The sequence below is a fragment of the Adiantum capillus-veneris genome, chromosome 7, assembly GCF_014529385.1.
Source record: "Adiantum capillus-veneris isolate H3 chromosome 7, ASM1452938v2, whole genome shotgun sequence".
In the NCBI taxonomy this organism is placed as follows: Eukaryota; Viridiplantae; Streptophyta; class Polypodiopsida; order Polypodiales; family Pteridaceae; genus Adiantum; species Adiantum capillus-veneris.
In genome coordinates, this window is record NC_140937.1 from 43,848,734 (window position 1) to 43,920,822 (window position 72,089).

Consider the following 72,089-nt stretch of genomic DNA (forward strand, 5'->3'; position numbering starts at 1 on the left):
CACTCCACATCCACTCTTGGTCTTTACAATTGTAATTTGGATCCTTGCATGGATGTTCTTTGTAGTGTCTTATGTCACTTCATGTGTACTCAGTAGCATTGATGTTCTTTGTTCTTTGCTTATCATGCTTCAAGTGTGGTCAATAGCATTGGCATTAATACTATCAAACATCTCCCCCATGTGTATCCACCTGGACTCCTCACATTGGTGCCCATGTGAAATGTGGTAAGCATATGGAGGGGTTGTTGAGAGTAGCTAATTGCTGGATTACCTAACAATTTTAGCTTGTTGCATTAGGGTGTTAGTAACGGGTTTGGCAAGGCACATTGGATACTACTTGGTATTTTGTTATATTGTTGCCAAAACTTTACTATCCAATTCATAGTATGGGTGAGATTGATGATGTTAGTTAAAAAACAGAATTAATAGCAACCAACAATTGAGATATATGAGTTTTTTTTGTTTTAATATGAGTTGAGATATAGGTTGTATCTTGACTAAAATTGGCGTTATTGTACTTTTTCTTATGTGAGTTTTGCTTTTTTTGACTTGTTTGGATCTTTTGGTGTAGTAGTTGGTGATGGAAAATTGATAAGACAAGCTGATAGATTTTGGTTTGAAGAGGATATAAAACCTTTATTGCATAAAATATCCTCTATCCAAACTAGGTTGTAACTTTAAAGGCTTTCACCATGTGACACCCTCTGATCCCGATTCATCCATGCATCGGTAAAAACAAGACAATTAATGAGATTGTAGATGCCAGAGGTGATGAAATTATTGCTCGCAAGTTTTGTATGTCCTTTTCCTTAGGGGTTGGCACTTGGTAGATGCGATATGTCAAACTTGTCTATATATTCTCTTAGGTATTTTACGGTGTGATTGAAGTGATTGCTTAATTTTCACTTTTATCATCCTGTGCTTGGAGATTTCCAATGGATGAGCTTGTGTCAACTTGGTTTTCGAGGTAAGACAAAGGTGGCATAACTAGCTTCTTTGTCCTCCCTATTCCATAATTGCTTCCACAATTCATCAACCATTTGTTTGGCTAGCTTTGGACTTTTTTTTTTTTTTTTTTTGTCTATAAGGCTTCTCTCCCTTTTGTATTTAATCACTATTTGGACTTGTAGGGGGGAAATTTCCAAGAGATTGTTGTAAATTTGTCCTTAGGTAAGTTCCTCAGGTATTGGCTCTAATTATGTATAATATTGGGCATCCTTGGCACCAATGGATATTGTTGCTTCTTTAACCTTTTTGGAGCTATGAGTCTTGGCTAACTTTGAATCTTGAGTGGGCGTTGAGCTTGTGCGTTTGCCCATTTGTTCATAGAACCTTACTCATTCACATGTAATTTTGGGAGTAGTTGTGTTTGCCCTTTTTGGGTTAGAGAGGAGAATTTTATACTCTCTGCATCCCTTGCATGTAGCAAGTAGCAAGTTTGCTTTGCAAAAGGTTATCTACTTTGTCTATTGTGGCTAAACCTCTCATGATAGGGCCTGATCTACGTGTGTTTTCATCACAATCTATTACACATCATTTTGTTTTTGAGGATTTGTGGCTTTACTACAGATAATACGGCCATGCAGTCTAGCCTTATAGCTGAGCATAGCCTTTTGTAGTAATTCTTACCTTAAAGCAATCGACACTACCATTTGTTGGATGCAAATGGCATAAAGACAGCGTACCATTCTTCATAGTAGCATCATACTCAAATTAAAGTGTAGCCAACCAATCGTTTGAAATTTTGCTTCATCAAATGACAGAGTCCCTTTCTCTCATGTATATTAGACATAGCCAAAGCTACATAGTTTGATGCATATGAGGCATGCTATGAATTTGAACAAGTACAGCTAGACAAAGGTACATTCGGTTATTAAGTAAATTCTACACCATCCTTTTTGCCTTATCTCTAGTCTGCTCATTTTTAGCCCTATGCTACGATCAACTACATTTCGTACATTTGCATCCGTAATAGGGCAATCCATAATATCATTTGAGATACATTGTACATGTGCCTCAATAAGATGCACATTTGTACTCCGACCATTAGATAGAGACAACAATATACCATACACATTTTATGAGCTCACCTCTGCCTCCTTGGTACATGCAAACAAAGGCAAACTGCATCTTTCACAAAAACTACATCTCGATAAATCAAGGTATGCTTGGTTTGAAGATGTACAACTTGCACGCTTTGCTTTCTATGTGGTAATCAGCAAGAAAAAAATTCATCCTTATCATTATTTTTTTGCAGTGCTGCTCAAGCACTGGAGCATATGCCAAGCAACCAAAGACATTGAAGTGACTAATAAATTGATTCTTATGTGAAGATTCATTGAGTGGACACATGTTTAGTACATATAAAAATCTCAAACTAGAATGTATGTGGCAAAGCTTGGCTTTGAGCATACATTGTACCACGTTTTCATCTTAGCTACACAATTTCGCTAAAGGGTATACAATGCTATAGTCTGGTGTTTTATCCCGCAACTCACCAGAAATACATTGTAGACATATACTCCTCTCCTCAATCAAAAGAGAGTATGCCCATAATACAACCAAATACATTCTCATACATAGGTATAAATTGCTTGAAGTACATAGAAACTTTGGACTTTGCTTTTAGCATAGACCCCTATGCATGCATGGAGTAATCATCAATAAAAAGTCACAAAGTAGAAATGGTTTCCAAAAGATGAAGTACAAAAGTTATTATGAACATGATACAATGTACAAGTAGCCTACACTTAACTATCCTATTACGATCTTGTCCGCCATCCTTTCGTGTTGAGCAAAAGCTAGGATTTCTAACGGTTAATGAGTCTGTTATTGACTTGTTTTATTAGTAGCTAACTAATGTGAAATTGATGTCTATGTAGGTTGGGATTCTGAAAAATGAGAAAGCGGTTGTAGAGTGAAGATTTTTAGTTTATTTGTTAGCATTCGTTAACATTTTATGTTTTGTTCAATAAAGCCACCAGTGGTTCATTTTTGTGGTCAAGTTAGAGAATTTTGCATTAAGGTGGAAACCAACCCTTAAGGTTCCGTGTGAACTTTTTTATAGACTCAATTTTTGGCATTAGTATTACATTTTAAATAGAATATCAAATACCCAAGGTGTGTAGTGTGCAATGGACTTAAGGGTTAAAAGGCCAATTGTTGTGTGATCCTTCGATCTCCTTCTCTAACCTATTATATATGTGCAATTGCAAAACCTAGTCACCATCTCCACATCTTTTATCTCTTATAAATTTAGACGTTCTTATAGCTTTATGTCTACATCTAGGTGTTTATAGCAAGAAAGTGTTTTAATCTTGACTATGTGTGTGTGTGCACGTGTGTGTGTGTGTGCGCGCTCGCGCACGTGAGTGAGAGAGAGAGAGAGAGAGAGAGAGAGAGAGAGAGAGAGACTATTGGAATTAGGGTTGCAAGAAAACACACACAGCTTGGAGAAGACGAAAGAAGCTTAAGGCACACAACAGAGAGTGTTTTACTTAGTGTGCAATAGAAAGATGGATAGCCCTAGAATGATGGGCGTATATACAATGCACGGGGGGAAAAACTAGTCGTCAGCATCCGCTTGCTCACTTTCTTCGATTTGGGTGAGCTTTGGTGAGCGTCGATAGGTCAACAAATACTTCGGGCCAACTCAAGGAGCTCAGTCTGCTCAGAATTTTGATTTGGGCTCATTTCGGCCTCCGTTTCCACTATAGGCAGTACTGCGCACGCAATTTTGTCCTTTTGTGCAATTTTTTTTGCAGAAAGGATCCTTTACAATCTTCTTTTACCTCTTTCCGGGAAATTTTCACATCAAGTGTAGTCACTCATCATGGCTGACAACAATACATATGTGTTCAAGATGTTTTTTGCTGAGGATAAATTGGGTGGGGATAATTACCCAATGTGGGCTTACATGATGCAACACGTTCTTGTGTCAAAGGGCATTTGGAATGTTGTGCAAGGCATTCATGTACGTATGGATTCTGTGGATACAGGCACTGTTGAGGATGTTGCAGGTTTTGGTGGCAGGATTGTTGCTGCTAGAGTTGTTTTGCCTACGGCTGAAAAGTCTTGTTGGGATGTTAGAGATGCACAAACTTATGCATTAATTGCATTATCTGTGAAGCGCACTATTAATCCTCACATTCACGCGACTAAATCAACTAAACAGACTTGGGATATTCTGTCTGGTCTTTATGCAATTTGTAATGAGGCTAAAATTGCATTGCTACGTAAAGAGCTGGAGTCGAAGATTATGCATAAGGAAGATGACATGGAAAATTTCCTTGCTAGTGTCAAGGATACTAATGAGAAACTCATTTCTTCAGGCGAAGGCATTTTTGACACTTCACTTGTGCAAACTATTCTTGATGCATGGACAGATTCTTATCAGACTTTTGCTAGTACTTGGAGACTTATGACCCAAGGAAATCTTGATGTTGTCAAGTTTGATGCATTATGCTCATTGTTGTTGCATAAGTCACTTTCAAGAAAGAACAAGGCTAAACAACGTGCAATTGAACAGGATTTTATTGGTGCTCAAAGAAAAGGCGGTAACATCAATGTAGCCACTTCTCATGGTTCTTCAACAAGTGGCAAATCACCTATTCCTAATACTTTTGTTGGCGCACCTCGTCTAGGAATTATGGTGAGGGCAAGAATAAGATGCATTGCCATTATTGCAAAGCTAATGATCACTTGATCAAGCAGTGTCCTAGATTGAAGGCAATAGAGGCCAAGAAGAAAGAGGCTGGTTCCACTACAAGTGCATCCATTGTAGAATATTTTGTGAAAGGAGATTGTGATGCTGATGTAGATGCAGAGTGGGCATTTAGTGCAGAATGCACTTATTTTCCTTTTGTCCATGATGCATGTATGTCAGTTGTTGCAGACTCACATGTGTGGTACTTTGATAGTGGTACAAAGCACATTACCTCACATCGTGACTTGTTTACCTTTCTCGATTATGTCCCTCATAGGAATACCGTCACTTGTGCCAAAAATGTCTCTTATCCAGTCCAAGGAGTTGGAAAGATTGTGCTGATTGTGCTGCAAATGGCAGTTCTTTCACACTTGTTGATGCACTTTATGTACCTGGGATAAAAATAACCTTTTGTCTATATCTGCACTTGCTAGACTTGGCCTTGTTGTGAAATTTGTGTTCATGATCTCAATTTTGGTGATGAAATTGTTGCATCTTGCATTTTGTGTCGTGGGTTGTATAAGCTTGTTTTTGTAAGACAAGTGTGGGCAATTTTTTCCAAATGAAGTTGTGGATTCAAAGGCTATTTTAGATGCAAAACTTTGGCATTCATTGGACATCTGCATTTTGCCAATAAGCTGCATTTGTAGAAATCCGATATGGTTGCTTCTTTACCACCTCTTGAAGAACCTATGAAGCATGTTTGTGAAGGCTGTATTTTGGGTAAGATGCAACGTTCAAAGTTTCCAAAGGATGGTTCAGTTAGGGCTACATGAAGATTGCAACTTGTGCATAATGATGTTTGTGGGCCTATGCAAACTTAATCCTTATGCAATTACCTATAAATCAAGAATTTCATTGATGATTACTCCAGCCACGCATGGGTGTATCCATTTAAATATAAGTCCAAAGTGTTTATCTGCAGCAAGAAATTTCTAGCTATGGTTGAAAATGTCTCTAAATATACTATGGGCACCCTCTGTTCAGATCGAGGGGGGGAGTATATGTCTCATGAGTTTAATGCATTTCTGGCTAGTCATGGGAAAAAGCACCAATGTAGAGTACCGTATACACCTCAGCAAAATGATGTTGCTAAAAGAAAAAATGGGTAGGCTTATGGAGATGGCACGATGTATGGTCAAGAGACATGCTTTGCCACATTTGTTTTGGCTTGAGGCCATCATGTGTGCTACTTATGTACTCAACAAGTGTCCTACAAAAAGCTTTGCAGCCTATGACTCCTTATGAGGCATGGCATGATAAGAAACCATCTATTGATTACATGCACATTTTTGGTTGTTTAGCTTATGCTTTGGTGCCACAAACACAATGAAAAAAATTGGACGATAAGGCTGTTAAATGCATTTTTGTTGGTCATAGTACTGAAAGAAAACGTTACAGGTTGTACCATCCGCAAACTAAATGTATCTTGGTTTCACGAGATGTTGTGTTTGTGGAAGATTTTGTTTAGCCTTAGTTGCCATGTACTATAGTAATGTAAGCTTACAAGACATTTATGACAGTTTGTTGCCTCTTTTTAATGGTGAAAACTGGAATGTAAAATCTAATGAGGCAAATGCATAGGCTATGGGGGACTGATGTAGATGTACATCGTGTACTTGATGTGGAAAGGCTTGATACTGAGGAGGCTATTTGACACTCTAGTGGCTTTAGCTATGCTTAATGACAGTAAATTGGATGCACCTATGTTGAGCACAACAATATGTGCCAGCTCTCATTCACCACATCTCTCCTAGGGGGGATTTGTTACCATACATATGTAGTAGTGATGTGTGTGAACACACTTAGGACCACCGGGGCATTTGTTCCCTCACCAGGAGGTTTTTTCCCCTCTGCATTGTATATATGCCCATCATTCTAGGGCTAATGTATCTTTCATTTGTGCACTAAGAAATATACTCTTTGTTGCGTGCCTTAAGCTTCTTGGTCTTCTCCAGGTTGTGTGTGTTTCCTTGCAATCCTATTTTCAACAGGAAATGCTGGTGGAAGAGGCTGGTGGGATCTTCTATCGGCTTATGGATCGTATCTTGAAAAGTTGTAGTTGCAGTGTTTCTTGTGAATATGCCTACTCTTTTCTTCTCTTTGGATCTCATGGATTCCCCTTTGGTTGGAAACTTCAATGCCTCTACCACTATGTCTTTAGTGATGCTAACATGTTACCGTACATATGAGGTAGTGACGTGTGTGAACACACTTAGGATCGTTGGGGCATGTTTTTTCCTCACTAGGAGATTTTTGTCCCCCGTGCATTGTATATATGCCCATCACTCTAGGGCTATCTTATCTTTCCATTGCACACTAAGTAATACTACTTTCTGTTGTGTGCCTCAGCTTCTTTGTCTTCTCCAAGCTGTGTGTGTTTCCCTGCAACCCTATTTCTAACAAGTGGTATCAGAGCAGGTTGCGTCCTCCTAGGCTTATTTGCCAGCATCACCACCTCACGCATGTTTACTTTCTCAGATTTTAGCGAGCTTTGGTGAGCGTCAATGGGTCGACAAATACTTGAGGTGTACTTGGAGAGCTTAGTCTGCTCAAATTTTCCATTCGGGTTCATTTCGGCCTCTGTTTCCACTACATGCAATATTGTGCAGGTTATTTCATCATTTGGTACAGAATTTTTGTCAGTGCCATTTTTTGCATAACAAATCCCTTACAGTCTTCTTTGGGTTGTGCTATATAGCACATGTTAGTCCCGCTTCATTTCTCCTCTTTTGGGAAATTTTCACATGAGGTGCAAGCATTCACCATGGCTAACAACAACACAGATGTGTTCAAGATGTTTGCTGCTAAGGATAAATTGGATGGGGACAATTACCCAATGTGGGCTTACATGATGCAACATGTTCTTGTGTCAAAGGGCATTTGAAATGTTGTGCAGGGCATTGATGTATGCTTTGGTTCTGAGGATACAGGCGATGTAGAGGATGTTGCAGATTTTGGTGGCATGGTTGCTGCTGTCAGAGTTGTTTTGCCTACGACTAAGCAGGCTCGTTGGGATTTTAGAGATACTCAAGCTCATACATTGATTGCGTTGTCTATGAAGTGCACTATTACTCCTCACATTCGTTAAGCTAAATTTGCAAAACAGGCTTGGGATATTGTGGTTGGTCTTTATGTAAGTCGCAATGAGGCTAAAATTGCATTGTTGTGTAAAGAGTTGGAGTCAAAGATTATGCATGAGAAAGATGATATGGACACTTTCCTTGCTAGTATCAAAGGTATTAATGCGCAACTTATTTTTGTAGGCGAAGTCATTTCTAACAGTTCCCTTGTGCAAACTATTCTTGATGCTTTGTCAGATTCTTACCAAACTTTTGCTAGTACTTGGAGCCTTATGACCCAAGGAAATCCAGAAGTTGTCACGTTTGATGCATTTGGCACATTGTTGTTGCAAGAGTCACTTTCAAGATAAAATATGGGACCCGAATGGTGGAATTAAGGCAAACAGGGTGCCTTTCCTAAGTCTGCCCATGCTGTCTCAAAATCATGTCAAGGTAATCACCCCTTGAGCAAGGTCAACACACAATGAATAGAGTAATTCTTCCCTTGCCAAGTGGTCGAGAACCCTTGAGGTTCTAGAGGGGGCAAATCAAACATCAATATTCCTCATTTAGACTAGATTAACAGACACACATACGTGCACACACACACACATCTCTAATGACAGTAAAAATAGTTAGAGGTGTTAGTGGTGGCCAAATGAAAGCGAACGATAGTGGCTTTTCACTCTCTCCAATAGTAAATCAAGATAACATGTTAGTATACAGTCAATGCCAACCTCTCATCATGTATCTCACTTTATTGTATGTTGCACATTTGTGAAGCCCCCATTATGAGGAGAAGCCATTAGAGCACCTTTTGGTGACAACTTAAATGTCGAAGCGATCAATGTTGTAATCATGATAGTCATGAGCTAATTCATTGCAATTTGTGCGTGTACACTATGCTCTACAAAAGCTTTTAAACAAGCCTACAAGCATTGATATTGATTGTTGGGGATGTGGGCTTCATCATATGATACCAACATCTATGTGAGAACTAAACGTACTTCGAAGATACATTTTGAATCATCATAATCAAGTTACGCTAGTTCGATTTCTATTGTGTACACGTAATTATGAATGTCGCATTGCCCTTTCCACCTTAACTAGCATGTGGCACCAAAGCCTATAACGTGATTTGTATCTCCTAATCGTCATAGTTCAAGCGAATAGTCTAGTTTTGATTAGCACTATCTCTATAATCGCCACTAGTTAAGCTTGGGCATGCTCTTGGCAAAGCCAATGAGTCACTAACCGTTATGATTAGGTAGTTTGTGATTAGTGGAGGTTCGGCTTGCATTAGTGCATGTAGAATCTGTTTACCCCTATCCTAATCTCCCCCTAGTGTAATCAATAAACTTTTTGGCATGCTCTCCTAATCCCACCTTGAATCAAGTCGTTAGTATTCATATTGATCCTCAATGTTCAATTAAAGAAAATATATATGTGGACTAACCAATTAAGCATCTATTTATGCCATTTTAAAAATGATTTGTATGCATTCTTCTCTAGATTTTGCATTACCCATTAATCCCATCCTTGTGCTCTAAAAGATTAAAAAAATGTGAAGGAAAGTAGAGAAATACTACAAATTAAGCAATGGAGAGAATAAACTAGAGTGCATCGTTAGCTGCGTTCGTATCGAATTAAGATTAAGTAGAATATCGAAAACTATATATGCCATTTCAGCACTTCTCAATGAGAAAAATTTTTGTTTATTTGATGCTATTAATTTGTCTAAGATATTTATTAAATGGGAGAGAGAGAGAGAGAGAGAGAGAGAGAGAGAGAGAGAGAGTTCATCAAAGGTTGTTTGATTTTTTTATCCGAGAGGAAATGAAGCACGGAGAGAGATTTCATCAAAGCATGTTAGATTTTTTTACCTGAGAGTTTCTGGGATACCAGTTGTCGTGGTTCAGAGGCGTTCTTTGCAAAAATGGGATATCGCTCGTAGTGCTTCAAAGGGGTACCTCGCAAAAAACCACAAGGAGGGTTATTGTTTGTTGTTCCATTTTCATGTTTCAAAAAAAAAAAACATGCAAGTCTCCTTACATGGGGGAGTTTGCACAATCCTCCCCAATTTTTATAATACGAGGGAACGTGCCATTCCCATGGCAGCGTGCAATTTTCAGTGCATTCATTAACTGCGTTCTTAGTGTCAAAAATCAAAAAATGATAATGCTTACTCGTCGTGGGATTGAATGTCTCTCGTTGATGCACTTCCTTGCATCAATGATGTTGGGCATCCTGCGAAGAGCCACGTGCCTTCAAGATGCATGCATAGGTACTTACATCTGGAGAGAGGCCCTCGCTTCGCATCGTTGAAAACAAATTAGAGCTTTCTGGCCCTGCCCCCATGGGACAAATCTTACAATTAATGCATTCCAAGAGTCCACACTCTAGATCACAGGAAGCATGATAATTTTTTGCAACAGCCCGTGACTAGTAATCTCATCATTAATTCTCTCACCCATGTCAACGTCTTTCATAAGACTACACACCTTCAATGTGCAAGCATAAGTGATTGCATTGGGACAATTGGAAAGAGGCCTCCTCATGCTTTTGTGAGTCTGATTGATGTTTTTCACGAGTATTGCTTCTTCCCTAGAGTTGTTAGTGGATTTGTTGCCTTTCCGTGGACATTGTAAGTGCACCACATTTGCCATACATATAAAGAAAAGCCCTGCTAAGAACAACCTGTTTCTGAACAGCTTGTGGCTGACTAGCACTCTCATCATAAATTCTCACCCATGTCAGCATATTACGAAGTCTTTCAAGGTGCTAGCATAGGTGCTTGCTTCCATAGATGATTGCATTGGAGAAAGGCCTTCTGCTTGCATATGCTTAGAACAGCCTTGACGAGCTTCCTTGCCAACATCCTGCATCGATTTGAAGTGATTACCCATCTTGTAGTTTTTTTGTGAAGGTACCAAGAAAGAACAAAGGAAGCCGATCTCCTGTTTTCACTGAAAGGCTATAATTTTGACGATTTCTCAGTTTGCGATGGGAAAGACGTCAGAGGGCCGAAACTATAGTTTAGAGCAGGAATAGCTGAATAGCTGCACGTCTTGACAAGTCGACTGATGAAGGTCATAAAAAAAGCGAGCAAGCACTTGTTGTTGGATGGTCGATGCCACGTGGATGAAGGATCCGTGCTTTGCATCCACTGGAAACAACCTAGGGCTTTCTGGCCTGCTCTTGTTGTGCACATCTCGAATCAACGTGTTCCAAGAGATGACATTCCAGATAGGAAGCTCCTCAGCCACATTTTATACATATTGACCAAGACAATACTGCCAAGCACAACATCTTTCTTCAATAGCCTCCCACTCACAATATGCTTCTGAGTTTTTGTGCCCATATGAGCATCTTGTGTAGAGCCACATGCCTTCAAGGTACGTGCAAAGGTAATTGCATATGGAGAGAGGCCTTCGATTCGCAATTGCTGACTTTCCAAACAAAACATTAGACACCACAACATTGTGGTGAAGAGAGAGGAGAGAGAATGTGGGGATGAGCCGCCACTCGTAATAAGCACTAGATTTTATCCTTACATAGCAGCGAGGTCTCTTTATGACTGCTAATGTAGCTTAGCTAAGAAAACCATGCAAATTTTTTGTACAAAGGAAGCATGCAACAAGCCGGGCGCAATGCAAGGAAGCCAAGAAACTTGCAATTGGCCATTACCCTGCAGGTATTGACGAGAATAATGAAGATGCTGCAAACGACGTGGGCAGGCCATGGACTGCCAAGCACTGCCTGCGATTAAAAAAACGCGTTCATTCAGGCTGTCGAGTGTTGCTTGCGATTAAAAAAGCATGCGTTGGTTTGATATGTCTGCGATTAATAAAGCGAGCATGAGCCGTTAGAAAAGCTCTTCCACGTGGGTTAATGGGATTACCCTGCAGGTATTGACGAGAATAATGAAGATGCTGCAAGCGACATGGGCAGGCCATGGACTGCCAAGCGCTGCCTGCGATTAAAAAAGCCTGAACGAGTGTTGCTTGCAATTAAAAAAAAGCACGCGCTGGTTTTGATCTGTCTGCGATTAATAAAGCCAGCATGAGCCATTAGAAAAGCTCTTCCGCGTGGTTTAACCAGAGGCCACGGATTTGAAATAGGCTCCTATGCTAACGAAGTGAAAAATTTGATTGCCAACTTGATACAACGTGATGGCATTCTCCACCCATGCACTCTCAAGGTAGAGCTTAGATGGTGACTCAGACGACAAAGCTAATAGAGTGTAGTAGCAAGGGCTACATAGTACATATCACAACAATGAACGCTTTGCTCATGGCAATGAGCTCTACATAGTGTTACCCGAGGGTGGTAGGTTACTGTACGTAGCTTGGACAACCTTGACTACGCAACCACCAACTAGGACCATTGTTCACCATCCACACCTACCACAACCAAAGATGGGAGTAGAAGCCACTAGAGGGAAACCGTTATGCAAAATGAGAGGTTAAGCAATCAATAGATAGTGCAAAGGATGACCACATCGAGCGAACATAACCTCAATCAAAGGCTACTCAATGAATGCAATGTGCACACTGGTGGAAGCTTGCAATTGCATGAATGTGGAGCAATTAATGTTGTAACCCTAATCAAAACTGACTCACCTAGGCAGGTAGTGGATCATTGGATAATCCCAAAAACATGCTCACATGGTTCAAGCACTTGGATGTGAGAGAGAGAGTGAGAGAGAGAGAGAGAGAGAGAGAGAGAGGTGAAATAACTAGGAGGTTCGCCAGCCTAGTTATCATTATGACTTTCTGATCCTAGAGCCTTCTCCATCACATGCTGGAGTAGGGGGGGGAAAAACAATTGAGCCATTCATGCACACCTTATATATTCCACGAAGTTTGCTCAATGGCTTTCTTTTTTAGATGGAGAGAAGTCTAGTAGGGCTTACATCTGATGATGTGGAAACTGAGACATCTTGTTGCAAGTGGGAGTGGTCGTGCCCTCTTTGTAGAGGTGCTTTTGGACTTTTGTGGAATGCATATTTGCCGAGTTGGCATCACTTGGATTGGTCATTATGTGGTAACCATCACTCAGTAGGATGAGTATTTCAATGGCAAGAATAGCTCTACCCTTGCAAGTTTCAAAGCTTATTTGCCTCCCTCGGATGTGCTCCTTTAGTATATAGCTTTGTAGAGAGTCTTAAAAATTAGTTATCTCAGCGGTACTCCAATAACATTGTTATGCTGGAAGCCATTCAAGCTTTTCATGATGTTGGTGGTCTGAGTATCACATGGGCTGGCATGGCACTTTTTATTTGCAAAAGGTATAAAATAGCATGTGGACTTGGAAAGAGGATATCCTTCACCTGTACTTTGCAGGTTCACATTCATAAGCCTACGCTACTTGGATGGTGTTGGATAAAATTTACACTCCCATGTCTACAACTTTTTCAATCATAGACCACCCATTCTCGTCAAGCCAGCACTGAGCTCCCCATCATAAAGTTTAGGTCTGGATCAAGTGAGCGACCCCATTTTTGACAGATCCAGGTCCTCAGCACTAAATTGATATTTGAGCACCAAAGACATCCTAAGATAGAATAACGCTGTTCAATGGTGCTTCAGAGGAGAAGCAAAAACTCACCCGCATTCAGAGAGCCCAGTGTAGATGCCAAATTTATTCTAAAGCATTGAGAGTAATATCAAAAATAAAGGTCTCAACTCCAAACCAGTTTGATGGGCTTGCAGCAGAAACATCTCCACCACATCAATTCAAGTCATTGCACGTGCACTTCAAAAATTGCAATTTAAACAACCTAAGCAGAAACCATAACCCAGCATTCCAAAACTGTGACCTTACAGAGACCCAATGAAGTTCAAACGGTAATAAAGCAATTACACTAGTGTCTGTAAGTATCCAATATTTCAATGAGCAAAACCCACAAGTGTATTTCAAAAATGTCAAAAACTCCCATAACTGGGGCTCATAGTAATAAGCAGTGCAAGCACTTTTTAATAGGCTGACCGAAGTACAAGTCGATCTAATTGGCTTCCGCAATGCTGGGAAAGTTACTCATAAATCCAGCTGTGCAAGCTGCTGCGCCACTCGGTTATCCCATCCGGGAACCACAGAGCAATCTCCTTCTGGGCACTCTCAACGGAGTCACTTCCATGAATGACATTCCTGAGGTATTAGGAGACAAAAGCTCAGTTAGACAACCCAATTTCCTACAGCGGACATCATCCACCGATGCATCCTATAGCGAGAACACATGTATAGGAGAGGTGCCCATCCTTCACTTGGGGCAATTACTCCATGTAAAACCACTATATTCTATGTGTTCAGGGGATGTAAACATCCCTTAGTCGAAAATTTTCTATGATTACAATACACCTTTTCCTCATTTGATCTGTAGATTTTTTTTTGGAAGTTCCTTAAATGACACCCCTATGTAAACAAGGATGCAACAATATTTTGAACTTAAAAATATCCTTCTGCTGAGCCTGCAAAATAGGTACATATAATGCAGGTGACCTCCTTCAACCCTCTGTAGCCAAAAGAAGCAATCAGCAGAATAGGGAAGTCAGGACATACCTTCCAACGTCAACAGCAAAATCACCCCTGATGGTACCAGGAGCTGAGTCGGCAGGCTTGGTAGCCCCAAGCATCTTGCGCCCTGTTAGGACTACTCCATTTCCACACCACACCATGGCAACAACTGGCCCAGATGTGACATACTCCACCAAACCATCAAAGAAGGGCTTTCCTGCCAAATCTTCATAATGCTTCTCTGCAAAAGATTTCTCAATCTGCAGGAACTTCAAAGCTGCACAGAACAGAGAACGGTGGCCAAAACAGGATAAATGACACTAGATTATCCAGAATTCAAAAGGCAGTAGAGATGGACATAAAAACAATAATTGCCACAAAGAGAGTATCTACCCACACGACAGTTACAAAATTCCTCTTTTTTCAAGTCTACAAACAGGCGACATAGTAATGGAAGCATAATCAGGCGCCCATTCAGCTGGTAAAGCACAAAGATAAACGGTGATCACCTTTCAAGATGAAGCCTTTCCTCTCAAACCGAGATATAATCTCACCAACCTGCCAAGAAAAAATACAGCTAACGTTGACTAGACAAGAAAATGGAAGATATGCACTCGTGTCCTTCTACATCACTAGGAGAGTGCCATAGCTAGTGCCTAAGAAACAGATGAGAAGTAGAGCCAAAGTTGAAAGGAGGACATCGAAGAGTACCCTTCTTGCTAGCATAAGCAATCACCCGTTCTCAGCTAGATGTATTCTAACTTCCGAGCTACAAGACTGCACATAGTGTTAAAAACGCAACAACACTCCTCCTCGTACGTGATCATGCATGACATCGCACAAACTCCTGGCACTTCACTTCCATAACAGAAACCTTTCTCTAGCATTTGCGCACCTCAACATAAGCATCAATAACGCGTTTGTGTGTGTGTGTGTGTGAGAGAGAGAGAGAGAGAGAGAGAGAGAGAGAGAGAGAGAGAGAGAGAGAGAGAGAGCAAACCAGGCCTCGCTGTACGCCATCGGGCTTGATCATAATAAACGAAAGCTCCATCGCTGCTCACAACACAGATCTCTGTTGCAGCGGAAAGGTCACCCCGAGTTCTTGAGGTTAGAAGTGCAGAATGAGGGTGATGACTAGCCTATAAGAAGTTGAACCCTAGCATTTTGTTGCCTTAATTTTGTGGAATATATTCCGTGGATTAGAATCTCAGTTGCTTCTTTTTATGGTTCTTCCTTTGCACTTTCTCATCACATGTATATCACTCCAAGAGTGCACCTATAGGCCCATGTCACTCTTGGCTGTATCGACACGCTCCAAATCCCAAATCGAGTAGGGAAGCTCCCTACCATATGCAACCGACGGACAAGTACCTCAAGGTAACTCCTCATCCATTGACATCTATACTCTTTATGAAGGAGCCTCACATTCAGGCCGCCACGTGTCTTCAAAAGGAGCCTCACTCTCAACTCTATGAAGGATTCAGGCCGCCACGTGTCTTCAAAAGGAGCCTCACTCTCAACTCCGGCCAGGGTTGCAAGTCCATTGCAAGAAAACAAGAAAACGTTGCAAGCAACCCTTCGACTCACCTTTGCATGCTATAAAATCACATATCAGCGAAATAGATGCTGCTGCTAGCCGACGGCCGTATTGCAAGGTGAGTTGTAGAGATTGAGTTGGTTGTCTCTACGATTTGGCTCTCTCTCTCTCTACGTTGCCACAGAGAGCTAATCTATTCTTTTTTCCGTTTGAATGGTTTGAAGGTACTGTCGACCGAGAGCCGATCCAGCCATCAACCTTGAGCTTGCTGCCAGGCGCTCTTTCATTCACCAGGTTCTCTCTCTCAAGGGAGTTGGAGGAAGTTCACTTGTATGATCGTACTTCAATGGATGAGAAAGAGCCGGATCACTATGGAAAGTTACTTTTACACATGTGTAATAGCACGGGTATGCTCATTGCCAATGGTGTATCTTTGTGGAGTGCAACCAATGGATTTACATGTAGGAGACATAATGGGGATAGTGTGATTGACTATATGCTACTCTCTGAAGCCATCATGTATCGCATAAAGAGTTTTATGTTTGGTCAATGGACCCCGGAATTCGACCATCGCACCTTATGTATTGACCTTTCATTTGGAGAAGCAACTAAGCATGATAATCTCAACCAAAGGAAAGAGAAGTTATCACTATGTATGGATTTCAAACAGGCACCAATGTACATTGAAATGGTTGAGCAAAAATTATGGATGACAAAGCTTCAATGTGATGCACAATTGGAAACTAAATGGGAAGCTTTCAAGAAAGCTATTTGTTCTTGTGCGGAAGAATGCTTTGCCATAAAGCATCTCCATGGTATCAACAAAGATAGATCACGCAAAAGGTGGTTTGATAAAGAATGTCAAGATGCTTGAAAGTCCTTGATAAAGCTTGATGCAACTATGGACAAAGACAACTATCAAAGTCATTTGCATACATACAAGGCACTGATTCAAAAGAAGAGAAGAAGATGGGAAGTAAAGCAACAAGAATTTCAAGTCCAAGAAAAGGCACATGCATGTGGAAGATTTTGGAGAAACTTGAGAGGCAAGCGGGTTGAGAATTTTGGTAACTTGAGTCTAGTGGATATGTACACACATTGTAGGCAATTATATGAGAAAGCAAATACTGAAAAAATGCCATTTTATGGTTCACTCCCATGTATGCCGTCTTTTTTTACTATTGAGGATGTATGCGGTGGGCTTGAAAAGTTGGCCACTCGCAAAGCGGGAGATCTTCAAGGTATCAAGCCGGAGATAATCAAATGGACGGGAGTTTTTACCCATGAGTGGATGTGTGATATGTTCAACCTTGCACTTCAACATGGTATGCCTTATGATTGGAGTACTAATTGGGTTAAGCCTTTGCATAAAGGAGGGGATGTAAAGAATGTAAGCAACTACCGGACTATAATGATTGGGTCTCTTATGGCAAAGTTGTTTGGGTGCATAATGGAGATGAAATTGAGTGATTGGGCTGAAGAGAATGACAAGCATGCAAAGGGACAAGCGGGTTTTCGTCGATGCCGTAGCACCATTGATCATCTTGTCACTCTTCGTGTTCTCATGGAGGAAAGTCGGTTGAAAGGCAAGCGATTGTATTGTTGTTTTGTGGACTTTAAGAAAGCCTTTGATATGATTCCACGTAACAATTTGTGGAGAAGGATGGAAGAACTCCAAGTGCCAAGTGAGTTTATGCTTGCGGTTTCTCGAATCTATGAGAAGGTGATTTGTCAATTGCGCATGGGAAGAGAAATTTCAGAAATTTTTGTAAGCACTATTGGGGTTAAACAAGGATGTCCATTGTCACCAACTCTCTTTGGTCTATGCATCGATCAATTGGAACAAATGGTACTTGACTTTATGCAAGAAGAAGGCATTGAAGAGGTCACTATTTGCAATGCGATAATCATGCTTTTGTTGTATGCGGATGATGTAGTGCTTCTAGCACACACTTTAGAAGATGCACAAAAGCTTATGGTTGTCCTTGAGAACTTTTGCTTGCATAGTGGGTTGATTGTAAATGAATCCAAAACAAAGGTTATGCTTGTGAAAACCAACCATAAGGAGAAGCCATGCATTGTGTACAACAACGAGACACTTGAAGTTGTTGAGAGCTTTAAGTACCTTGGCCTTGAGGTTCCATCCAATCACAAGTGGCATGAATGTGCTATGCGTCGTTTGGAAGCGGGAAAGAGAGCATATTATGCATTTGAGAACATGTGTAATGCGGGAAACATCAAGTGTTGGGTTCTCAAGAAGTATCTTTTTGATGCATTGGTGACACCGGTTCTTCTTTATGGAGTTGAAGTGTGGGGCGGGAGCATCTCAAAGTCTACTTGGAAAGAGTTTGAGAATGTCCAAAAGCCTTTTCTTACAAACTTTCTCCAAGTTAAGACACAAACACCATATATGCTCCTACTTCTTGAGTCGGGATCTCTTCCAATTGAGGTTATGGGCATGGAAAGGGTTGTGGAGTACATGATAAAGATGCGTCAAAACCCCTCACATCGACTTCCTACAATTGCATGGGAAGCAAGCAAAAAAGTTCAAAAGACGCATAAAAGCAAGATCTTGAGCACGGGATGGATGCAAGACATAAAGAAGTGGTTTGGGAGATGGGATGCATTACACTTGCTACATGATGCTTCAATTGACTCTCAAGTGAATGAAGCTTTTCTACAACGCCAATGTATTACGGCTTGGGAGAAATCCGGTGGGTCACGCTTCATACATTACACCACCTATATTGCCCCCAACTACAAAACCATGTTCTTCGCTGAGAGAGGAAACCGTACTCACACTTACATGCTTGAGCCTATTCCCTTGTCCGCGATACGCACTATCGCAGCAATTCGCCTTAGCTCCCATTTCCTTCGATGCGAGATAGGGCGTTGGGGCAATGGAGAAGAGTCAAATCGATTGTGCACATTATGCTCACTGCAAGTTCGAGAGTCTGAGTACCACACACTACTAGAGTGCTCAGCTTTTGATCACATCCGAACTTGCTTCTCTCACATTTTCAGCCATAACTTAGACCTACACACTTTCCTCTCCCAGCCAAAGTGTGGGCTCTCCATTGCGACTCTCATCACTACAATTTTGGAGCATCGAGAGTCACTCATCAGCCATACACATACTACATCACATGTAACTTTGGTCCCATAGGTCATATTTGACCTCCGAGGACGATAATAAAATCTCTCTCTCTCTCTCTCTCTCTCTCTCTCTCTCTCTCTCTCTCTCTCTCTCTCTCTCTCTCTCTCTCTCTCTCTCTCTCTCTCTCTCTCTCTCTCTCTCTCTCTCTCTCTGGGCGAGACGCTTTGCTGTGTGAGGGGATGTAGGTGTAGAACTGGAGCACGAGCTGCACTTGCCTCTGGCCCGTCGACGTATAACCAGCCAACGCCATGCAGCCGTCATCACTGCTTGCAAACGATGTGCAACTTGGGAGGCGTGCAGGAGAAGCAACCGTATCTGCTAGCACCTTGCAGCACGGCTGCAGCCATACCTATCGACGTCGACGTCGACGCCGACGCCGCTGCCATGCAGCGCTGCCAATAATTTTTAGTTTTAAAAATGCCATGCAACCAGCGCTGCTATAATTCTGCCAATATATTTTAGTTTTAAAAATGCCAATAACTTCATGCAGCCAACATTGCTGCCAGCGCTGCTATAATTTTTAGTTTTAAAAATGCCAATAATTTTTAGTTTTAATTTTTTTTAAAAGTGTTTATGGTAAAACGTGTATGGCTAGCGGAGGGCAAGAGGAAAAGGAGCCGCAAAATAGAGGAAATTAATGTAAAAACCGAGAAGGTGAGTTATATGTTGCAGGCATTGGTAGTGGGGGGAATTTTTACGGTTTTTTCATTGCCCAAGAGGAAATCTAGAAAATTAAGTTTATTTTTTGGGTTTTTACACTAATTGTCTCTATTTTGGGGCGGAATTTCTCCGTTTCCCGTTGCCTTCATCTGCACTTTTGAATTTGAAAACGGCACGATATTAAGCTGAGACACATTTTTCCGGAACACTGCAACCCATGCATTTAGTTAGAAAGTCGTGAAAGTAGATGATGAGTTTGGTCCAAAGTCTGCACACTTTGTCTCCTTTTTTCTTCATCCTTCTGCGTACTACAACATTGCCAGCCCAATGAGCCCATGCATTTAGTTAGCAAGTCGTGAAAGTAGATGATGAGTTTGGTCCAAAGTCTGCACGCTTTGTCTCCTTTTTTCTTCATCCTTCTGCGATGTACTACAACATTGTTGGCCAAAGCTCAACAACTCTCACATATTGAATCGGTACCTTCTCCATCAACTCCATCTTCCGCTCATTCTTCTAAGTCGCCTCACCTCCCCCTAGGAGAAGGTCCCTATCCAGTTTTCAAGTAATGCTTTGAAACATATTCCATGAATCTCTATGATCGCAACACACCTAAGTGTAGTATACTTTAACCTATCGAGTGAAAGTCTTAGGTGATGCAGTGTAGCATGAAAAAATTGTAGCTAAGTAGAGAGAGAAAGAGAGAGAGAGGTGCACTTCATAAAGCACAAAAAGTACTTGAGGAGGTTCCTATTCGAGAGGTCGTCTCTTGGAATGTACTGATTGTGGGATATGCCCAACTTGGTCAGGAAGATCAGGGCTGTCCAGATGCAATCAACAAAGGAACACCTAGAAAGCAACAACATCCGCTACACAAGTAAACATGGAGAGGAAGAGTGCAATGGGTCTTTGACAAGCTTCCTGGCTGCACGGCAACAACCCCAAGTGAAGACATAGGGTAGCTGGAGACAATCTGTATTCTCGGTTTTCCCTTGCCAATACACACTACGGATTATGATGGCGAGCTTCTATGTGAGGCGGTGTAGAAGTGGAGCAGCTACTGCGCTGGCCAATGACCTCCAGTATGGAGTGCCCTACAAGATGATGTTGCTCAGACGCTCCAGTTCCCTGCAGAGAGGAACTACGTTGTTGGTTGCTACATCCAGAGGTGTTCCGTGAGCTCCCAACTAAATTGTCATGCGGCAGCTACAGGAAACCGCGAGTGAGGGCAACAATAGAGGTTGCGCCAGCCGCATTATGCACCCAACAATATTTTTTTGTTTTTTCAAAGTTTTGTAGGTTTTTAATTTTTTGAGGCTTTTCACGCCAAAATTGTATGCAGTGAGCATTGTTGGGGACCGTTTTTCCAAACATTTTTAGTGGATGTGAAGTGGAGACGTCTCTTTAGATGAAAGCGTGATGCTTGGCCGAATGTGGTCTCCACCCCTCTTCCCCCCCCCCCATCTATCTTTCTTTCTCCCTCTCTATATATATCCATGTTATATGTTATATGAATCTCATGACTAGGTTTATAATTAATTATAATTTGCCACATGACGGGCTTCCCCCCAGCCATCTTTTAGGTGCAGCTGTTGCCAGAGAGCATGGCCGAGCTGTCTATCTATCTATCTCCCTATGTATATATATTCATGCTATATGCACCTACATGACTAAGCAGTGACAAGTGTCTCTCTCTTTTTAGACCTAAGTTGTTCCACTTCATCATAATTTGTTTCTACTTACCCATACATGTTGTTACCAACATACATTTTCATGATCACTTGCAATTAATCGATGCATCTATTCTCTTTCAATGATGGATAGCCCTTCTTCCGACTCTAGGAATGTTTCTCAAGGAGATCATGGTGTAAATGAAGTCATCATGCCTACACCTCCAGAGTGCAATAGCGTGCGAGCCGCAAAGCAGTTGGCCAGATCAGGGGGGCAATTGAATTGCGAGGGTCCTTCAAAGCGTTTACAAATCATTCATGGACTTTGTGAACGCAACGAAGCTGTCCAACAAGAGTGCAAAAACTACTTACAAAAGGTTTGCAAATAAGTTCAAGGTGAAGAAGACCACATCACCTTTCGAGAGGAGGTGATTTTGGCATTGTAGGGTATCAAGGACGAAACTTCACGTTTGGAAATCAATCAACATGAAATCTATACATTCATGGAAAATTTCCAGAATGAGGTTGTGCAACAATTGTCTTTGTGCTTCAAGGAACACAAGGACCAAGTCGAAGCCTTGAAAGCGCATGTAGCAAATTTAGGGTCTGAGATGAAAACCTTAAAAATTGCAATTAATCGCTTGAATGCCATCGATAGGAGACTTAGTCGTGTTGCCATGCCTAACACACAGGGAGGTGTTACTACATCCTATCCTAAAATGTAATTTTTTTTATCTAATGCTGTAGCAAAACTTCAAATTATCATTGCCACGCCTAATGCACAAGGGGGTGTTACTGCATCCTATCCTAAAATGTAATGTTTTTTTATCTAATGATGTTGACAAACTTCAAATTATCATTGCATTATCTCTCTCTCTCTCTCTCTCTCTCTCTCTCTCTCTCTCACACACACACACACACAGGAACACATGCATGAAAAGGTGTGTGTGTGTGTGTGTGTGTGTGTGTGTGTGTGTGTGAGAGAGAGAGAGAGAGAGAGAGAGAGAGAGGAGGGGACGAAAGAAGGTTTTAGGGGTAGGGAATGAACAAAAAGGAAAACATAAAAATATATATGGAGGGGTAGAAAGACAAACGGAGAGGTATCGAAAGGGGGAGGAAAGGAGATATGGAATGAAAAGTAATTCATGCCAAACTTATGTGACACAAATAGTCAGGGACAAGTAGATTGGTGGCTCATATTAGATAGATGAAAATCTTCCTATTTAGAAGACTCAAATTTATTGACAACCTTTAAAAAACTTATTTAACACAGATGGTGTCCGGACCACGGGTTTTGTCCCCAGGACACACACATCAAGCTAGATTATGCAACATTTCTCGAAAAGCTAGGCGAGAAACAGCATGGGCTAGGGCTCAACAATCTTTGTAGCGAATCCCATTGCGTATTTTAGGAGATTGTGTGAATATCATGCATTTAAGCCATGGCGGTCAACAAATGGATGCAATGGCTATGCATATTGAAAATTGTACTACAAATGCTCAAAGCACTAGACCTTTAGAAGTACCTTCCGTTATTGGAGCTACCAACAATTGGGAGGGTCAACAACAACATCCTTGCATTGTTTTTGAAGAAGGGGGATTCTCTAAAATTGAGCATTATTGTCTATCTATTCGTTGCATTTATCCAAATGCAACAATCTTGAAGCATGACTCTATGCTTGCCCTCTACCATGGAAAATGCTTGGTCCACAACTTGGGTGGCTTAAATTTTGTGTGCTCCTTTTGTGGTGCATGTGCTTGGAAGGTTGAAGGTAGGTCTATTCGCACATTTGTAGGTAAGTATTGTTGCTTATCAAGAAAAGTCAAATTACTTCCTTTGAGTGATCCGCCAATGGAGCTCAAAGAATTGATGCAAGGTGGTACTACCAAGAGCAAAAAATTTCTTAAACACATCAGAGCATATAATAATGTATTGGCTTTTGCTTCTTTGGGTGCTCATGTTGATGAGCAACTTACGCGAGGGAGAGGTGTGTACACTTTTAAAGTTCACGGTGCCATCTACCATAATATTGGGCCCACGACACCGTGCGAAAGAGTGGATCAGATCCCTCGCTTTGCACAATTGTACTTTTTTGATACAGAGAATGAGCTCAACAATAGATTGCATCATGTGCCAGATTTAGATAGAGATTTCTTGCATAGTTTGCAGGCTATGATGTATCGTGTTAGTCCATATGCAAATGCCTTTCGGTTTGCTAATACAACAATCGGGAATGAAGGAATCCCAAACATGAAGATGGTCATTACTGAAAAACGTACAAATGGTTGGCAATATTTAGCTCCACGTGGATCTGAGGTTGCAGCAATTATGCCAGGGCAAGGAGATGAGAGCAACATCGGCCATCGTGATATTGTATTGCAGTATCGTGATGGGAGGCTTAAAAGGATCTCCAACCTACATCGATCATATATGCCTTTACTATATGTTCTATTGTTTCCTAATGGAGAGGATGGGTGGCATCCATATATACCGCAAACTCCCAACGAGCAGCAATTTATTACACAAAAACAATACTACACTTTTAGGTTGTAGATTAGGAGTGACACCACAGAATGCCTTTTACATGGAGGACGATTGTTGCAGCAGTACATTGTTGATGCCTACAGTACTATGGAGGAGTCAAGGTTATTATGGTTTAGAAACAATCAGAGATCAATTCGTGCAGAAGTGGATCAAGGCCTTGCAGACATGCTTGCTTTCAGTGACAATGCGCATAGGGTCATGGGTGTTAATGTTGGAAGAAGAATTGTATTGCCTTCATCTTTTGTGGGGGGACCTCGGTACATGCAGCAACTCTATCAAGATTCTATGGCAATTGTACGTAAGAGAGGAAAGCCTGATCTATTCATAACTTTCACATGCAACCCAAGGTGGAAGGAAATAGAAGATGCGTTATTGCCAGGACAGACTGCTTTTGATCGTCCTGACTTGACTACACGTGTCTTTTATCATAAATTCAAAGATTTGATGGACTTGCTTCTTAAAAGGGCTATCTTTGGAAAGCTTGTTGGACATGTTTGTGTGATAGAATTTCAGAAAAGAGGTCTTCCCCATGCTCATATCTTATTGATTCTTGCATCCGAATATAAGTTGACAGAGATGTGGCATTACGATAGAATGGTTTGTGCTGAACTTCCAGATAAAAATTTATTTCCTGATTTGTATGATGTTGTGAGTCGTTGCAATGTTCATGGTCCGTGTGGCGCGTTGGATCCAAATGCACCATTCATGGTAGATCAAAGATGTAGATTCAAATACCCACACGAGTTTTGTGAATCTACTTTTGTTGATGGTGATGGATATCCAAGGTATATGCGACGAAATGATGGTCGATATGTGGTTCAAAAGCAAGAGAGGCTTGATAACAGATGGATTGTTCCCTATAATTCATTCTTGTCTCTAAGATATAAAGCTCACATCAATGTAGAGATATGCTCAACCATATCAGCAGTGAAGTATCTCTATAAGTATGTGTACAAAGGACATGATAGGGCCACAGTTGTGCTCCAAGATGGAGAAGGTGTTCTTGATGAAATCAAGAGTTATTTAGATGCACGCTATGTATCTGCATCGGAGGCAATTTGGAGAATTTTTGGATTCTCATTGCATGAGGAAAAGCCTGATATATTGCGTTTACAAGTGCATCTTCCACAACAGAATATGGTTGCTTTTGGAGACTCTACTGACATATCCAATTTGGTGAATAATGATGATAATAGAAAGACAACACTTACAGAGTGGTTTGTAGAGAATCAACAATATCCAGAAGCAAATGATTTATTATATATAGATTTTCCCTCCGAATGGGTTTGGAACCCCACTAATAAAGTGTGGTCACATAGGCAAAGAGGTGATACTATAGGGAGAATGTACAATGTTGTTCCCAATGTAGGCGATCTTTATTAGTTGCGTATGCTGCTTACCATATGCAAGGGTTGTAAATCATTTGAGGAGCTTCGCACTTTCAACGGACAAACCTATGCCACTTTCAAGGAAGCTTGCAGTGCCAGGGGTTTGCTACAAAATGATGATGAATGGTTTATGTGTTTGCAAGAGGCATCATGTACAAGTACCGGCTTGCAATTACGACAACTATTTGTTATGATCTTGGTATTTTGTGAGCCATTATGTCCAGGTACAATGTGGCACCGATTCTCCTTGGAGCTTTCTGAGGATTATGTTTATGATTTGCATGAATGTACAAGTGATGAGGATGTATGTCATGAGATAGCTAAGAATCAAGCATTATGTAGCTTGGAGTCTCTACTTCAATCATATGGGAAACGACTTTGTGACTACTCTAGGATGCCCGAAGTAGACCGTTCTGCATTATCTGGATGTGGGAGTGGTTTGATAGCAAAAGAGAGGATGTTCAATGCAAACGATCAAATGACTTTATCCATTCGCATGGAAGCATCTTTGAATTGTGGACAAAGAGCTGCTTATAACGAAATCATGCAAGCAGTTGACTCATCAAATGGGACAGTTTTTTTCTTGGATGGACCCGGTGGGACTGGGAAAACTTATCTCTATAATGCACTACTTTGTCGTGTACGTGGTCAACAGAATGTCACTTTAGCATGTGCATCCTCGGGAATTGCAGCTTTACTTCTTAGCAATGGACGTACATCACATTCGAGATTTAAGATACCAATAGAAGTGCATTCTGAATCAACATGCAACATCAAAGTAAATAGTCAACTTGCAGAGCTTTTGAGATTAGCATCATTGATAATCTGGGATGAGGATCCCATGGTCCATCGTTATGCTTTTGAGGCCTTGGACAGGACATTGAGAGATGTTATGCAAAGTGATGCATTGTTTGGGGGAAAGGTGTTTCTCCTTGGGGGTGATTTTAGAAAAATTTTACCAGTTGTGTCCAAAGGAAGTCGAGCAGATATTGTTGATGCCTCTTTGTGCCGATCTTATGTATGGAAACATGTGAAGACTCTGAAGCTAATAGAGAATATGCGTGTACTTCATTGTTCCAATGACTTGGTTGAGAGAGACTTTGCAAAATGGGTACTAGACATTGGCAATGGGAATGTATGTCATGGGGATTTACTTGATACTGTAGCATTTCCAAGTAGTATGATACTCGAAGATAACAATGTTCAAGGCCTAATTCACAGTATATATGGCGACTTACAAAATGTCCAAAGACATGCAAGCTTCTTTAGGGACAGAGGTATTCTTGCGCCACGCAACATAATCAATGACTTGGCTATGCATAAAATGAGAGGACTTGACAAAAAATACTTGAGTGCAGATTCTCTTTGTACATCAGATTGTAATGGTGGGTTATATCCAATAGAGTTTTTAAACTCATTGGATCTTGGTGGTGGTTTCCCACCACACTGCTTGCACCTGAAAGAGAATGCTCCAATCATGCTCCTTCGCAACCTGGATCCAACGCGTGGTTTATGCAATGGGACAAGATTGATATGTAAGCATTTTTATCACAGGGTCATTGAGGCGGAAGTAATCACATGTTCTCATGTTGGAGACAATGTGTTCATACCAAGGATCGACTTTATCATAGGAGGTTCTCAAGGATTACCTTTTGAAATGAAGCGCAGACAATTTCCTGTGAGACTTGCATTCGGAATGACCATCAACAAGGCACAAGGTCAAACACTTGGATTCTTAGGTTTGTACCTTGCTACACTTGTTTTTACTCATGGTCAGCTCTATGTAGCAATGTCTCGCGTGCGTTCTTCTACTGCCATAAAGATTTTGATAGATGGTAGTCAAACATCGATGGAAAATTCAAATGCAAATCCAATGGCTTGCAGCCCAAACATTGTCTACAGAGAAGTGCTAGAGGTCAGAAATGTTTAAGGTATCATACTATCTTTCATCCATGCATTACTCTTTGTCATTAACTTTTTGTTAAATGAAGTTTTATATTAATCCTAATTTTTGTTGTTGTTTATAGATGGCCAGCCGATCTACAGTCAAATACACAATGGATAGGGTGTCTGAATATATTCGAGGTAATTTGTTGAAACTTTACAAAAAAATGAGCCCCACTTTGAAGTTTGAATAATTAAAGCATACTAATCGTGTTGTGTGATGCATAGATCCACTTTTTTGGAGGGAACCCATACCTGCAAATGATGTTGTCCATATCTTAGAAGACTTTGATGTCATAGGGTATAGCTTTTGAATTATTATTATTTATTTATGTCTTGCAATAGGCTTGGGTTTTTCTTAACATACTCTTTCTTTTTTGTAGAAAACACTATTATCCAGCCCATCTATTGGTAGGTCTATATGAGTCCACGTGCTATTCAGGACTCATAGGATACTATCATGTTGCCTTAGAGCTAGAAGAGGCAGCAGGACGGGGTCATGTCTCTCTTAGAGAGATAGGGTATCAACGGCCCATAAATGCACTACCTTCCTTTGGATTTGAAGCAGAGAATTGGAAAGTGAGAATGTATGTTGTCGATGATACTCCAAGGCGGCTTGGACGAAGTGTGCGATACTTTGGGCCCTGGGTGTTACGGGTGCGAAACCGTGTCTATCGCAAGCTTCGCTTTCAACCTAAATGATGCCTTCTACAATGGGTTTGGTTTGATGGTGATCTCTTTTTGGGGTTGGGATTCCTTATGTTTTATCCCTTATGTTTCTGATGATTACTCTCTTATCAAGAAGCCTCTTTTATGTAACAAAACTATTGGCTCCTATTTGGAATGAAAACCATGTTGCACTCTTTGCGAGCGCGCATGTGTGTGTACCATGAAAAAAACTAATTAAGATCATACAAGCACAACTTATATGAATACCATGTGTGTCATCAATTTAATTTGTGTCATAGTAAGAGCGAGCGAGACCCGCCGGTAGGCGGGTCGCGCAAGCTAGTGATTGATTACAACATAAGGCCTTCTTTTATAACATCCCAAGCCCCTTAGCGCCTCCTCCTAGGTGACCCTTCATTGCTCCCACAAATCTTAGTGTAAAAGCCTAGGGAATAGTGCACTTAAATATCACAGTTCAACACCTGGCACACCGGATGGTAGAATTTTCTCAAAATTTGGACTCAAAACCCAATAATCCCTTGATCGCAAAACTAAGTGCTCATAGAATTCCATGATGCAAAGAATAGTGCCTAGAGTCTACTCCAAGGTACACATATACATCATTATAGAGCATGAGACACTGCCCTTTATCCCCCCCAAGAGTCTAGAAAAATCAAAGTGCAACACTTGGAACTTAATCCAAGATGCACAAATACACTTCCTAGAGTTATACATTGCATCACAGTCACTAAACCGGGTATAGTGTGTCTTCTCACCAAAAGTGTGAATACAAGTGCACCATTTATTGAACATGCCAGGGCTAGGAACCCATCAAGTAAATCATCATCCATGAGAGCTCATATTAAAAAAAACTTCTATAACCACAATGTGATGAGAAAATATCCATTCCATTGAGTAGACTCCATCTTTCAACCAATGACTTCAAAATAAGCTTCATTGTTTTGCAAACAAGTATCAACAAACTTCAACAAAAACTCCTTTGCTTCCACACGTAGTTCTTCAAAAACATTGTGTGCTTTGGCTTCAATTTGTAAAGGCGTGCTTTTAGCAAGCACATTGACATCCAGAGACATTATTTCCATGTTATTTGTGCAAAGAGAAACTAAGTTGCTTGATGCAGTTAGGACTTCAAGCCACCACATTCACAAAATATGATCTTCTTCTATGCTTACAATGAAAAAAGGCCACGTGATCATTTTATCATCGTGCATAAACATCATCACAATTAGAATGAACTTCCCCATCATAACATCTTTCCAACTAGCATGGATAAGCATAATTACTCCATCATGTTGCTTTAAATAAACACCATTTGTGTGAATAGATGCACATATACCGTCACATAAAATTGTCTCAAGCAAACATCCATTTAGCACACGATGTATTTGTGGAATTGGGTTTCTTTGCATACATCACAATTTGTTGCTTCATAGTTTCATCACGAATAACTTCATTTGGTTAGTCACCATATCAACATCATTTGAGAGACAAAAGTCTTCTTCCAATGCTAGAGAACCTACAAAAGCATCGATGACATCATCTTCTTCACTTTCAAAAAATGAAATTTCAGCATGAGACTCTTGCTTCAAGTTGTATCACACATCTCATCAAAGGATTTGTTGCGTTTATAGTTGCCAATATTAATTTCCTTAATTCTCTCATGATACTCAACGAACATGTATATGTCATCTCATCATTTTAAATATCAAAATTGTGCAATTTACCATTTAAAAAAGATTGAATGTGACCCACAATCCTCTGGTTGATGGCATACGATGCAAGCACTGAGCTACTTGGGAACTCTCTTGGCTCATAGGGTCTTTTCTCTTCGCTCCAATATCCACTCCAATCATGTGATGCCCATGCTCATCATGGTCGTCATCATCCTTCTCACTAAAGGAATCATCATTAGATACACCCTCTTCAACTTTGTGTATGCATGCTCTCAAAATTTTCCTTTAAAAATCTCCTTAAGGCACTCATGCAACTTTTGAGTTTTTTCTTGCAACTTGGTGATGAGATCTAAATTCCAATGTGTATTGTGTGTGTTCTTTCCACGTTCATAAAACCATTTGTATGCTTTGCCCGATGAAATCTCAAAGTCATGCACCCACGACTTTGGTTTATGTAGGAAATTTTGTGTCATATCGTCATCATTTTGTGTCATATCATGTTATAAAACCATTTGTATGCTTTGCTCGATGAAATCTCAAAGTCATGCACCCACGACTTTGGTTTATGTAGCAATTTTGTGTCATATCATGATCAAGCACATGAAATTTTTGTAGCAATTTCAATGTAGAAAATTTATACTTATGGTCCTCATGATCACATTGCATTGTTGGTTTTTGAGGACATTTGAAAGGCCTAGGGTCCTAGTGCATGCTCATCTCCACCAAATCTTACTCCTTTTATTGGCTTTTGGCCCTCCTACTACAGGAGACCCCTTGACATGTATAAGTAGTTTAGGGCCTTGCCCTCCTTGGTCCTACCATAGGCATGACATGACTTCCCCCTTGAAGAAGCGTTTTCGTCCTCGAAAACAAAAGTGAAAAAGTTTTCTTAAAGACACTAAGTTTTTCCACAATGGCATCTCCCTCTGGTTTATCCACTTGACCGATACCATGATAGTCGAGAATATGTGCACCTTCATATGGTTCAGTAGGAAACCCACAAAAACATCTTGATCGTCTACATTGTTGTCGGAATATTCAAAATTGGATGAATGCAATAGTGTGTAGACTCGATTAATAACTCACTTGAGTATTTTAAACGAGTTACCACAATTAAGAGCTAACTAAATGAATGCCCAATTTTCAAACTTTTTGAAGGTGTTGGAACACGTAAGAATATATCTTCTTAACTTTTTATGAAAGTGACTTGCCGACATGTCTCACTACTGCGGGAGCGAATCACAACACCTATAAAGTGTATGCAACACAACTTAGATCAACATAATGTCAATCGAGGACATAGATGACACGATAGGCGCACGGAGGCAATCTCTTTAGCTTGTCAGGTTGAGACCATCCCACACATACAACGCTTTGAAAGGCTAACTAAACCCCAGACAAGGGTCTCACTGCTCTCAACTACACCACCAACCACATATACACAAACAAAAGGAAACTCACTAAACCATGCTAGAACCGTACAAAACTTAAGGAACACCATCCCCTCACTAGGAAACACTTGCCCCAAATCCTCTACACTCAAAACCCTCACTCTAGACCCATTACCGAAAACGCGTATGAAGATAGAGCCGAAATCCCAAACTGTCTAAAACTAAAATCTATGAGTACCTTTGTGTAGCTTATATTGCCACGATTCTAATGACTACTTGCAAGTAGAAAACAAATATCATTTGATATACTTACGGCCACAAATAGCTCGTAGATGCGCGAGCACATATGCTCCGTTCCGCAAGGAATGCTTGGCATCAATGCGTAGCTCTTGCCGAGCCTAGCACAATGGTGTTTTTGGTTCTCCAATGCGATGAGCGAGCGGGGAGTAGCGCCAGGATGAAGCTCATGCTCTCTCTCTTCCTCTCTCACACATAGTCGATGACAGCTTCAAACTGTGATTATGATAAAAAGTTCTTTTTACAAAATGACCTAGGTACCTTTTATACTAAGACTACCAACAAGTTAAACCTAAAATAGATTTCAAGGGGTAAAATGGCTTTGTATTTACAATCTGGAAGTGCCATCGGCTTTTGCAATTAGACTAGCTACTTATTACAAATGATGTTTCTAACCATAATCCGCAGCATTTCATAACCTCAGAGAATAAGGCTTTGTTGAGTTATGTCGCGTTGTTGACCCAATGATCAACACTCCCCCCCTCCAAATTCATGTCGTCCCTCACATGACCTAGTTGTCGATGTTGGTGCGGTTGTTGTTGTTGCTCTTGCTATGTTGCGATTTTGCTTGTACTTTTGTCAATCCACAAAAAAAAACTATGATCCATGAAAATCATAATAGATAACAAAATTTATGTCCTTCACATCCATACCCGAGCTGCAACATATGTTGCTATTATGATAGGGCTTGTCATAAAATCTAATATCCAACCAACCCAAATGATTTTCTCATAATAAATTGATCATTTAATGTGGGAGAATAAACAAGAACAAGGGTTAGAATATAGACATGTGCTTATGGATTTGTCTCAACACGGGGCCAAGGTTAAAGGGGTCCAAATGAGAGACGGTCTGTTAAAGAGCAATGCTACCTAATGGAGCTTAAAGACCTTAGGGTTATCTTCATTAAAGACCTCCAAAAGTTAGTGTTAAAAAGTCATTTGATCTTAGGCAAGCTAGGGTTGACCTTGAGGTGGGAATCCTACCAAAGCATGAGGTGCTTGTCGGCTTGCTGAGTGTTATGGAAACCTTTTCCAAAAGCTTGAGGTGCTTCTCACATGCTTAAATGACTAAGGTTCTTGAAGTGTTCGAATTCAAAGACAAACTCTCAAGAGGCATCAATGTTTCCATGCTTGATTGACTAAGTGCTTGAAGTATCCAATTCAAACCAAATGACTTAATAAGCATAAAAGACACATGTTCAAATGATCCTCCACATGTGGCCCTCATGATGTGCTTGAATGCTATTGGATAGGTTTTAAAGGGGCCCAATGACAATTTAGATACATAAAAAAAAAAATTAAGTTCTTTCTCTCAAAGAGGAAAACGAGGACACATGTCCAAATGAAATAATTAAATAAACGAGAGAGAGAGAGGGAGAGAAAGGTATGGACCAAGCATGAGAGGGGGGGTATACTCTCGCACACACACACACATTCTCTCATTGTGTGGAGTGCAAAGTGCAAGAGCTCCATCTCCTTCTCCAAGCTTGTTGAGAAGTGAAGAGCCTACACTAACACTCTTGGTTATGGAATGCAAATCCAACCAAGAGCCATGCTTCAATGCTTAAGCTTGTCATCTTCTTCATCTTCATTACTATTCTATTATGCTATGCTAAGCAAGAAGAGTGATGACAAGTGAGGAACTATTTCTTTCTCCTATGGATGATTCTTCTTCCTCCTCCCTACCCTCATTCCCCACTAGCTCTCTCCACCTTTGAAGGTGTTTGAGGTCTTGGGACTGAAGCTTGGGATAGTTAATGCTTTTTGCAAAGTTTATGTTATGCTCGTGATGCATGAAGCTTTCCATCTTCATAGCATCACCAACATCACAAGGAACACAAAGACTCTATTGTAACAAGTCTCTCTTGATGGGAGAATCTATAATACAAACGCCTTTTGGAAGGGGGACTGGCTACAAGTAAATCCGATCCTTAACTATTGTCATGTTCTCTAATACTCTCTCTCTTGCAAAAGTATTGTTCATGTCAAGTTAATTAAATACTATGTTCATGTTGCTACCATCAATTAATTTCACCCTATATGTTCTCAAAGTAATCTCACAAAAATGCTCACTCTAATTCTTTTAATTCCGTTATTCTCAAAGTTCATAGGCCATTTACATTACATTGGTATCAGAGCATTTGGTTTCTCTTTCCTTGCTTAAGAGAGAGGTCCTTAAGTAGCCTATTATGGTTGATTTTATTAATTATATTAGGGTAAGTGGGAGTGGGATCTATTATCGGTTTTGTTGAGACCACCACGTGGGATATGGTGCACACCTCGGGAGCTTTGTTCTTAATAATGGGGTCTTTTCAGACTTGTCTACAACTTTACCATTATTGAGCCATAAGAAGTTCGAAAGGAGCTATCCCTCGGCAATTCTACTATGTTAGACCCACGCTACTACTCTCTATAATTAACCAATTCGAGTCGTGGGTGTAGATACTTAAGTGCTTATTTTCAAAGGCTAAGAGGAGTAGCAACTAAGGTTTTGAATTGCCAAAGAATACACTAAGTAAAACACATAAGTATAATTAGCATGGCTGACAATAACCAAGAGAGTAGAATGAACATTGATAACTTTGATTTTGCACATAAAGGTGCTAATGATGATTCCCCCATGTTTATCAATTATCTTGTTACTAGGCTGCATAACCCTACTTTGTAAGCTGAAGTTAACGACTTTGTGCTTATGGGATTTTCCTTCCTCTCGAAGAGGAGAGAGAGCTTAGGAGGCCTCTTGATGAGACCCCCAAAAGAAGACTCTCTCCCATACGAGAGGAGGAATCCAAAGAGTAAGAAAGCAATGAATCCCTAAGTTCCTCTGAAGATGTGGCTCCACAAAAAGGTGGTTTAGACGATCGCCAACTCATCCCATGAGGAAACGGTCAACACGGAGTCCTTCTTCTCGTCACTCTGAAAGGGAAGAGAGGAAACAAAGGAAGAAAAGGTCAAGAAAGAGGGCACTCTCTTCTCCTTCTTCTTCACCTTCCTCCTCTCCCAACGAAAGCTATGGCTATTCTCCTAGAGAATACAAGAGGGGAGGACATCACAAATCATACCCTGCATGGCGAAGATCACAAAATCTCAAGAAGTTCAAAGAGGGAGGAACGAGTATCTCTTTTCTCACCTATGATGGCACCTTTGGTGCCACCGACAAAGTATTGGCCTTCATCCAACAATTTGATGTGGCCTTTGGAGACGAGGGCTTCACAGAGTCCTCCAAGCTACGCCATGTAGCTATGCACTTCCAAAAATCGGCTCGTCAATGGTGGGCTAGCCTTCCTAGCAATGGTGAAGCCCCAAAGACATGGAAAACTCTACGAGTTTACATCATGAATCAATTCCTTGCAAGCGATGCAAAGGACAAAGTACTTACCGAATGGTGCAATTTGAAGCTTCTCTCACATGAGTCTATTCACAAATATGTGGATAAGTTTTGGGATTTACATCTCAAGGCTACTGTCTTCCAAAAGATAGACTTCATCGAGCAAAAGTAGCAATTTTGTGCGGGATCACCTGAAGAAATGGCCGAGTATGTCAACTCCCAACGGCCTGGTTCTATCACACCAAAGTAATCCACCATACCATGGTTGCTTCCCGCATCAATTTCCAACAAGGGACTAGATGGAATGTCAAACCCATGAAAAACAAAGACAAAAATGATGCAAAGGGGAAAACCAATGTCCAAAATTCTTCCCAAGGTACTTCCTACAACAACAACAATAGGTCCAAGGAGAAGGGAGTTTACAAAGGTAAAAACAAACTCTCTCATGAAGAGCTTGAAGCTTTTCGCAAGGACACTAAGTGTTTTAAGTGTGGGAAGCAAGGACATGGCTATCGTTCTTGCCCCAAGAAAAATGCTCGCAATGAGACTCCTAGGGCTTCCACCATCAAAGCTCCAAAAGAGGATGCTCATTGCAAAGGATCATCTCTCTCCTATGCTTGGGGAAAGGTAAGGAAGCATGATGCCTTCATCTTGTTTGACCCTGGCTCTACTCAGAACTTCATATCAATGGAGTTGGCCACCAAGTTGTGCATTCAAGCTTTTGAGATGGGAGATACTGTAATGGTTGACACAGCTTCTAAGGGACAACAAGCCTCCGTTACTCCCTTGATTGGGAAGTTGAGGCTTTGTGTCCAAAGCTATGTTGACAAAGAAGATTAGTTCATCTCTCCTCTCGAACATGAGGATGCCATCCTAGGGGCGCCATGGTTTGATCGTATGGCTACCAACATGAAGTTCCCTGAAAGGAGAATCTACTTCACCTACAGGGGAAAGAACATGTATATAGATGCTAATGAGTCTGATCGTACTGTACCACATACCGTATGTGTGTGGATTATCGAGCACTAAACCATATCACTATCAAAAACAGATTTCATGTGCCTCGAGTAGAAGATTTGTTTGATAAGCTACAAGGCTCTACCTGCTTTAGTAGGATTGACCTTAAAAGTGGCTATCATCAAACAAGGATAGTTGATGAGATATCCTAAAGACCGCGTTTCGTACAATGTTTGGTCTTTATGAATATCTAGTAATGCCTTTTGGTTTGACCAATGCAGCAGCCACATTCAATCGTTTGATGGAGAAAATATTTAGACCCTATCGCAAGTTGAATGGAGTGTGCTTTGATGATGTCATCATCTACTCCAAGTCCTTGAAGGAACACAAGCAAGATCTCCAAGTGATTTTTCAAGCATTGAGGGAGAACAAGCTTTTTCTCAACCAAAAGAAAAGTGAAATTTTCCTTCAAGAGATTCAATACTTAGGGTCATATTATCTCTCAAGATGGTATCCGTATGGATCCATCGAAGTTAGAGGTAATAAAAACATGGCCTAATCCAAGGAATCTGCATGAGCTAAGAAGCGTCATTGCTATACGTGCATACTATAGACGCTTCATAGAATTTTTTTCTCAAATAGCAAGACCATTACATGACTTAACAAAGAAGAACGTTAAGTATTCATGGATTGCTAAGGAGCAAAATGCTTTTGACAAGCTTGAAGAGAAGCTTACCTCACAAACAGTCCTCATCCTTCTGGATCTCTCAAAGCCCTTTGAGGTCCAATGTGATGCTTGTGGTGATTGCCTTGGAGCAGTCTTGCTTCAAGAAGGGCATGCCATAACATATGAGAGCTGAAGGCTCAATATGGATGAGCGGGTCTTGGGCATTTATGAGAAAGAGCTTTTAGTTGTTCTACATGCCCTAGACACATGGAAGCACTATTTATTGGGGACTCCATTTATTCTACGAACAGACCACCAAAGTCTCAAGTACTTCATGACGCAAACCAATCTTTCCGACAAAGAAATGAGGTGGGCAAACTTTCTTTCGCAATTTTATTTTCATATTGCTCACATTGCTGGTAAACACAATCAAGTGGCCGATGCACTTGCACGATGACCAAAAGTCAGTGTGGTGTCTATAGCAACTCACAATGATCTATCTTCTACGATAGATGAGTATGCTACTGACCTTGACTTTAGAGATGTAATGTCAGCCCTTGATTTGGGAAAGAAAGAGGAACCATTCACCTTGCAAGATGGTTATCTTCTCCGTGGAAATAGGCTATGTGTCACCCACTCCCTTTGTGAGAAAGTCATATATGAAACCCATGATCCTCCCTATGCGGGGCATAGAGGCATTCAACCTACTCTTCGAGGAGTAGAGACGTACTTCTATTGGCCTACCATGAAAGTGGGCATACAAAAGTTTCAAAATGTGTGGTATGCCAAAAGACTAAGTATGATAGAGGGAAGAAACCTGGATTACTCCAACCATTGCCAATCCGTAATTGGTGAGAGAGTATATCCATGGATTTTATCTTTGGATTACCCAAGTCTATCCATGGGAATACGGGAATATGGACAATTGTCGACATGTTTAGCAAGCAAGCACACTTTATTCTCGTCAAAAAGACTATTAAGGCACACCAAATAACAACCATCTTCATATCTTATATTTTCAAACACCATGAATTACCAACATCCATCGTGTCAGATAGACATCCTAGAATGACCATTAATTTTTGGAAAGGTCTCTTTGAAAATCTAGGTACAAGATTGAATTTCTCTTCGGCCTATCACTCACAAACGGATGGCAAAGTGAGATAGCCAATCTTATAATACTCGATCTACTAAAGACTTATGCTACAGAAGTAGATCAACGATCATAATGGGAGAAGTACTTATCCCTTGTAGAGTATGCGTATAATAATATTGTCCATACTACTACGGGAAAAGCACCTTTTGAGATCATAGAGGGAAGACCTAAAAGTCCCTTGCTACTTAAAGTACATGGGAAGATCTTCGTTGTTGATGAGTATAGCCTTGACTTACAAGATTCTTTTCAAAAGGTTAAGGAGTCTATATCCATCTCTCAACAAAGGCAAAAAGTTGCTACTGACAAGCACAGAAGGGCCTTAACATTCAAAGAAAATGATTGGGTCTTACTTAAGTTTCCCAAGGCTCGATTGAGGCAAACGACGAGCAAAAATCCTACGGTCCATCAAAAGTATTATGCTAAACTAGCAAAAAGATACTATGGTCCTTTTCAAATCTTGAAGCCAATCAATGACATGGATTATCAACTCAAGTTGCCCAACCATTGGCTCATGCATGTGAGCCTACTTAAGCCGTACAAAGGAGAGCCACCAAGAGAACCAATTATGGAAGACCCTCCAGAAATCGAAGACCAAGAAGGGGTGCTACAACCCGAAGCTATCCTTCGACATGAAGACAAGGTACTATGGCGTGGTAAGATTATCCGACGGTATCTTATTAAGTTCAAAAATTATCCATTTGAAGATGCTAGATGGATGCAAGGAATACAACTTAAGGATAGTATGAGCCTTGTCAATGCTTACAATGTTGCACTAGAGTAAGCAAATGTAAACGCTTTCTAAATGAACAATGTTTTTGTCTTATAAGACTAATCCTCTTTTCTGCACAAATTTAAATAGTATGCATGCTTAGGATTGTGTGCGTCTGTTGCACGTGTCAATGCAAGGGACTTGCCGATACACTGTGTGCGAGCCACAAATGACTCCAAGCACACAACTAGACTAATCTAACAAGCTCAAGAGAGCAAGGGTGTGTCACTCACCGCCCTACGCTCGCCTTCATGGAGGATTCCTTGCCGCGAGAAAGAGAGAAAGTGAGTGACACACCCTTGCTCAAGAGAGCAAGGGTGTGTCACTCACCGCCCTACGCTCGCCTTCGTGGAGGATTCCTTACCGCGAAAAAGAAGGAGCCACCATTGCGCCACGCTCAACCGCTTCACCGCCGGCGTGCCGTCATCGCAATGCTCAATCACACACACACACACTCTCTCTCTCTCTCTCACACACACACACACACATACGCATACACACAAACACAAGGAGATGAAGAAGAAGAAGATGGAGATGGAGCAAAAGCACTCTTCAATTGCACAAATGAAAGAATGCCCGATTTTTAGGTTTAGGTGACTTTTATATGAGCTCGCCCCATTCACACTTGGGCGCCCATACTTAAGCCAACTAACCCTTGAATGTTCCTGTTAGAGTGCACCTCTCATCAGCGATCACTCTTACCCTTTTCCTATTGGACCGACAAGCCCGATACCTGACTCTACCAAATAAATAATACGGCATCTATCGTAGGTGATAGGAAAGTGCGTGAGGGTTAACATGCCCCCTTCCTGATGTAGATTCCGTCCTCGGAAGCTAATGAGTTGAAGCTCGTTCGTCGAGGTGGAAGAGACTTTGAGATGACTGTCCTTAGCCTTCTTCAGTCACTACAAAATCAAACAACATTGGCACAGTAATTGCATTCTCATATACAATTAAAAAGCATACGCAGTTGTAGGCAGACAAATTGATTGGTAATAGAATAGTAAACCATTTGTCAACAATAAACATTAAATTGTAATATAATCAAACGCATAAACAGTTGTAAAGGTCAAAACCTAAACAAGTCTGGGGTCGCTAATTTCACGGTCGAAAGACACTAGAGTTGAACTATTAATACCATGGCCCAGCTTCTCAATTTTCTCCGGTCAATTAGGTTGTTTAATCGCGAGAGCAAGGGAATGAGGGACACATGTCAACTCCCTAGCCCAGATGCCGACAAGGTGTACCCAATTCCTATATGGATGGCCTTGGAGATGGACCAATGATAATTAGGCTAGAGTAAATCTAGTTTAATTAATTTAAAAACACTTAATAAAAGAACCAATGAGAATTAAGTCCTCTAGAAGACTATTGGACAGTCTCCCAAGGGGTCCAATGAGCATCGACAGCCCAATGGCTTGCCTGATTCCTATTGGCCAGGAGGCAAAGGGGTCCAATGAGAGTTTAGTTGAATTATTAAATTACCTAAAGCTCTCAAAAAAGGGGAAGGGGGACACATGTCAGAAGGCTATCACTTATACTGCTTAATTACCATTGGCTAGGCCTGGGGAGGTCCAATGAGAGTAGAGCATGAGCAAATAGCAAGGGGGGTCGACCAAGAGAGAGAGGGGGCTGATTTTTGCAAGGCATTATCACACACACACTCACACAATCTCATGTGGAAGTAAAGAAGACTCTCTCTCCTTCTCAAGCTTTAATGGAAAGCTTATCACCTACTCCAAGCTTGTGAGAAGGGAGGCCTACACCAACAACTCTTGGCTTTGTGATGCAAATCCAACCAAGAGCCAAGCTTCAATGCATGCTCATCTCCTCTACCATGCTAATTACTAAGCTAATCTATGCTAATATGAGTGATTATGTGAGGAGATGTATATCTTTCTCGTAAGAATACTCCTTCTTCCTCTCAATCTACTCTCATACCCTGCTAGCTCTCACCATCTTTGAAGGTGTGTGAGGTCTTGGGTCTGAGACCGGGGATAATTGATGTTGTGTTTGCTAAGTGTTTTGCTTAGTGCATGAAGCTTTCATCTTCATTGCACTAGCTAGTCTTGAAGGAACACAAAGAATTGTATTGTACAAGGTCTCTCTTGATGGGAGAAACCATAATACAAAGCCTTTTCGAGGGGGGACCGGCTCCATGCAAATCCGGTCCTCAACTGTTGTCAATAGCTTAATTTCTCTCTCTTTTGAAAGTATTGTTAATGCTATCTAACTAGGTGTTATGCTTTTTGTTGCTCTCTCTCCACCCAAGCACTCTTGTAATTCTCATTAAGAATCTATTCTAATGAAATGCCCACTATGTTCATGCTAATTTCCGCTACACACAAGTTTTTAGGCAATTAAATGTTACAGTGTGTGATCGAGCATTGCGACGGCGGCGAGGCGGTTGAGCGCGGCGTAGCGGCATCTCCCTCTTCTTCCCGACGAGGAATCCTCCACGACAGCAAACATAGAGCGGTGAGTGACACACCATCGTCATCCTAGTTGCATGCTTGGAGCCATTTGTGGCTCGCACACAGTGTATCCGCAAGTCCCTTGCATTGACACGTGCGACAAACGCGCACATTTTTGGCGCCGTTGTTGGGGAAATGCCATACACTAAGCTTGAATGGAACTCTGTGCTTCTTTGTGATGCAATTTCAATTGTAGGAAAGGTAGAGAAGGAACGTGTGTGTGGTGAGAAGGAGTTTGTTTTGCTGTTGTGTATTGTTTTGTTAATAAGGAATTGAAAGGTACTGTGTTTTTTCTGTGATAAGGTGTTAGGATTAAGGTAGTAGATCCATAATACTAGTTCTGTGTAAAGTACAATAAGTAGTAAGTAGATCTGTTAGAGCTAATGAGTTACTATAGTAGTGTGTTAGTGTGTAACAATAGCTGTATTAGTTGTAAGTAGGTAGGTTAGGTGTGTGTGTGCTCGCGTGCACAACGCGGCCGCGACGATCTTATCCAAAAAAAAAAAAAAAAAAAAAAAAAAAAGATAGGACCGGGATCTTGAAGACCCAAGCCCAAGCTCATGCTCAGGCTCAAGCCTCAGTCGCCCTTTAAAATTACGTATTTTAGTCTCACGCGTAGATAAAAACCGACCTTTTTGAGGACCAACGGAGCTTCGGGTAACCGAACGTGGTGTTGTAAATCACACCACAACCCTCTGAGCGATATGCTGGTTTCGAGCTATCACAAGCTCTAATCCAAAAACCAATCATTAAAAAACATCAAAAAACGAGTGAAAACGGACGCCTAAAAAAGTAAGCGGTTAATCTTCGATGTTATTTGCCAACGCTTGTAGGGTGTCAAAGGCACATGCATCTGCGCTCTGGTCATGTGCTAGAGACGGAGCAACTAGAGAGAATTTTGACTTACGCGAGTTCTCATTATCCACCTACCTTAGGTTACAGGCCCTCGACGGGGACCCAAGGTAGTACAAACCAAGACCCAAACATAGCGGCTAGTGACTCTTCCTCTGACTACGACATCATGGAGGGTTTCCCAGTGCCTAATCCTGATAGCTCAAGCCAAGACATGCATGCCACGGGCCCACGGTCTGGGTCGAGCGTGCTTAGCAAAACTTGAAGGAAACCTTTAGTAGAGCCACTCGCTCCGAACATTGAGCTAATGATGTAAATGAGGGGGATAGGGAAGTAAATTCTCCATGATGACCAACGTAGACCCTATGCCCTTAGAGAATGTGCACGTGAATACTCTATTCACCGCACCCCTGACTCTTTAGAGCTATTCACCTCCGAGGTTATATTACCTGATGGTAGAAGCCTTGCCGAAGTACAGGAGGTTAAGCAATATATCATCGCGGCTAGGAAAAAGGAAATTGAGAGCTTACGCAAGGCAGAGCAACGAAGAGAGTTAAAAGGAAAAGCCCCTATGTCAATATCTTTGTTAGGAGAGCAATCGCGTGCTCCTGAATTAGCGACCACTAAGGGTCAACCCATAGAGAGAGCAATATTGCATCTAGCTCAAAGAACACCCCTAGCACCCCAAGCCTAGATGGAGCGTTCTTAAATGGGAACTGGGAGTACGAACTACAAACAGAGACTCTAACTGACATATACACAGGTCACACCTATCACGTGGGTTGGTTAGATGTCATACAATCCACAACGGGTGCTACTAGTGTGGAGGATCAACAACAAAGAGTTTGTGAAGTCATCCATAGGGTTATTGAGCTAGAGAGACAGAAAAAGGGGATCCACATGCCTTCAACGGGTCTCATGAGATTCTTGGATAGAGGGAAGGCTAAACAACCGACCTTATCGCAAATGGAGACTCCCTCGGTAAGTCCGATGGATCCTCCATATGTTGTTTTGCCAGGGGTCTCAGTGCAATCTGAGCCCACAAGTGATAGCTTTACCTTTCCAAGTCTAGCTCATCTTTTCCTTGATGACACCACAGCTACCATGCCTACCCCAATGATGGGCATGTCGAGAAACACGCCATGGACCTCGTGTGTTAGTAAAGCACCGCTACATGGTAGCTCAATGCCTGCAATAGTACCTACAAGTGTGCTCGGGGGGTTCACTATGTGTAAAACTACCATATCACGTGCAATCAAGACATGTTTGTAAAACCCCTTATCTGTGAATTTTTTTAGGAATATAATATATCCTTTTCTTTTATAATATGTAAGTTTTTTTCAAATTTAAAATAATAATGCCCTTTTGTATATATATTTCTATAAGTTTCAAGAACTTTAAATACCCTTCTATTGAAGTCACATGATAGGTTACATTTTTATTAGGTGACCTCCCCGGGCAAGTGTGTACCAATCGTATACACCCATGGATCCTCATACTCATGTAGTTCCTACCCCTCCCATTCCAATCGTATACACCCATGGATCCTCGTCCTCATGTAGTTCCTACCCCTCCCATTGTTTCAACTACCTATGCTCCACAACCACAACACCCAAGCTCTTATTTCCATGGGACCATACTAGCTAGCATTAGCATGTCACATTCGACGTCTGCTATGCTTGGGGCCACACATATGAACTTTGGACCGCCACATGGCACAATACCATACCAAACGTGGAGCCCAAGGGCTTCCTATACGCCAAGCCCAATGCCAATACCTACTTTACATGTAGTCTCTAGAGCGCCTTCACCCACCGTGCCTGCTCACTTAGGTGAGTTGGCAGCATTTGCTCAAGCTATCGATCGATCTATCACTGAGAATATGCGTAACACGCCTAATAGAGAGCCTAGAAGTAAGGCAGTACAAATAGCCAAGCTCACACAAAAATTAAGTGGAGACGGGGATGTGAGAAAGCATATCGAAGTGTTTGAACAAATATGCGATTCTCTAGGAGAACACAAGCACCTGCATAAGAGTAATGATTTAAGCCTAACCTTAAGTGGAAAGGCTGGGGATTGGTATAGAACCCTAAGGATGGAAGAAAAAATGATTTATCCTACTCTTAGGATACTGTTCTTAAAAGAATACATACGAGAGGGAGTGCTTTGGGGTGTAGCCTCTCAGCTCCAGAAAGCCCAATGAGAGGAAGGAGAGTCGGTGAGAGACTTTATTAATCGCTTGAAGCATTTGAATTCTTGTTGTAATCCAAATGAGCGCTTCAATAATAATCAATTGCTTGATAGATTCATTAGGGAATTACGACATGAGGATATCTACAATGGCATAGTCATTAGAGGTATCACCACTTGGGAGGCAATCACCACCAATGTGATCCAACTGGAGGATAATTTAATGATTCAAGGAGAAAGAGTGTCTGTTGAGCCTAAATCTATTAGCTCGCAACCATCGGGGCATCAGCCAATGACCCTAAAGCCTATTGCTAAGGAGCCAAAGATATCTGAGATGACTTTAGCATATCTCGCCAAGGCCATTCAAGAGAGTCTTAGAGACAATCGTGCTTCGCAAAACAATCATATGTATCCAAGAAGGGAGCAATAATGGTGCTCAGTATGATATGGACCGCATAGTACCAGTGAATGCCCTACTTTTAGAGTAAAATTCAATGGAAACTGCAATGCCTATGGGAGGTATGGTCATCAAGCTAAGAATTGCATAGTATTTAAGTGCACGATGGTCAATAGAGCAACCTTAGCATGGACAGACACACCTCGAGTGCCTGCATTGATGCCGGCCCCACCTCTTGAACAAACAGCACAACACATGGTCCCTAGGGCCCAAAATGTTGTTCAAACAACACCCTTACCACCTCTAGTGATAGGACCGCAACCACCACATCCAAGAATCACTTATGTGAATCATGTGAGTCATCCATTGCTTGTTTGGAAGGCTGTGAGGAAGATATAGACCCTAATATTGCCTATGGGATGGATGCACTTGAAGAAAGTCCACAATACTACATGGAGGACTATTGGGGACAAGTCAAACCTGTCTATCATGTAGCTGCTCTTGCTGCAAGAGGCCAAAATATCAATTACACTGCTAAGAGACCACCTCTTCAATGCTATGAGTGTGGAGGTCTACATCGTGTGGCCGAGTGTCCTATTAGGCTACAAAAGAACGCCACACTAATGCAAACCAATAAAGCGAGCACGTCTACAATGCCGATACTCATGTGTAATTGATGTGGCATAGATCATTTGATTGCACAATGTCCAAATAATCCAAATGCACCGAACATCACGCCATTAAACTTGAGTGCGGTTACCAAGGAGCCATCACAAAGTACACCTGTGGTACCAGTAAACGTACTCACACGATCGATGCTCCAAAAACAAAATTATATTCTTGAGGAAAGAGACATGGCATCAATTGCCCAATCTCAGAAAAAGAAGAAAACACGAAGAAAGAGATCGCAAAAAGCAGCGAAGTCAGACCCCAGTTCAAAGACCTACATAGGGACTGGTGATGACCTCGTATATATGAACGACGCTGAAGAAGATTCTGATTCAGGTGAAACCATGGAGACCAAAACGACCACTAAGATAGAAACCAACAAGGAAGATCTTCATGAGCCACAATGGCCAGGATCCAAGAAGAAGATAGGAACTTATCCAAACCCTACAGAGGAGATTGAGCGAGTCAAGCAATTAAAGAGTTTGGTAGAAGATGCCCAAAGGGATCTAGAACCGGCACCAAGGCATATCCAGATTACAGACACAGTGTTCCCTACACAACAACAACCTCACCAAGTCCATAGACCCATACCTAGTGTCATCCAAGAAGAAAGTGACTTAAAGTCATGGGAAAGTGGGCGTACTCACTTCTTGATGGAAAGAATGTTTATAGAGGGACTACCTGATCCTATCGAAGAAATGGAGATCCCATCTTTCCCACGTCAAGGGACTGAAGCCCAAAAGGTGCCGTTAAACATTACCAAATTGATGGATTTCATGTCTTCAGAAGTTAGAACCACCATCATGTCCAAACTATACAAAGACCCTGAGCTAGTCTCAGCTCTTCGATCCTTCCTCAATGGAGAACTGATGTTTGGGCTACCACAATTTGCACAGATGGATGGAGCTGGGGAGATGTCAATAGAGGAGGAACACTTAGATCCACAACCCAACCTAGATGAGAACCTTGTTATAGAAATACCTGTTAACAAGTTGGGACAATACTTTGAGGGTGATGAATATAATGTGACCATACCAATTACTACTAAGGGATTAACTGTGAAGGGAATCCTTGATGGTGGCGTTGGGGTTAGCATTGTGACTAAAAATTGCTGGGAAACTATGGGAAGACCTCACCTTGCAACCACAACCATAGTAGATAAGATGGCCAATGGGTCTATTGTCAAACCTATTGGGATGCTAGAAGATCTCAAGATCAAGGTCTTTGGACATAAAATAAGAATTACCTTCATTGTTATGGATTTCTCCAAGCACACTATGACATCTGAGATTATCTTAGGACGTCCTTTCATGAGGGAAGCAAAAATAGTGGATGACCGGTCTAAAAACCATGTCTACTTGCAGTTCCAAGATTCTGTCATTCGAGTGGATCTTGTAACTGGTCGAGCACATCCTCTAGGAAACAGGTTTATAATTGATCATAGATCTGACACCACAGTTCACTCGGTCCCATTGCAATATTGTTACACGTGTAAAGGGGACAGTGATGTTGGGGAAGATTCTCCTTTTATGGACGTACTACCTGGAATGACTGAGTTGGACAATGTGGATTGGGTCCACCTAGCAGCACCCATAGACACTTGGGGAAACAGGCGGACGACCTGGGTAACACCTGAGGGGGATGAAATGTCCGTACCCTTAAATATGCTACAAGCAATGCATATAGCTTTTGACAAGACTCATCCTAATATAACGAGGAAAACATACAAGTGGGTCCCTAAAGCTTCTTTAGCGACTATAGCTAGTGTTAAAAAACAGAAGCCTTGTAAGAAATGTTCCACTCGCCCCAAAAATTGTAAGGAAACATTGTTGTGGATACCTAAACGACTATTGGAAGTCCAAGGCTACTATCAAGGAAATGATCAAATCTGGGTGCCAAAACGTAGATTGTGTTCTTACCTATCACCTGACCCATATGTGCCCAATTATGTAGCTCCAAAACAAATTGACCATCGTGGAAACAAAAAAATCACAGAATGCTACACACCCGCTGCTCCAGAGCTAATTTGGGTACCGAAGAAAGAACAATTTGTTCCAAGAGCAGGTTATTGTTGGCCCTCTATGATGAGAGATGCTTATTTTTGGTGCACATCATGCCAAGTGTTTGCTAATAGAAAGCTTTTGGTTGAGCCTCAAACATCTATAATTTCTTTTGATGCATTTGCAAAATGGGGCGTGAATGCTGTAGGTCCAATGCCAAGAACCAACAATGGCAAAAGGTATACCCTTGTGGCTGTGGACTATTTGACAAAATGGGTGGAGGCAAGAGCAGTAAAAGATGTAACAACTGGAAGAGTGGCCTCTTTTTGGTATGAACAGGTGTGTTGCAGGTTTGGAGCTCCTATGGTTATGATTTTTGATCGTGCACCAGGGTTTAGGGGAAAACTTGTTTCTGCTCTCATGGAGAAATTGAAAATTCAGCATAGGCATTCTTCTCCTTACTACCCACAATGCAACGGGCTGGTTGAAAACTACAATGGTCAAATTGTGAAGATGCTATCAAAGTATGCTAGAGAGCATCTTAAAGAGTGCGACTTGGACTTGGAAAAGTGTTTGTGGACTTATAGAATTGCGTATAGAGTGTCAACACACTTTACACCATATGAGCTTGTTTATGGAAAGGAAGCTCTTATGCCCATACAGGTGCAATTGGATGCCTTGAAGTTGTTGTGCAGAATGCAAGGTTCGCATAATGACAAACCGCAGGGAAGAATTCTTTCTCTAGAGTTGTTGTGAATGAATAGAGAGAAAGCCAGTGATTATTATCTTCAACAAGCAGAGACAAGGATGGAGAAAATGAATAGGAGGTTGCCAGAGAAAGAGATTAAAGAGGGAGACTTGGTGATGAAGTATGACTCTCACTTGGATTTTACTTTTCAAAAGAAGTTGAGGGACATACAGAGTGAAGCATGTATTTCCTAATGGCACATATGAGTTGGAAAAATTGTCATGGGAACGTTTGCATTATAGAATAAAATATTATAGATTGAAGAAATATTTTGCGAGGGATGTGGTTCCAGATGCAAATAATATCTTGGTTTAGCATAAATGCTCTACCTATAGGGTGGGCAATGATGATAGACCGCTTTTGGAGTATACAAAGTAGTGTGTATATGCATGTTCATATGTATAAATGGATGTAAATACATGCATTTGAGAGCTTTGCAAAGTGGTTTCAAGTTTTAAAAAAGATGCAACGTGTACAAATTGTAAATAGTCATGCTTGCGTGCCGACAGTTAGACACACGTACATGCATGGACAAGGTGTCGGCACCTTAGATATGGTTTGAGGTGGTTTCTTTTTGTCCTAGGGAATGTTTTTGAGCTTTCTAGAATTTAACTAATTATCTTAGTCAAAAAACCCTATTTTTAAGGGTAAATTAAAGGGGGAAGCTAGAAAAATTACTTAGATAATTACACTATAATTATCAGAGATAGGAATCATGGTTAGGAAGTTGGGATTATTAGGGTATACATATAAAACTATTTTATCTAATTAATTAGGCCAAAATTGTTTGTTTTTGAGCAAAAATTAAAGGGGGAAATTAGTTGAATTACTTATATAATTTTATAATAATTATCAGAGATAGAAATTACTATTAGGTACCCAAGATAAATAGGTCATGCCTAGATAATTAGTTTAGCTAATAATCTTAGCTAATATTGCCTGAATTTATCTATAAATTGAGAAGGAAAATTAGCAAATTAATTTATATAATTACATGGTAATTACTAGAGATAGAAAATAGATTTAGGAAGTTGGGATAATTACCTTAATCCCAAATATCAGTTTAGCTAATTATCTTAGCTAATATTGTCTAATTTGGACTATAAATTAAGAAGGGAAATTTATAAATCAATTTATAAGTTAACAAGATAATTACTAGACTTATAATACATCAAAGGACACCTAGGGTAAATATCCCACAAGCAGATAAGTAATTTATAGATTACTAAAGCCAAATTAGGATATTTTTGAATAGAAATTAAATAAGGAATTTAGTAAAATAGCCTTGATAATTATAAGACAATTATGGGAGAACAATAACACTACTAGAAAGCTTAGGGGAAAATATCTCACCCAGATATTTATCAAAGATACTTACTTAGTCCAAAAATCTCCATTTTTGAAAAAAAGAAGGAATAAGAGAGACTATTCATTTAATTCTCTAATCAATTAAGTATCCTTTTATAAAGGCTACCACTATGGCTCTGAAAAGGATCCGAGGAAATCCTCTGTTCAATGAGGAAGATACAACACACCAAAGGACCAGGGCATCCCATGACCATTAGACTGGGCCTAGTCGTAGGCCTACGGAGGAGAGTTTTCAGGCCCAGTGCAACATCAGATGGCTGATCAATCTCAGGTGGGCTCCCATTTATTCACTTAAGTCTTTAAACAACTTAAAGTTTTTTTATAAATTAACATTGCATACGTAAGAACTAGAAAGGAATAACTAGCCGAAAACGGAAGGTAACCTCCAAGAAACCAACGAGCATTGTTTGTAAATAGGAAAGAAATGTTTGGGCTAAGACTGGTTGACTTAGGAAAGAAATGTTTGATCATCCTTAAGAGAGCTTGTCTCAAGACACCTCTAATTCCTTGGAATATTTTACTCTAGGTGATGAGTAATGATGGCGAGTCAGCCATGGATGAGTCGGTTACCTCAGTGCACGTGGAGTTTTTACCCCGTGGTTGTCTGTGTTTGTGGATATTACTTAGGATATCGTTTTTATCCTAGAGGAACTGCCCGGTTGTATGGGCAACTGATTGGCGTATGGGCGCCCGTATTTTGGGTGATGACTTCTTCCATTCCGGTTTTTTATAAATAAGGAATGGGTGTCGTTTTTCACCCCTGTATAGGTGATCTTGAGACAAGCCAGTATTGGTCAGAGTTACTCCAGATTGACAGTACCTTGTCTTAAGTCTAAAGATGTCTGTTTGCTAAAAGAATGTTTTCAATACTGTTTTCAAGGGCTATTTTACTGAAATCCTGTGATGAAGGATAAAAGGAACCATTGTTTTAATTGTGATAAGAATGTGGCAGTAATTAAATAACAAAGTATCATGTATGAGTGCGGGGGTGGTAAGTGGGGATTGACTAAGGTTGTCAATTATGGATGGGTAGACCTGATTAGTCAGGTAACTATCTATTCCCGTGCACTAAAAACATCTAGAAAACTTCTCCACTTTGAAGACGAGTCCACCAGCGGCTGTGCCCTCACATATGTTAGGGGGAAAAAGCGTTGGTTAAGGAAAACTTAGTCCAAATGACGGAATTTATAGGGCCGAAATAGTTCTAGAAATTTCAAAAAGTTGTCCAGTTTCCACTGCGAGACAGGACTAGGTCCCCTTCTAGGATTATAAACCCAAGCCATTATCAATGATAAAGGTATATCCCTGGATTCTTCTTGTTTAGAGACTCTAATTTTATTAGGCCTAGAGACTTGTCAAGGTTCCCATCTCGCTTTTGGGTGTCGGCGGGTTTGGAGGCCTCACACAAGTGGTGATCAACTCGACTCACCTTGTAGTGTCTGCGGGCAGGTAGGGCTTGTAGGTCGAGGTGTTTGGAGTTTGAATTGAGCTCGTGGGTACTACTTTTATTGAGATCTTGAGTGGTGGTGTGTGTGGGTTGGAACTTAAGTAAATTCCTTGTGTGGTGTTGAGTTGTCTGGGTGTGTGAGTGTGTGCACAACATCTTTTTCTCCATCACCGTTCGTCAAAGGTGATAGGGTGTTCGTAAGTGGTTAACACTTGGTCTTTACCAAACACAATAGTAGCTCTCCTTCTTAGTGTTGGAAGATGTGGTAGCATTGCGAATAGCTGATTGACTTTGGATTCTAAGAGTTGCAACATGCTTTGCCTCATGGTAAGCAAACTCCAACTAGACAGATAACTTTTCCAATTGGATTGCTTCTTGCTAAAGTACGCACTTAGCATATCCTTTAGCACAATATGAACACTTATAGTCTGCCTATCCTCTCTAGATGATTAACAACACTAGAGAGATAACATTTCCAATTGGTTCAGTACTGAGGTGTGTCTCCCCACCGTTTACATACAGTCCTCCAAAATGACCGTTAAACAAGGATCACAATTTTTTGCAAAATTGCTCAGTAATCAACAATGTTAGGAATAACCATCTTGGTTAACTTTAGTGAACTGATTTACAAGCACCCAAACCTAGCCATGACCTTGTATCGGTGATTGGTAGATCCACAATTAATCTCATAGAGATATTGCACATATAGTGTGAAATTCTTTAGTAGCTACTAGTGTCATGGATGTGCATGCCACTCCAAATCAGCCTTTGCTATACACTAGGGCCATAGCACCCTAGTGTGCATGCATTTAGTAAAAATAGATATGAACCTGCATATTCATGACCATACTTGCCAATGGTTATGGCTAACATTATGTTCACAACCAAATACTCTCCATGTGAAAGCCATGCTAACATATTTGGACCATAATAGAATGTGAAAGTCAATCACATCTAGTTACCAAACAAAACATGTTCATAAATATAACATAAATTTGATATGTTTGTGAACAACCATCCGTTAAAGTTGTTTAGCAATACTTATAACCTTAACAAGTCTTACGATGTATCCGACAATTTTTGGCCACTGAAATTGTTCCTGATACGATGTGCTTAGAATGGTCTAACAAATAGATCCAACCAACACCTAGGGACTCTGTCGTGACACATAATTGAAGTAACGGGCACCATTCTCAGTCCCAAAGACTCATATTCTCCACATGTGAAATATGTCTCATACAAAGATGTCCTGAAAGATGAACTCCATCAAGTATGAGATGTACTTGTGTGTAAAGGTAATTGTAAACACTCAGCGACATGAGCGAGAGGGACCCCACACCGGCTAAACCAAACTCTATAAGTTCCTAGACCATGTTGCTCCGCGTGTGACAACATGTGCAAACAAAACCCTACCATGTATGTCCTTGACTGCATAATGCAGAAATGTGTTTGAGACACTATGACCTAAAATTCCTTGCTCCTACATGACCTTGTCATGTCTTTGAAGAGCAAAATGGATGAAAGCATTCAAGCTTCTACATCCTACTTAGAAAAATCGATCAAGAATATTCAAAAATGAAATAAAACCAAATCATATGCGTACCTATAGGTTGAACATAGTGTTCACTCACCCGTAGTCAAATGCACATGGCCAAATCTCCTATTTGAAAAGGCCTAGTAACACTAATTGATAGATTAGTGAAAATTAAGTAGTATTCCGGATAACCCTGGGTGTTGCCCTTGCAATCCAAACCCCTTGATTAAAAGCTGTAATGTCAAACCCCTTGGTTAGACTTTGTATAACGACTACTCAAACTAACAACCAACAGTGACAAACACAGTCTGTTGTGTCTAGTAGTGGTTGGAATGAATTTGGGAATTTAAACTTGTCCACTACCCTTGGCAGATTGCAAACTTCTTTCCTTGAGCGTGCAACTATGATGAGATCAAAGTGCGATCATCAACATCTGCGGAGTGATTGTATAATAGATGAGTCATACCCTTGAAAATACTACTCCTACAGACATAATCACTACTGCAACTAAGCAATAGATAATCTCCAGTTAGAATATCATTCACAACCAGATCGTGAAAGAATCTTATCTCTCCATGAACAAAAAAGAAAGATGGCTACTAAGCCAAAGAAAGTAGTCATACTATATTTTCTTTGGTGTTTCAACAAGAGATCCTTTGCTTCGAGCTCCCTTAGTATATTCATGTTGTCCCATGAATTGGGTGCTGGATAGCTAGGCCATGCCTACTTGCTACCCACAAAAAGCGTCATCAATATTGGTTGCACCTTCTTATGCATAGAGCCAATGATTGGAAGTGTCCGTCGTTGTACACATATACAACAATCACAAGCCAGTCTACCAGTTTCAATTCTGCATAAATAGAATAGCTGATATCATAGCAGAAGTGTAAACAAGGATTTAGTAAAATGAATCCCATTGTACTAGCATGTCATGCATGCATATCAGAAAAGTAGTGTGATAAGCTCTTGGCTGTGATAAGCCCTTGGCTTTAATGGTGGTCTCAACAGTTTCAGCCCATGCCATACGTGCCTTGCACGATTGCACTGGCGAGGATACATCACATTTGAGCATTGCCAAATGTAAGCTGTGAGTTTATATCCTCATATTGAGTAACTTGTATGTGAAGGAGTACGAGCGGAAGTGCGACGCGAGAGAGAGTGTGAGAACAAGAGCACGACGATATGGTGAACTCGCTCTACTGTAATGTGTAGAGCATAGTGAGTTCTTATTAGGTTTTTACAAAAGAATATGTGTACATACCTGGCGGCCCGCCCACTTACCTGGGCGACCACATTGGGCTTTATACCCCAACAACCTCCCACTTAAAGTCCAATGTGGTACTTTAAGTGTGAGAGAAGCTACTATACAAGCTACTATACAAGAGATGTAGAGAAGTGATGTACTACCCTACACCTAACTGCTTGCGAAAATGCGCAAAGCTCTCTGAGGGAAGTCCTTTTGTAAGTAGATCAGCAGGATTTTCTGTGGTGTGAACTTTGACAAGCTGAAGTTGCTTATCCTCGAGCATTTCCCTGATGAAATGATACTTCACATCCACATGCTTTGTCTTTGAGTGATAAACTGGATTGCGAGCCAATTGTATAGCACTTTGACTATCACAATATAACAAAGGACTCTCTTCTTTGATTCCCAAATCTATTACTAGTCGATTAAGCCAAATTGATTCTTTGCATGTCTCTGATGCTGCAACATATTCAGCCTCTGTAGTAGACTGAGTAACACAATCTTGTAATCTAGAACGCCATGATACTGCTCCACCAGCCAATGTAAAGACATACCCTGACGTAGACCTTCGGTTGTCTAAGTCACCTGCATAATCTGAGTCTGTAAAACCCTTTACACTTAGCTCCTGACTCCCATAGCATATACGCATACTCTTTGTAGCTTTCAGGTATCTCAATATTCCTTTCACTGCCTCCCAATGTTTCTTGCCTGGGTTTGACATGTATCGACTTACTACTCCCACTGCAAATGCAATGTCTGGGCGAGTAGCAATCATTGCATACATCAAACTACCCACTGCAGACGCATATGGAATCTTATCTATTTCAGCCTGTTCTTCCTCAGACACAGGACAATCTTGTTTGCTAAGTTTCACATATGGTGGCAATGGAACACTCAGTGCCTTTCCCTTCTCCATATTGAAACGTTGCAAAACCTTGTCAATATACTCTGTTTGAGATAACCAAATCAACTTCTTTGATCTGTCTCTCTCAATGCGCATACCAGGTATATGACTTGCCTCACCCATGTCTTTCATGTCAAACGATTTTGCCATCTTTGACTTCAAAGCTGAAATTTCTTCCAAGTGCTTGCCAGCAATCAACATGTCATCCACATACAAAATAAGGATCAGCCAACTACCATCCTTAGCCTTCTTTGTATATAGACAGTGATCGAACTCACTACGTTTGTAGCCTTGAGAAAGCATAAACTTGTGGAATTTATGGTACCATGCCCTCGGTGATTGTTTTAAGCCATAAATACTCTTTAACAACTGGCATACCCAATCTTCCTTGCCTTTCTCAACAAACCCTTCTGGCTGCTGCATGTAAATTTCCACATCTAAATCACCATGCAAGAACGCTGTCTTGACATCCATTTGGTGCAACACCAAATCTAATATGGCAACCAATGCAAGAAAGCATCTCAATGTAGTCATTTTGACCACTGGAGAGAAGACTTCATCAAAGTCAATGCCTTGTTCTTGCTTAAAGCCCTTGGCAACAAGCCTTGCTTTGTACTTTGGCTGACTATCATGAGCGGTGATCTTATACATGTAAACCCATTTACATGGTAGAGCCTTTTTGCCCTGTGGTAATTTAACTAGCTTCCATGTCCTGTTTTTATGCAGAGCTGTCATCTCTGACTGCATGGCCAATTGCCAATTCCCGGAGTCCTTCATTTGCACTGCTTCCTTGTAACATGAAGGCTCATTGCAATCAGTCAACATGATATAGTTCATAGATGGAACAAACCTATCAGGAGGTCGTGTGACATGTCCAGATCTACGCACAATAGGTGGCTCAGGCTCAACCACAACCTGTGGTTCCACTCTATCCTGTCCTTGCTCCTCTTGCACGTGCAAGTCCATCTTCTTGGAAGACAACTCTTCTAATCTCCTCAACCCTCTCTAGTTTAGAATGATATTTGGGTTCATTAAAGTGAACATCATTGCTGCGGACAACCTTTCTGGATTTGGGATCCCAAAGTCTGTACCCCATCTCACCAGAATTACCATAGCCTAGAAAGATGCACTTTCTACTCTTTGGCTCAAGTTTGTTCCTAAATTCCTTTGGAACGTGAGTATATGCCTCACAGCCAAAGACTCTGAGATGCTTGTATGAGGGCATTTTGCCTGACCATACCATCTCTGGCACTGAATCCTTCTGCAAAACCTTGCTAGGAGATCTATTTACAAGATGAACAGTTGTTGATATAGCTTCAACCCAAAACCCATTTGGCAGCTGTGCATTAGACAACATACTTCTGACCTTCTCTTGTATGGTCCTATTCATCCTCTCAACAACACCATTTTTAGGAGGATTGTAAGGAGTAGTAAGGTCACGTTTTATACCTTTTGACTCACAAAAGTCCTTAAAGGCCTTTGAAACATACTCTCCACCATTGTCAGTGCGTAAGCATTTAAGCTTCTTTCCACTCTGATTCTCCACAAGTGTCACAAACGTTTTGAAAACACTAAACGCTTCATCCTTGTGCTTGAGAAAGTAAACCCATACTTTCCTCGAGTAATCATCTATAAATGTCATAAAGTAAGAAGCTCCCCCTTGAGATAGGTTAGGCATAGGTCCACACAAATCACTATGAACAAGTGCCAACTGTGTATCTCTTCTACTGCTTCTATGCTTATGTGGCTGCTGTGTTTGCTTACCATACAGACAATGTTCACAGAATTCAAAATCATTAAATGAAAAGCCAGGCAAATAACCAGAACGAGACAAGATTTCCATTCCCTTCTTGGACATATGTCCTAACCGGCTATGCCACAAAGAAACGTTCGGCTGCTCGGTTACATTGATTACATTTTTAGAGACATTTGATACATAAATCATGTAAAGTCCTCCAGACTTTACTCCATGTGCTACTGTCATAGAACCCTTGGATATCTTCCACATGTTCTGTCCAAAAGTGGTGACGTAGCCAGCATCATCAAGTAAACCTGTGCTGATCAAGCTCTTTGTAATTGCGGGAACATGTCTCACATTCTTCAGCGTGAAAGAAGAGCCATTCTGAAACTTCAATTGAACATCTCCAACACCGAAGATCTCACATGTCTGCCCATTGCCTAGCCGAACATGATCTTTAGTGGTAACATAAGAAGTAAACCACTCCTTGTTTGGAGACACATGAAGTGATGCCCCTGAGTCTATAATCCAGTCACTCAGTGCATTTCCATCAGATGCTGTAAGAAGAGCTGAGTCCATTGTATTCTTCAAGAAGTAGATGTCTCCTGACACTAGACTGTGATCCTCTGCAATAGTGTTTGTCACATTTATTTCTTGGATCTTCACTGAGGACTTGTTCTTCTCACCATGGTCTTCAGCTTTCTCTTTGCCTTTTTCTGCTTTCAATTCTCTGCAGTCTCTTTTCATGTGACCCTTCTTGCCACAATGGTAGTATTCTATGTCACTCTTGCCTTTAGCACTGCGGGACTTGCTACGAGACTGATTCCTTTTTCCACCTTTGTACTTTTATTTGGTCCTTCCCCTGACAACTAAGGCTGTTCCTTTGCCTTTGTCCATTGTCTTTCTATTGGTTTCTTCAGTAAGCAGACTTCCTTCTACACCTGCTATGTTCAAACCATCTGGAGGTGCAGAATTACTCAAAGTTGTGCGAAAAGTGACCCAACTTTCTGGCAATGTGATCAACAGGAACATAGCTTTAACAGGTTCATCAAACTTGACACCTTGAGCTGACAACTGACTATAGATTGTGTTGAATTCATTCAGATAATTGGACATAGGTGTCCCTTCTTTCATCTTCAAGTCAACAAGCTTCTTAAGCCAGTATACCTGTGAAGCTGCACTCTACTTCTCATAAAGATCACTCAGCTTTAACCATGATTGATAAGCCGACATCTCGTCTGCTACATTGAAGTAAACGCTTTCTGCCAAAGTCAGCATAATGATAGAAAGTGCTAATTCATCCATTTCGCTCCATTCATCTTCGTCCATATCTTCTGGTTTTATCCCCTTGAGCTTTATAGGTTTTATCTGCTTTTGTACCAACACGTGCCAAATCTGCTGCTTCCACAATGGGAAATTGGTTCCATCCAGCTTCTTGATATTGTACAGAGCAGTGTCCTGTGATCCAGCCATAGCTACGCTTCACAGTAGTTTACTTTCCTGAGAAAAATTCGGCAGATTTTCCCCTGTAAACTGACCTCTGAACCAATATCAACCTATCAAATGAACCAAGAAAGCTTCAGATTCTGCATAAATTTCGGCAGAGTCTCCTTTGTAAAATGGCTCTTGTGTACTCAAAAACAGACCAAAAAACAGCTCAAAAACATTGTCTCTCTGACACTGTAAGCTGTGGGTAAACCTGTCCTGCACTTGTACTGTCTCTGACTGTCCTGTCACTGTCCTGTAAGCATAGACTGCGACAATGCCTCAACGGCAGTAAAGCAAAGATGCAATCCCAACTGTCTAACTCACAGTCAATACATCCTAGCTACCTATCTAAGGGTGCTCGAGGGATCGCTCCAAGACCTGTATCACCGAAAGGATCTCAACATTCGAGAATCCCCCAGCTCAATAAAACCTCACTCGACCCTCAACAAAGGCTGCAGTAAATCTGACAGTACATAGACTTCCCACAAAGTCATACATCCACAAATTTCCCACTGTATGCTGTAACCGCTGCGGCGGTTGTTTGCTGCGTGACTCACAGCCAACAAACCCTCAACAGACATACATCATCTCTGACAATACATCCCATGTGGAAGTACCTGCAATGTCAGGATGAAATTTGGAATATCAAGCAGCAAACACAAGCTACCTGATGAACTAGTGGATGTCGCCTACAGTCTGTGTGTAGATGTGCCCGTGTCGTATGTGACACGCCTCCAAGAACTGTGAGCCGTCCTTCGATGTGTAGACAGCCACAAATCAACACTCTGGGAGTGTCGATATCCTCAGCACCTGCAGTCGTAGGCCGAAAACCCCAAATTTGCAGAGTCGGATCTGCACCCACTGAGGCCACGTAGTATAAAATGGCCTGCGCAGACCTTTGTCGAAGCCGAACGGTGGCCGAGATGACCTCATAATGAAATTCTGAGAACACCAAGGCCTTCGAGTTCTCTCATAGGATTTTGGGCCGTGTCTTCGCCTGTCGAATTTCACTCCAATCTGAGCTGGTGACTCTAGCCTTCTGCAGTGCTGCCCCGAGCCTCGATCTGAGCTCTGATACCAGTTGAAGGAGTACGAGCGGAAGTGCGATGCGAGAGAGAGAGTGCGAGAAGAAGAGCACGATGATATGGTGAACTCGCTCTACTGTAATGTGTAGAGCATAGTGAGTTCTTATTAGGTTTTTACAAAAGAATATGTGTATATACCTGGCGGCCCGCCCACTTACCTGGGCGACCACATTGGGCTTTATACCCCAACAGTATGCCATTATCCATGATCCTAAGTCAATGGATAGTATTTTTCCACATGGAATGGAAGTCTTGCTTTGTAGTAAGTCTGTCAAAGCACTTTGCTTTGCATAGTAGAGAAATCTTTTTCAAATGAAAAGTTCAAAGACAAAAGAACAAGTAGAACTTGAAATGGTTGCCTTCACTTGATTCTAGCTCATAGCCATGTATGCTGAGACATTTAAAGATGTCGTATGTATCTTGCATGCCCTTGTGGTTTGGTTCGGACTGACCTTCGGCACAAGTGACTGTATTCCCATGAGGGATAGACTCGAGAGAGGTAAACAAGTCACAGTGTGACGTAATTTGCTTTGTAGCACCAATATCAAAGTACCACACATGTGAATCTGTAGCAACTGACAAACATGCATCATAAACCAAAGGATCATAAATACACTCTACACTAAATGCCCATTGTACATCTACATCAACCACACAATCTCCATTCCCAAAAGATTCTATAAGAGATGCACTTGTAGTGGATCCAGCCTCTCACGAAAGAACCATGAGAAGTGGCTACATTGCTATTACCACCTTTTTTTTTAGCAACAACAAAAGCCTATTCAATTGTACATTATTTAGCCACGTTCTTTGTTAAAAGTTATTCTTGAAATAGCAATGTGCATAATGCATCAAACTTGATAGCTTAAGGGTTTCTTTGGGTCATAAGCAAATGTCTTCGTAAGAATCTGGCAATGCATCGAGGATAGCCTGCACAAGTGAATTGTCAAAAATGACTTCGCGTGTAAAAATGAGTTACTCGTCATTAATATTCTCGATACCAGCAAGGAAATTGTCCATGTCATCTTTCTCTTGCATAGTCTTTGATTCCAGCGCTTTATGTAGCAATGCAATTTCAGTCTCATTACAGCTTACATAAAGATCAATCAAAGTATCCCAAGCCTGTTTTGCTGATTTTGTTGAATGAATGTAAGGAGTAGTATTGCGCTTCATAGACAATGCAATCAATGCATGAGCTTGTGCATCTCTAACAGCCCAATGAGACTGCTCAACTATAGGCAAAAAAACTATAGCAGCAACATACCTGCCAAAATGTGCAACATCCTCAACAAAGTCTGTATCCATAGAAGGTGGACGTACATCAATGCCTTGTACAACGTTCCAAGTTCCCTTTGACACAGGAACATGTGTCATCATGTAAGCCCACATTGGGTAGTTATGCCCATCTAGTTTATCCTTAGCAGCAAGATCTTCAAAACATCAGTGTTGTTGTCAGTCATGGCGAGTGACTGTAACCGATGTGAAGACTACTTGGAAAGAGAAAAAATGAAGTAGGAGTAACACATGCTATATCATGCAACCCAAAGAGGACTGTAAGGGACCCTTTTTGTAGAAATTGTACTAACAAAAAAATTTGCACAAAAGGACAATATTGCCTATGCAGTTTTCTCTGCAGTGGAAATGGAGATCGAACTAAGCCCGAATCAAAATTCTAAGCACACAAGCTTTACAAGCCCTCCCGAAGTATTAATCGGCCTGCTGACACTCGCCAAAGCTCACCCAAATCGAAGAAAAGAGCAGGTAGGTGATGGCATCACTGGAAACTATGCCTGGGAGGACACAACTTGCTATGATACCAATTGTTGGAATCAGTGTTGCAAGGGTGTACACACAGCTTGGAGAAGATGAAGAAGCTCAAGGCACACAACAAAGAGTGTTTTGCTTAGTACACACTAGAAAGATAAGTTAGTCCTAGAATACAATGCACGGTGGGAAAAACCTCCTAGTGAGGCAAAAAATGCCGCAATAGTCCTAAGTGTGTTCACACACATCACTACCACATTTATGGTAACATCCAAGGTTTAATCACGACAGCTGGTTATCATCAATCCTTGTTGATTCCAAAGCTTTGCCACAAGTCGTTTTCCTTTAACCAAATTCAAGCGAATAGATGTCGAAGTGCCTCATCAATGCTTTGATACCACTATTGGCATAAGGGACACTACAAATTTCCTCCAAGCTCTTCTTACATACAACTATATTATCTTTCATCATCTCTCTCTCTCTCTCTCTCATGTGTGCACACACACACACACACACACACACACACAAAGTCAAGATTAAAACACTTTCTTGCTACAAACACCTACATGTAGACATAAAGCTGTAAGAACGTCTAAAATGTGTAAGCAATAAAGATGTGGAGATGGTACCAGGTTTTGCACACACATATTAGGTTAGGAAGGAGATAGAAAGATCACGAGGGGGAAAACCTCTTAGTGAGGGAAAAAATGCCCCAACAATCCTAAGTGTGTTCACACACATCACTACCGCATATATGGTAACATCCAAGGCTTAATCACGATAGCTAGTTATCGTAATCCTTGCTGATTCCAAAGCTTTGCCACAAGTCGTTTTCCTTTACCAAATTCCAGCGAATAGATGTCAAAGTGCCTCATTAATGCTTTGATACCACTATTGGCATAAGGGGATACTACAAATTTCCTCCAAGCTCTTCTTACATACAACTATATTATATTTCATTGTCTATGTTACCATATGCATGTGGTAGTGATGTGTGTGACCACACTTAGGACCGCCGGCGCATTTTTTCCCTCACTAGGAGGTTTTCCCCCTGTGCATTGTATATACACCCATCATTATAGGGCTATCCATCTTTCTATTACACACTAAGTAAAACACTCTTTGTTGTGTGCCTTAAGCTTCCTTCATCTTCTCCAAGCAGCGTGTGTTTTCCTACACCCCTAATTCCAACAATTGGTATCAGAGCAGGTTGCGTCCTCCCAGGCTTAGTCGCCAGCAGCTCTAGCACTCGCCTGCTCACTTTCTCCGATATCAATAAGCTTTGGCAAGCGTTTATAGGTCGATAAAACTTTTGGGTGAGCTTGTAGAGCACCTTAAATTTCTGAATCAGGCTTATTTCGGCCTCCGTTTCCACTACAAGTAGTATTGCACATGCTATTTTGTCATTTTGTGCAGAATTTCTGTCAGTGCCATTTTCTGCATAACACGTTCCTTATAGTCTTCTATAGTTTGTGTTATATAGCAAGTGTTGTTCTCGCATCGTTTCTCCTCTTTTTGGACAATTTTCACATCAGGTGCATCATTTACCATGGCTAACGACAACATAGATGTGTTCAAGATGTTTGCTGCTGAGGACAGATTGGATGGGGACAATTACCCAATGTGGGCTTACATGATGGAACAAGTTCTTGTGTCAAAGGGCGTTTGGAATACTGTGCAGGCCATTGATGTACGTCTTGGTTCTGAGATGTAGGCGATGTTAACAGAGGATGTTGCAGGTCTTGCTGCAAGGATTGCTTCTGTTAGAGTTGTTTTGCCTACGATAGAACAAGCTCGTTGGGATGTAAAGGATGCGCAAGCTTATGTGTTGATTGTGTTGTCTGTGAAGTGCACCATTACTCCTCACATTCGTTAGGCGAAATCTACAAAACAGGTCTTTATGTAAGTTGCAATGAGGCTAAAATTGCATTGCTGCATAAAGAGCTGGAATCGAAGATTATTCATGAGGAAGATGACATGGACACTTTCCTTGCTGGTGTCAAGGATATCGATGAGAAACTTATTTCTGCAGGTGCAGTCGTTTTAGACATTTCCCTTGTGCAGACTGTTCTTGATGCCTTGCCAGATTCTTACCAAACTTTTGCTAGCACTTGGAGACTTTATGACCCAAGGAAATCCTAAAGTTGTCAAGTTTGATGCATTGTGCACATTGATGTTGCAAGAGTCACTTTCAAGAAAAAATAGGACTAGACAGCGTGTAATTGAACAGGATTTTATTGCTACTCAAAGAAAGGGTGGTAATAGCAATGCGCCACTTCTTATGGTTCTTCTGTGAGTGGAAAAACATATGTTCCTAATGCTTCTACTGGTAGCAATTTGTCTAGAAATTCTGGCGATAAGGGCAAAAACAAGATGCGTTGCCATTATTGTAAAGCTAATGATCACTTGATCAACCAATGTCCTAAGTTGAAGGCCAAAGACGCAAAGAAGAAAGAGGGTGGTTCCATTGCAAATGTTGGTTCCACTACAAATGCAGCTATTGTTGAGACTTCTGTAAACAAGTCTGTGATGCTGATGTTGATGCAGAATGGGCTTTTAGTGCATAACGTACCTATAATCCTATTGTTCATGATGCATGCATGTCAGTTGCTGCAGATTCACATGTGTGGTATTTTGGCAATGGTGCTACAAAGCACATTACCTCAAATCGTAATTTGTTCACCTCTCTTGAGTCTATCCCTCATGGGAATTCGGTTACTTATGCCAACAATGCCTCTTATCCGGTTTAGGGAGTTGGAAAGATTGTGCTTACTGTTGCAAATGGTAGTTCTTTCACACTTGTTGATGCACTTTATGTACCTAGGATCAAGAAGAATCTTTTGTCTGTATCTGCACTTGCTAGACTTGGCCTTGTAGTCAAATTTGTGGATGACAAATGTACTGTACATGATCTTAGTTTCTATGATGAAATTGTTGCATTTGGCATTTTTTGACGTGGACTGTATAAGCGTACTTTGTATGACAAGTGTGGGTAGAATTTTGCAAATGTAATTTTGGATTCAAAGGTTGTTTCAGATGCAAAACTTTGTCATGCAAGTTTTGGTCATCTGAATTTTGCTAGTTTGCCGCGTTTGCAGAAATTTGATATGGTTGCTTCTTTACCGCCTCTTGAAGCACTTGTCAAACATGTTTGTGAAGGCTGTATTCTGGGTAAGATGCAACGTTCTAAGTTTCCAAAGGATGGTTCAGTTAGGGCCACATGCAGGTTGCACCTTGTGCATAGTGATGTTTGTGGGCCCATGCAAACTCCGTGCTTGGGAAATTACCTTTACTTCGTGACTTTCATTGATGATTACTCCAGGCATGCATGGGTATTTCCGCTTAAAGAGAAGTCTGAAGTTTTTATGTGCTTCAAACAATTCTGGCTATGACTGAAAATGTCTCGAAATGTACTATGGGCACCCTCCGTTCCAATCGAAGGGGGGAGTATATGTCTCATGAATTTAATGCATTTCTGGCTAATCATGGGATAAAACACCAATGTATAGTGCCTTATACGCCTCATAAAATGGTGTGCTGAGAGGAAAAACAAGTATATAGAAATGGTATGATGTATGTTCAAAAGTCAAGCTTTTCTGCATTCTTTTTGGCTTGAGGCCATCACGTGTTCCACTTATGTACTAAACAGGTATCCTACAAAAGCTTTGTAGTCTATTACTCCATATAAAGCATGGCATGATAGACAGACTTCTATTGAGCACATGCGTGTTTTTGGCTGTTTGGCATATGCTTTGGTGCCACAAACATAGCGCACAAAATTGGATGATAAGGCTGTCAAATGTGTTTCTGTCGGTTATAGTGCTAAAAGAAAAGGTTACAGGTTGTGTCATCCATAGACAAAGCATATTCTGGTTTCACGGGATGTTGTGTTTGTGGAAGATTCTGTTCAGCCCTTGTTGTCATGTACTAGAGACAGTAATGTAAGCCCACAGGATATTTATGACACTTGTTGACTCTTTTCAGTGGTGGAAGTTTGAATGTGAATTCCAATGAGGCAAATGTATAGCCCATGAGGGTTTCTAAAAATGTTACAGATCAGCCTATTACTGATGCAGATATACATGATGTACTTGATGAGGAAAGGGCTAAAAATGAGCAGGCTAGACGTATGCCAAAATGGCTGGTGCATACATTGCGTGAGAGTAAATTGGATGCACCTTTGTCTAGTCGTACTTGTTCAAGCTCTTGCCATGCATCAGATTGTTATGCTTTGGTTGTGTCTAGCCTACATGATGTTTGAGGAACATCTATTTTTTGATGAAGCACAAAATTCAGAAAAATGGATGGCTGCCATGCAATTAGAATATAATGCACTTATAGAAATGAAACATGGACTTTATGTGATTTGCCTCTTGGCAAAAAGGCCATTGGTACGAAGTGGGTTTACAAGTTGAAACGCAAGCCGGATGGTGAGATTGATCGCTATAAGGCTCAACTTGTTGCAAAGGTTTATGCACAACAAAAAGGAAAGGCATAAATTATGAAGAGACTTTTGCTCCCACTTGTCGTATGACTACTGTGTGTTTTCTATGTGCATTGGCAACTCATTTTGGTTGGGATGTACATCAATCAGACATTGTTACTGCTTTCTTGAATGGTGACATATTTGAGGACGTTTATGTAACGCAGCCTCGTGGTTTTGTAAAGAAAGGACAAGAGGATAAGGCGTGCAAATGTAACAAAGCTTTGTATGGGTTGAAGTAATCTCCTTGTGCTTGGTATGTCAAACAAGGCTTTTGTAACAGTCCAACAAACAATTGTATGTCAAGCGTGAGGGCGATGTACTTCTCATTGTTGTTCTTTATGTGGATGATTTACTGATCACTGGTCTCAATGAGGCACATATTGCTGAATTTAAGGCTGATTTGAATGCTACTTTCAAGATGAAAGATTCGGGACTGTTGCATCATTACTTGGGCATACAGTTTAAGCAGTGTGATGGTGGTACTGCCTTATGTCTGAAAAGTTACATAGAGACATTGCTATGTAAGTTTGGACTTGAGGATTGCAAACTATTGCCACTCCCATGGAAACAGGTTTGAAGTTGAGTCTACATGATGCTGGTGATCTTGCTGATGTCACTCTTTACCAAACTGCCATTGGCTGCCTCATTTATGTATGCAAGACGTGTTACCATATACATGTGGTAGTGATGTGTGTGAACACACTAGGACCACAGGGGCATTTTTTCCCTCTTTAGGAGGTTTTTTCCCCCGTGCATTGTATATACGCCCATCACTCTAGGGCTATCTATCTTTCCATTGCACACTAAGTAACACACTCTCTATTGTGTGCCTTGAGCTTCCTTCATCTTCTCCAATCTGTGTGTGTTTCTCTGCAACCCTAATTCCAACAATTGGTATCAGAGCAGGTCACGTCCTCTCGGGCTTAGTCGCCAGCTACTCCAGCACACGCCTGCTCACTTTCTCCGATTTCAGTGAGCTTTGGCGAGCGTTCGCAGGTCGACAAAAATTTTGGGAAAGCTCAAAGAGCTAGGTCTGCTCAGAATTTTTATTTGGGCTCATCTCGGCCTCCGTTTCCACTACAAGCACTACTGCACATGCTATTTCGTCATTTTGTGCATAATTTCTGTCAGTGCCTTTTTCTGCATAACAGGTGCCTTATAGTCTTCTACGGTTTGTGCTATATAGCACAGGATGTTCCCGCTCTGTTTCTCCTATTTTCGGGCAGTTTTCACATCAGGTGCAGCATTTACCACGGCTGACAACAACAACACAGATGTGTTCAAGATGTTTGCTGCTGAGGACAGGTTGGATGGGGACAACTACCCTATGTGGGCTTATATGATGCAACATGTTCTTGTGTCAAAGGGTGTCTGGAACATTGTGCAGGGCATTGATGTACGTCCTGGTTCTGAGGATGTAGGCGATGTTGAGGATGTTGCAGGTCTTGCTGCAAGGATTGCAGCTGTTAGAGTTGTTTTGCCTATGACAGAACAAGCTCGTTGGGATGTTAAGGATGCGCAGGCTCGTGCATTGATTGCGTTGTCTATGAAGCGCACCATTGTTCCTCACATCCGTTTAGCAAAATCTGCAAAACAGGCTTGGGATATTCTAGTAGGTCTTTATGCAAGCTGCAATGAGGCTAAAATTGCTTTGCTGCGTAAAGAGCTGGAGTCGAAGATTATGCATGAGGAAGATGATATGGACACTTTCCTTGCTAGTGTCAAGGATATCAATGAGCAGCTTATTTCTGCAGGTGAAGTCATTTCAGAGAGTTCCCTTGTGCAGACTGTTCTTGATGCCTTACCAGATTCCTACCAGACTTTTGCTAGTACTTGGAGACTGATGACCCAAGGAAATCGTGAAGTTGTCAAGTTTGATGCATTAGGCACATTGCTGTTGCAAGAGTCACTTTCCAAAAAAAACAGGACTAGGTAGCGTGCAGTTGAACAAGCTTTTAATGCTTCTCAAAGAAAGGGTGGTAACAGTAATGCGGCCACTTCTTATGGTTCTGCTGCGAGTGGAAAAAATTCTGTTCCTAATGCTTCTGCTGGCAGCAATTCTTCTGGAAATTCTGGTGATAAGGGCAAAAAGAAGATGCGCTGCCATTATTGTAAAGCCAATGATCACTTGATCAAGTCGTGTCCTAAGTTGAAGGCCAAAGAGGCTAAGAAGAAAGAGGGTGGTTCCACTGCAAATGCTGGTTCCACTACAAATGCAGCCATTGTTGAGTCTTCTGTGAAAGGAGACTGTGTTGCTGATGTTGATGCAGAATGGGCTTTTAGCGTAGAGTGCACTTATAATCCTGCTGTCCATGATGCATGCTTGTCAGTTGCTGCAGATTCACATGTGTGGTATTTCGACAGTGGTGCTACAAAGCACATTACCTCACATCGTGAATTGTTTACCTCTCTCGAGTGTGTCCCTCATGGGAATTCAGTCACTTGTGCCAACAACGCCTCTTATCCCGTTCAGGGAGTTGGAAAGATTGTGCTCACTGCTGCTAATGGCAGTTCCTTCACACTTGTTGATGCACTTTATGTACCTGGGATCAAGAAGAATCTCTTGTCTGTATCCGCACTTGCTAGACTTGGACTTGTAGTCAAATTTGTGGATGACAGATGTACAGTTCATGATCTCAGTTTTGGTGATGAAATTGTTGCATCTGGCCTTTTGTGCCGTGGGCTGTATAAGCTCACTTTGTATGACAAGTGTGGACAAAATTTTGCAAATGCTGTTGCGGATTCAAGGGCTATTTCAGATGCAAAACTTTGGCATGCACGTTTTGGTCATCTGAATTTTACCAGTTTGCTGCGTTTGCAGAAATCTGATATGGTTGCTTCTTTGCCGCCTCTTGAAGCACCTGTCAAACATGTTTGTGAAGGCTGTATTCTGGGTAAAATGTAGCGTTCTAAGTTTCCAAAGGATGGTTCAGTTAGGGCCACATGCAGGTTGCACCTTGTGCATAGTGATGTTTGTGGGCCCATGCAAACTCCGTCCTTGGGCAATTACCTGTACTTCGTGACTTTCATCGATGATTACTCCAGGCATGCATGGGTATTTCCGCTTAAAGCGAAGTCTGAAGTTTTTATGTGCTTCAAATAATTTCTGGCTATGGCTGAAAATGTCTCGAAATGTACTATGGGCACCCTCCGTTCCGATTGAGGGGGGGAGTATATGTCTCATGAATTTAATGCATTTCTGGCTAGTCGTGGGATAAAATACCAATGTACAGTGCCTTATACACCTCAGCAAAATGGTGTTGCTGAGAGGAAAAATAGGTCACTGATGGAAATGGCACGATGTATGGTCAAAAGTCAAGCTTTGCCACATTCTTTTTGGCTTGAGGCCATCATGTGTGCCACTTATGTACTTAACAGGTGTCCTACGAAAGCTTTGCAGTCTATTACTCCATATGAAGCATGGCATGATAGAAAGCCTTCTATTGAGCACATGCGTGTTTTTGGCTGTTTGGCATATGCTTTGGTGCCACAAGTGCAGCGCAGAAAATTGGATGATAAGGCTGTCATATGTATTTTTGTTGGTTATAGTGCTGAAAGCAAAGGTTACAGGTTGTATCATCCGCAAACAAAACGTATTCTGGTTTCTCGGGATGTAGTGTTTGTGGAAGATTCTGTTCAGCCCTTGCTGTCATGTACTAGAGACAGTAATGTAAGCTCACAGGACATTTATGACACTTTGTTGCCTCTTTTCAGTGGTGGAAATACGAATGTAAGTTCCAATGAGGCAAATGTACAGCCTATGGGGGTTTCTGAAAATGTTCTAGATCAGCCTATTACTGATGCAGATGTACATGATGTACTTGATGAGGAAAGGGCTGAAAATGAGCAGGCTAGAGGTATGCCAAAATGGCTGGTGCACACTTTGCCTGACAGTAAATTGGATGCACCTTTGTCTAGTCGTACTCGTTCAGGCTCTCGCCATGCATCTTATGCATCAGATTGTTATGCTTTGGCTGTGTCTAGCTTACATGATGTTGAGGAGCCTCTGTCTTTTGATGAAGCACATAATTCAGAAAATTGGATGGCTACCATGCAATCAGAATATGATGCACTTATAGAAAATGACACATGGACTTTATGTGATTTGCCTCCTGGAAAAAAGGCCATTGGTACGAAGTGGGTTTACAAGTTGAAACGCAAACCGGATGGTGAGATCGATCGCCATAAGGCTCGACTTGTTGCAAAGGGTTATGCACAACAAAAATGCATAGATTATGAAGAGACTTTTGCTCCCACTTGTCGTATGACTACTGTGCGTTTTCTATGTGCATTGGCAGCTCATTTTGGTTGGGATGTACATCAATCAGACATTGTTACTGCTTTCTTGAATGGTGACATATTTGAGGAAGTTTATGTAACGCAGCCTCGCGGTTTTGTCATAAAAGGACAAGAGGACAAAGTGTGCAAATGTAACAAGGCTTTGTATGGGTTGAAGCAATCTCCTCGTGCTTGGTATGAGAAAGCTGACACTCATTTGGTCAAACAAGGCTTTCGTAACATTCCAACAGAAAGCACATTGTATGTAAAGCGTGAGGGTGATGTATTTCTCATCGTGGTTCTTTATGTTGATGATTTGCTGATCACTGAACCAAATGAGAGACATATTGCTGAATTTAAGGCTGATTTGAATGCTACTTTCAAGATGAAAGATTTGGGGCTGTTGCATCATTATTTGGGTATACAGTTTAAGCAGTGTGATGGTGGTATTGCCTTGTGTCAGAAAAGTTACATAGAGACATTGCTATGTAAGTTTGGACTTGAGGATTGCAAACCTATTGCCACTCCCATGGAAACAGGTTTGAAGTTGAGTCTACATGATGCTGGCGATCCTGCTAATGTCACTCTTTACCAAACTGCTGTTGGCTGCCTCATTTATGTATGCAACACGAGGCCAGATATTCAGTTTGCAGTCTCACAGGTCAGCAGATTTATGCATAGCCCAGGGTCTAAGCATTGGCAGGCTGTCAAGAGGATTTTCCGATACCTTAGTGGCACTTTACATCTTGGCTTGTTTTATCCCAAGGGGGGATCATTGCCGCCAGACTTACATGCTTTTTCGGACTCAGATTGGGCTGGTTGTTTTGACACGCGAGTGTCCACACGTGGTTTTTGTTTCATGCTTGGCAGTTCATGTATATCATGGTTGAGCAAGAAAACCTTCTGTGGCGACTTCGAGTTGTGAGGATGAGTACAGGGTAGTCTTCACAGCTACGGTTGAGTGTGTATGGCTCAGACGCCTTATGGCTGATTTGGGTGTTGGATAGGACACTGCCAACACTATCTACACTGACAGTCAGAGCGCATTGGCAGTTGCGAGGAACCCAATTTTTCATGCTCGCACAAAGCACATTGAGGTGCATTACCACTATGTCAGGGAGAGGCTCTCAGCAGGAGAGATCAGCTTGGCTTATATGCCAACACAGGACAACCTTGCGGATCTTTTCACAAAGGCATTGTCTCATGAGAATTTTGAAGCTTTCCGCAAAGCTTTGGGCTTACTCCCCTTTGTGGATTGATCATGTCATCAGGGCATTGCACCTTTCTGTACTTATGTGCAAGCTCTTGTTCACTGCATCACTCTAGAGGGGATTTGTTAACATTTTTGTAGCAATAACACAATCTCTCATTCTCTGAATGTTTTGATTATACTTTGTGTGATTGCCTTTATTTCTTTTATGATGGTACGATATCGGAGGTTTGGTCATCTTCACTTGAAATTCTACTTTGCTCGCTTTTTCTCGCTAGGGCAATGGAAATGTTCAAAGAATGGCATGACTTTAGATTAACTCTTGATCTTTGACCAGCTGATCTTGTGCGTGAAATTTTTAATGATAGGGACCTTACTAGTGTTTGGAGGTAGAAGTTGACTAGTAGTCTAAAAATAAAAACGGGCCCCAGTGTTGGGAAAAAGGCGGTGTGCCTCCTCTTACCCACAACCAGATGTGCCAAACATGTCTGACCACCCATCACATATATATGCCTTATTCTTTACTAGATAGAAGAATCAGGGGCTCTCTCACATATTGAGAGGTGCTCCACCCACATCCTGTATCTCCTGGTTCTCTCTCCTTCTCTCTCTTTGCACACATGCCGCATTTGTGTACCCTTCAACTGGTATCAAAGTGCGCAGCAATAGCGGGGAGCATGGCGGTATTGAGAGATCCGAGATGATATCTTACTCGCTCTCAATGTTGGAGAGATCAAGAAATCTTGGAAGCTTTGTGAGAACACAATGGGAGCTTGTGAGCTCAATTGAGAGTGATTTATGCTCTTGTGAAAGCTCATAAGAGAGTGTGGAAGATAGTGTATAGGCGAAGGTGGCCTAAAAACTATGTGTTCATAGCAACGCTGTTTTGGAGATTGATTTTCTCTTGGTAGATTGGAAATTTGAAAATTTTGTCCGCATGACCCCTCCGTTTCAATGTAGCCTATAGCTTTATAGAAGAAAATTTCCCAAATTTTTCATCATCGATTTTGTTGTAAACTAGTTTGGTTGTCTACAGGTCATGGGTACACATTAGCAAATGTTTGTAGATCTATTTTCACCCACTTGGAAGTGGCTTTTCATGATCATAGATGAGTATTGATCAATTTTTCATTCTCTACAACTTTGCAAAAGAAAGTTTTTGCAAATTTCAAGCAAATTTGGGAGTTTATTGCATCAGACTGTAGGGTGGTATATTTTTGCAAGTGCTTTTGTACAATGTGCTTACACATAGTCCGCTTCTTTGTGTGTTTGATTTTGGCCGATAGAGAGATTTTTGGCTAAGATTTTCACCTCATAGGTTGTACTTTTTAGTGTCGATTCATGCGGCATAAGTTTTGTACTCACGTATGACATCGTGGCTTGATTCACAAATGTTTATGCACACTAACTAGTGCGATTTGATCATGTATAACTCATGTGGATATAGATTCATAGGTATACATGTTTTGAACACAAACGGGTATTCACATACCCACATTTGTAGGAGTGCGTATCCACTTCTTTGTGTGTTTGATATTGGCCGACAAAGAGATTTTTGGCTAAGATTTTCAGCTCATAGGTTGTACTTTTTAGTGTGGATTCATGCGGCATAAGTCTTGTACTCACATATGACATTGTGGATCGATTCACAAATGTTTATGCACACTAACTAGTGCGATTTGATAATGTATAACTCATGTGGATATAGATTCATAGGTATACAAGTTTTTAACACAAACGGGTATTCACATACCCACATTTGTAGGAGCGCGTATGAGATGTATGCTCATGTGGCTATGAGTTACAAGTATCCGGACTTGAGTTTTGGTAGTGGTCCACTCACTTTACAGGTTCCACACACAAGTTCCGTGCACATTTGGCAATTGAGACTTGCATCATTGTGACAATTACAGAGGACAATGTGGTTTTCCTGTGATGGGGGAGATTTTATGCATTGATACATTTGAGCACTGTGAATGATGGTGAACTCTTTTGAGAGCATTTTCTCCTACGCTTTTTGGTCGAGGTTAGGTGCACTTCTCTTTGGCATTGGTTTAAACACACTTCCCTTGTACTTGTTGTAGATCCATAGCACGTTTA

At 41.1% G+C, this 72,089-nt stretch overlaps 2 protein-coding genes across 2 annotated transcripts; one reads left to right on the plus strand and one right to left on the minus strand.

The window, feature by feature from the left end:
* Nucleotides 1-13,605: 13,605 nt before the first annotated feature.
* NDPK1 (nucleoside diphosphate kinase) lies at nt 13,606-15,438 on the minus strand. Its single transcript, XM_086515851.1, has 4 exons — nt 15,284-15,438; nt 14,793-14,841; nt 14,329-14,560; nt 13,606-13,917 (listed from the first exon to the last, which is right to left on the minus strand). Exons 1-4 carry the CDS (start codon nt 15,332-15,334, stop codon nt 13,803-13,805), a joined length of 447 nt encoding a protein of 148 aa, XP_086371977.1. The 5' UTR covers nt 15,335-15,438; the 3' UTR covers nt 13,606-13,802.
* Nucleotides 15,439-15,906: 468 nt separating this feature from the next.
* LOC147453758 (uncharacterized) lies at nt 15,907-27,495 on the plus strand. Its single transcript, XM_086517190.1, has 4 exons — nt 15,907-15,938; nt 16,045-16,114; nt 27,265-27,322; nt 27,410-27,495. Exons 1-4 carry the CDS (start codon nt 15,907-15,909, stop codon nt 27,493-27,495), a joined length of 246 nt encoding a protein of 81 aa, XP_086373316.1.
* The last annotated feature ends 44,594 nt before the right edge of the window (nt 27,496-72,089 follow it).

Excerpts from the sequence above, each read along its gene's own strand:
- NDPK1 (XM_086515851.1), bottom strand. The coding sequence starts at position 15,334 with ATGGAGCTTTCGTTTATTATGATCAAGCCCGATGGCGTACAGCGAGGC. Across the intron at positions 14,561-14,792 it reads GAAAGGCTTCATCTTGAAAG|CTTTGAAGTTCCTGCAGATT; the intron begins GTGATCACCGTT and ends TGTTCTGTGCAG. Across the intron at positions 13,918-14,328 it reads TTTGCTGTTGACGTTGGAAG|GAATGTCATTCATGGAAGTG; the intron begins GTATGTCCTGAC and ends CTAATACCTCAG.
- LOC147453758 (XM_086517190.1), top strand. The coding sequence starts at position 15,907 with ATGCTGCTGCTAGCCGACGGCCGTATTGCAAG. Across the intron at positions 15,939-16,044 it reads GCCGACGGCCGTATTGCAAG|GTACTGTCGACCGAGAGCCG; the intron begins GTGAGTTGTAGA and ends AATGGTTTGAAG. Across the intron at positions 16,115-27,264 it reads GGCGCTCTTTCATTCACCAG|ATGGCCAGCCGATCTACAGT; the intron begins GTTCTCTCTCTC and ends TGTTGTTTATAG.